The sequence below is a fragment of the Molothrus aeneus genome, chromosome 4 (assembly GCF_037042795.1).
Source record: "Molothrus aeneus isolate 106 chromosome 4, BPBGC_Maene_1.0, whole genome shotgun sequence".
Lineage (NCBI taxonomy): Eukaryota > Metazoa > Chordata > Aves > Passeriformes > Icteridae > Molothrus > Molothrus aeneus.
This window is the reverse complement of record NC_089649.1, coordinates 63,652,447-63,724,535: the sequence shown is the minus strand read 5'-3', so window position 1 is coordinate 63,724,535 and position 72,089 is coordinate 63,652,447. Positions and strand designations below refer to the sequence as shown.

Sequence of the window (72,089 nt, the reverse complement as noted above, 5' to 3'; positions counted from 1 at the left end):
GATTAAAATCTGCTGTGTCAGGACATCTATTTCTTTGACCATAAATCAAGAAATGGAGTGTATTGCTCTGAAACTGGAATTTGCATAATCCTGAGTATCAACATTAATCTAATTTTCAAATGCATGGAATTAAAAGAAGTTTGTTCTTGCAACTGGAAATGTTCAGGAAAAGAATGTTCCAGCCATAAACACAGCCTGGCTTTCCTTTTTTATGCTTTTTCCCCCCTTTTTTCACCTGTTTTTGTCTTTTTTCTCTTTTTTGATGGGTTCTATTTTTACTCTTGCAAAACACATTGGAGAGTACTCATTATGCCTCTGTATAAAATAGAAAGAATTCCTTAAATGGTATATTCATTGCAAACTTCATTGTTTTCTTAACTAGTTTTCATCTCTCTTTGTTATAAGATATATTATAAGATATATTATTTCAATCTATCTTTTTTAAAGGACAATACATATATAATAGGTTACTTTTAAATGTTCAGTTTAGTTAGAAAACATCTGGATGAATGACAAAGATGTTGTTACTCAAAGCCTGTCTTTTCATTTAAGTATTGTATTATTGTAATTTTCTAGATGAGACACAGACAGCATGTTAACAAATTGTTTTGCTACTAAAAATACTAAGAAACACTCTCTCATATTTCTAATGCCAAGAAATTGAGATTCTGAAGGCTCTCTTCACCAGGTTAGCCAGTAGCCTGAGTGAGATAGAGCTTCAGATGCAGACTCCAGGTAGTCTATTTAGACTGCTCCAGATGAAATTGAGATGTCTGTATGTGAGTAAATGTTTAAAGCTCCCATTATAGCTACTGGAGTCTGAAAGTTTCAGTCTCAAACAAATGAATAGGTGCCTACTGTGAGCAGGATCCCACACACAAGTTATTTAGGAACATGTTCCTTCTTTCCTTTCCAATTGAAGTACAACCAGTGCCCAGAATAAAGTCACATTTTAATATATTTTTTTCATTCATGTCCAGTAGTTTTATTCTTTGGTGAGACAGCACTTCAAGGAGCTATCTACATAGTCATGCTCAAAGTGAGATGTGCAGACATTCACAAATTCCCTGCCTAGAGGAAAGTAAGAATAAAAGGGCAGCTTTGTCAGACACTCTTCGCTGGTGTCAAATTAAAGCTGCAAGGTCTGGATTTCAGGCTGACACTGGTACCTGCTCAGTGGTTTCAGAGACTTTTGTGTCTCAGCAGGGATACTGCACTTGTGAATTAGCACACAGCAGCAGTAGCCTGCACTCATTCTTTGGGGATGCTTCTGAGCCTCCTTGACCATTGGGATTAAATAAATTCAGAAGCAGTCCCCAACTACCCACTCCTGCTCTTTGGAAAGTTTCTGCTTTTCCAACCCTCCTGCTGTGACGCTGTCACCAGCCAAAACCAGTGCCCTGGGAGGCTGTGGGGAGCCTCTTTATGCAATGCTGCAAGAGGTGTTTGCCAGAGCAGTGGTTTGCAATAAGCTGTGTAAGCATGTTCCTGGAATTCAGTGCATTAATCACGCTGCATTTCATTCCCAGGGCAGCACGCTGCAGGGTGGTTATGGAATCAATTTTGACAGAGGGGAGAAAGTTCAGGCTCAGGAACTCCAAGATTTTAGAAGTTCCCAAGAACATTAGATTAGGCTGTTTTTTTCCTTATGCTCCAAAACATGGATGTTTTGTGAAACAAATCTCAAAATAAACTTCATTTGACTCATATACTACATTTATGAGTATAAGCAGAATTTGAAGCTCATAGCCTTTACCTTAATATTTTTGCCAGGGCCCAGATACTTCTGTTCTTTTAGCAGACAGAATGAACATATAAAATAACAAAGGCAAAGACACCCTGGCTTGGTGGGGAACAGGTTCAAACTCTGCAAAGCTCTGCCCATAGCTATTATGCACAGTAAGGCTCGCAGTATTGTCAGTTCCCCCCAACTCTGTCGGCTTTGCACATTCTGGTAACTTACAGCACCTAAACAGAAATGAAATTTCTAAAGGAGCAAAATTAATAATATTCTCAAAGAGAATTTCATGAGGCTTTAAAAAAACCCTAATTTAAAATGTTCTTTTTTAATCACGAATTTCGCAAAGGACATTCTGTAATACAGAATTTATTCATTCACTTAAAATGCCCAAGATCTGCCAAACTATGAATTAATAATGATAGCTAGTCTTTTATGTCAAATCAATCTTACCACTTTCCCTCCTGGGGGAAAGTTCGTGATATTTTGTTATTTGCTTCAAGTGATTTCAGTGGACTTGAGGCACGCAAGTTCAGCAGTGGATACTTTGAACCCTGCCCTGCCTTTCTCAGCAAGGTGACAGTGGAGTCTGTGACATCTATTTGTTTGTGCTTGGGTGTGGGGATCTCTGGGTTGTTACTGTGTCCCTTATGGGAATGATTCCAGTAGCTTCAATGAATGCAGGATCAAGCAATTAAATGGAGGGGAAAGCAAATGACTTAGGGCAAAAGACAAATAAATGTAGGTTTATAGGCTGCAAAATGGAACAAGGACACAACTAAGGAAAGGTGAGGTTAGTTCATCATCCAGGGCTGCATTTCAAAGATTGATCTGTCCAAAAGGAGAGAGAAAGAGGACCTGGTTTCATTAGTACAAACACAGAACAAAACTGCACAGAACGAGAGATACTTCTGTGTCTTCCCCTTTGATAAGTCAATGGCAAAGGACCAAACACATAAAACAAGCTGGGGACAGTAAATCCCACATTGTAATCCTACTCCCCATCTCCACCCAAAAATGACTGCTGGACTCTCTTCAAAGACAGGATTTGTGGCCAGAGTACTCACTTATTTTTTTATTTTTTCCCCTTGCAGTCCATGTATCATAAAGTGTGGGCATAGTTGAGGGAGCAAAGGCTGGGAAAGTCCCAAAGGTGTAGCTCATTCACAGGTTTCTGCCAAAGAATAGAGGTTCAGAAAAAGGAGGTGTAGAGACACCCCCTAGCCAGGACTGCCTACAGATTTTTTCCTAACACATTATTTAGAGGTAATGTTTGTGCCTGAGACAGCAGTGAGCTGAGCTCAACCCAATACCCCAGTGTCCCTCACCAACACAACACACCTGCTTACACCCCTCTCCAACCACATTTCCTTCACCACCACCCTAAAAACAGCCTGGGATCCTCCCCAAGCTGCTACATCCCAATGAGTGACCTGGGGCTTCCCCTACTGCCCTCACACCCCACTGAGAGCTCGTCCTGTGACCCCACCAGTGCAGCCATTAATCCAGGAGAGAACAGGAGGAGCAGCCCAAAAACACAACACTGCAGCCAAGGAAAACAATTTGGGCTTTTTTTTATAGCATATTCTAAAAGATCTGGAAGGACATGCTTTTTGCTTATCTGCCTTCCAAATAACCTCTTGCCTGCTCCTCATTAGTGCACATTAACACAAGCTGGGGAGACAACCTGGCATTACAAAGGATACTGAGGGATTATGAGCTTCTGTGGTTTGTAAAATGTAAATTTACACTTGAGGGCAGGCAGGGGACATCAGATATCTCTGTTTCCCCTGCAGGGATTTTTGGAAATTGCTCCATATCAGATCATGCAGTGGAAAATGCTTTCAGGCCTGGAGCATGAGGTAAGGAGTCAACTGAGCAACACAGAACACAAAGGGGACAGACTTCTCAAAGACTGGATGGAGCCTGACTCACCTCAGGAGGGTTTTTCTGAATCACATTGGGTGTTTTATTGATGATACTTTCATACTTGCAGTTGAAGTCAGTGACCTGGTAAACATTTGATTTATTGTGAGCTTCACCACTGAAAAAGAGCTGCTCACCACTCAGCTCTGGCAGGTTGAGCCAAAGTTTCAGCAAGGCTTGACTGCAACCTACCTTCAGGTACAGATGGTTCAGATGTTACCTCCAGTGCTGTTTCCTGAGCAGATAGGTAGAAATCCTCTAAGAGCCCTGACCGCAGGACAGAGATTTTGCCTATTCTGGGCTGAGACAATGTTGGGTTTTCCCTCTATTCAATAGTTTCTGGCAGGGCTGAGCAAAAGGAATCTTGAATAGGTTATGTGAAGAGCTTCCCACCTCAGTACAAGTAGATTGTGGCAAGAGGTCCTGCCTTTACCTTCCTACATATGTGTGCAGATGAAGGATGAGTCCACCCAGCCACATGAATGCATAACTCCAGCCCATCTGATTGCTTTTATTCTCAGTGCTCAGACACATAACAGCAATATTTGAGTCTAAGCACAAAGCTATTTTACTGTGGTAGAAGACATTATGTTTTCTTTGCATTTGATAGGGGCTGAGCATGTACCAGTACCCAGCCACAGCTGATTTTGTGGGATCCCAAAGAAGCACTGGCAGTAAAGCTGTGGAATTAGGGTTGCATGGCACACCTGAAATGTTTTGCTCAGGGCAGACATCCCCAGTCCCAGAGGCTTGGTTCTTGATGCTCAGCCAGTAATGAATCCCATCATATCCTCATCACCACACCATGTGGTGAGGACACCAGCTGCTCTGCAGGGTCATTGCTCACCAGGTTAAGTGGGTGCCACAGCCTCCAGCTTTTGCTGCTCAAGGATCTAAACCACACTGGTTGACACAAACACCTCCTGCACATCTAATTCTTATCACATTCAGAACTTTTGTTTCCTTTTCATTTAGTGAAAAATGGCTGATGGCCATGGTGACAAATGAACACCTTCCTCTGTCAGAGCCAAATTCTGTGGGGAGTGACAGGTAGAGCTGAGCTTGCTTCCCAACAGGGAGCCCCTGAAAGTCCTTTCTCTCTGCTTTCCTATGAGGCTATGCTGCTTTGAGGAAACATTTCTGAGGAAAGCTATGAGTAGTGAGAAAGCACAAGCTGTACTTTACAATGCTGAATAATTCACACATCAGTATATGGACAGAAAACTGTAAATTATTTCACGCTTAGATGAAAAATAAACAATCTTATTATAAGAAATTAACTGATATAGGCTCACTTATCTCCTGGGCTTCATGTCTGAACCTAGCCTGAAGAGATGGATACATAATTCCCATGTGAAGCAACAGCATTGCTATTGGTCTAAAAGTATATCAAGAGAAGACATCCTTGTAATCTGAAGACATACATAATTTACTGTTACACATCTATATCATCCTGCTATTTTGTACAGAAACCCAGATTTACACAACAGCATTTAATAAATACAGCTCTTGGCATTAGCTGGATTGTCATATATTTTAGAAGAATTTCAAGCCTTACTTAACTTAGAGTTGCTGCAATGCACAGAGGTACCATGGAGTCAGAATTCATCTAATCCCCTGAGGTAAAACAAATGTCACAGGTAGCAGCCAGGTCCTCCTCCTCTGAAATGCCTCCACCAAACATCAATGCCAGGAACCAATGCTGACCTATGCTGAGGCATTTTGACTTCTGCTTGACGTTGCAATGATATTCCCAGCACTCTTGTTAAAAATCATGGGCTCAGCTCAGCTCCTGAGTCTGTTCCAAGCTCAAAAGCACTTCTGTCCTCTAGTAGAACCTGCTGTGGTCTCTGCTATGATTTACTAACTTCATATATCTGATTTCAAGGTTCATTAGAATTTTTTCAAGTGGAAGACTTTGTGACAACTGGCAGAGTCTGGATATAGCAGGGAATAAACCCTCAAAACCCAGACTGAGGAAGTAACCTGAAGGTATCCAAATCCATGGATGTGTGTTGTGAGTCCCTCTTCCCTAATTCAGTCTAGTGAATCTGCTCTATACAGGAGGAAAACTATGGCCCATGAAGGAAATTACAAAATATAAAGGGAGAATTTATACCTCTACAAATGAAAAAGGTGAATAGATTTGGTCCTATCTTCCATGTACAAATACATGGAATACTGTACAGGAACATAAGACTAGACAGGAATTCTTCCATTGTCATGCCCAGTGTCCCAGGCACAATTTAATCTGCTAGGGATTTGACTCCCCCTGTCTCTTCAGCTGACAAATCTGACTTTGCCTTTTTCTCATACCATCATCTCCCTCTTACACACAGAGGCAATTAATAGCACAGAAGGGTGCTTGGAAAGACACAATACAACTTCTTTCTGTGCTGTTCTGGGGAGCTTTACCCAGTGAGGACTCCTCCTGCAAAGCCCACAGAAAATAATGCCACCATAGCTCACACATCCACTTTCCAGACACCTTTATCTCCATCTGGCTGGAAGTTCCTGAGAAGGATCATCTCTGAAGAAGTGTTTATGATTCTAGTCCATCCTTATGTAACATTATACACTGTAGTCATTGCTAATATCAACAGCTATTTCACTACCAATTCTCAATTTGCAAAGCACAGTGTCTGCAAATTACCCTTGATTTTTTTGCATCATTTACAGAAAACAAACCTCCCAAAACATGTCAACATGTCCATCTTATTTTTCACTGCAGCCTACTTATAATTCAGCATTTTTGAAACACTAGATTTGCTTATTGCTGTCTTTGCACAGAATAATGTTCTGTTATCATAGTATTTATATCAGAAAATACCAACAGCTAAATTTGTAAAAACAAAGTTGAATAACATTGGATTGATTTGAATACACTTTGATTAGCAACCATAAAAGGTTGCTTATAAAATAGAATGGCCTGGAACTGCAGCTTCCCATTTCCTGATATCACAGATGTCCTGTTATTATGTCTCAGTCAACAGACATGCCAACAGCATGGCAGCTACCAGACTTTGTAAACTTCCTCCAAAGTTTGTATTGCCAACTATTCTGACTATGATATGGACTCCCACAATTACTTCCACCAGAAAATGCAATAATTTGTAAGAGGTAGAAACCTGTTGGATATAAGCCAATACTCCTGTATTGGTAAAATATTAGTAACTTAATAACAATATATCAGATGCCTTAGGATAAAGGAAAGGCTAAAAATAGCTGTCATTATCCCAGGTGGAAAGACAGAAATTATCTTTCAGACTTATCTCTAAATCAGTATTTACAAATCAGCAAAGACTGAGTCCAGTCTGAGGATCATCAATAAACACTTCAGCAATAAGGTATCATTGACCCAACTGAAACTCAAGTTTGATCATCTTTGACAGTTTCAACAAGGGGACAAATGGCTAAAAGATGTGGCTGGGACCCCTGATTCTTGTCTGCCCTTCCTCTTGCTGTGACACCTGTGTTTACTACTGGTTGGCTGAAGGCTAAAATCTCTACAAAGTACCTTTTTGTTTGCCTATTTCTGCTATCATTTTTGTAGAGCTCCCCTGTTTCTCTGTGTAATCAGATGCTGCGTGTTTATTAACCACAAGCACAGATCCCTCCAGGAAAGAGACACTGCAGTACTTACATGAAACAGGACTCAATACATGAGGTTTAGGTTCTACCAGATGGCCAATGTAAAAAAAAACCCATCACTGTGTGTTTGCCAGCAGTTCCACCAGGACAATATCCCCAAAACACGAATGAAGTAGTGACTCCATGCACACCTGTCCCTCTCGGTGTTCTTGTGGTTCAAGAGTCCCTGGGGGTCTCCTGCACAGTGTTCCAGTGCCTCAGGCTGGAGCAGCCTTCAGGTGCCTACCAGCCCCAGGGGGCAGGATGCTCTGCTTGCTCAGAACCAAAAATCAGTGATGAAGAGACATGAAAATGTATCTTATCTGTACCATATCTTGCTTGTAAGTAAATAGAGAATCCAGGTTTCCAGCTTGGCCAGTCCAGTTTTGCCATAAACAATGCATTCACTGTAACCTGTAGCCCCCTGAAGGGAAATATTAAAATAAACATATAACATTAATTTCTTCCAGAGATGCATTTATCTCATTTAATAGTTTCAGAGCCACATTTCCTTCTCCTTCCTCCAAAAGCCAATCTTGCTGCTAGAGATTGATTTTATTCTGTTATTTCCTAATACTCTGGGTAGTCAAAACCAAAGTGCTATTTCTACTTGGCTTGATTTTCTGTTCTTGAATTAATGCAATCTGTTCCAGAGGTAAACATCATGACTATTTAATAAAAGATACATCTATATTGAAGGGCAAAGCCAGGCATTGTGACAACAAACCTGGTACCTCAGGCCACAGTATAACAGATGAAATTATTTAAACACAAGAATTTGTTGTGGCATCTTGCAGGGGCTTGAAGATAATTTCACTCATTTCCCATAGGAGACAGATCTCAATAAAATTTTTCTTAAGAAAAAGAGAATAACAAATGAGGATTTTACTGACAGACTGAGGAAATACTGCTTGTAAATTATTTTTGACACAGATTCAAAAGTTACAGGCAAAAGAACATTTCCTTTGTTTATGAATACAAGCTTCACTTTATTGAAATTCTGCTGTTTTTAATAGATAGGTCAAAACAAGTTTAAATGATTCCCTGTGTTTTCATGGTGCATTGCTTTGCATTTGAAATTGGGCATGGAAACCACCCCAAGGAGAATGGCAAGGCAAGTGGTTTGCCTCTGAGCCAGGGAGAATTTCATGGCCTGACAAGGGTGTGTGTGCCCATGCTCTGGGTGGCGTGGGGCACATCCACTGATATCACCAGCACCCACTGCTTTTAACCACAGTCATGAACTTCATTACTTTTCAAGTATGTTGGATTATGGTATTAAAAATACTAGGAACAACTAGGATCAGCTAAACTACCTTCTTAAAATCCATTAGGTGGTCCTAAGGCAGGGCATCAAGCAACATGGAGAGAAAAATGAAAATTGGACATAAGAATAGGCAGAATAACTTGATAGAATGATGTGTTTGCAAAATGTAATCATTGTAGATGTATTCTAGGCAAAAAGGGTTTTGTACAGCTAGATTACAGCAATTGTCAATGTATCTAAATATGAATGAAGGTACACAGAAAAGACACTTTAAGTTACATGACAACCCCACTTCTGAAATACCCTTGTCTTTCTTCCCTTTCTTTTTTTCTTATGTGAACTTGCTTACACAGACACACAATTTCATAAATTGAAATTCATAAATTGTCAGTTTGGAAATATTCAACCTGCAGTGAAGAAGTTTCATTCTCTAACACTGAAATAGTAAATTGGATTACAAATATATTAATAGAATAATATTTACATTACTATAATATAGAACTGAAAAGTCAGAATTCTCACATGAAATCAACTTGCAGATATAATTCAATTTAAATTAGTGGCATTTTCTCAAAGATTTTTTTCCTCTGGCCTACAACAAATACAGGACCAGGGTGGATCCCTGAAGGAGTTAGGCAATAAGCTACATTGGTGCTGCTTTACATGATTAATGTCAAGATCTGAATGATCAGAACCCAAACTCAGTTTCTGCCCAGCCTCTCAGTGCACTGAGAGCTGTTTTCAGCACCAGCATTTCTCATGTGCCCTAACCTGTCTCAGCATGGGTGGCAGCTGTGATGCCACTTCCATCTGAAAGGACCTGCATTTCCACATGTACTGATTCAGAGTGCTGACAAGATTTAAGGTCTCCTCAGAAGGAGCCACAAACTTTGAATAAGGCTCTATATGTTGCTTATCACTTGCTGTCAACCACAGTTTAGCACACAGCCATTTTCTGTGAGTGGAGAGTCTGTAGTCCCACAGTGTCTTCTGCCTGAAGGCAATCAAGTGTGTGTTTTCTGTATGAGTCCCCTTACCACTAAGCTAAGAATTGTTTTGGGAAGGGGCCAGACTGACCCAGAGAGACTGAGGGAAATCTTCTCTCAGGTTAAAGTCTCAGTAAAGCCTATGATTCTCCTGAGAGGAAGCTGTGGCATTCCTTGAGAAGCAGAGAAATCTGCACTGCAGCTCTTGGCTACTTTATTTTGCACCAAGGAGTTACTTGGCTGTGACAGGAGGCAGGAATGAGGAGGTGCCATGGCAGTCATGCCGTGTCACCCTTGTGCTCGCTCCCTCTCTTTCTGGTCAAATGAATATTTGATTAGCTGATATAAAGTCAAAGGATTTCAGATAGAGTCAGTTGCAGAAAACAGGAGAGTTTTACACAGCCACATTTGTCTCCCCTCAAGCAAAACACGAAACCCCCTGTTTGTGATCAGTCCTACTCTTAGAAAAGAGCAAACCCAAAATACCCAATACTTTTATTGATGTTTTAGGATACATGTCCCCCATTAGAGGAGTCATTGTCTCTGCTGTGTTTGGAAGAACAAAGGGTCAGTGACAGAGGGAGGGCAGCGAGCAGCGTTACCTCATGCAGGACGAGAGGAGAGCTCAGGAGGCACTCACAGGAACATTTGTAAATCCCAGAGGGCACTGAAGTGTCTGTGCTGTGGTATGAATTAAAGCTAACAAATTCTGATGTCCTTTGAAAATCTAGCTATTTACCCAAGGCACTGTCCAGAGCAACAGATTCGCCCTCAAGAAAATGCAAGATAAAGATTTTTGAATATTTCACAGCTGCAGAATATCCCAGACATTCCATGTTTACTGGACACATTTGAAAGGTTTATTCCAAATTTATGAGTCAATCAGCTTGACTCAATCACTGTGTTAAAATAATTAAATATACTGGATAAAAAATAAAATCTCAGAGGAACTGGAAAAGGAATAAAGTGGTTTCAGGTTCCTGGCCATATTTAAGCACAGCAGGTAGAAGCAGGATGAAGTGCTGTTCCTATGGGAGAAGGGGGCTTCCACTTCACTGGTTCATGATAATGGGGACTCAATAACTTGTAGAAATAATTTCAAAGCCACAGTAAAAGCTGAAAGAGAGAGTAAGGAATCACAGACTGGGTACAATTGGGAAGGCATATTGGGTACAAATTGATGCACTACTAAATTCCACCAGTTATCACCTAGAAGGGAAAAATATATATATTAATAGGTCTAATCAAAGAGTGGATAAACATCCTGGGCCCAAGGGTAGACAACAGGCTGTTGTCAGCTGCCAGGTTGCAGAGAGCAGCTTTGATTTGAGCAGCTCACCAGGATGATTTTTTGTTAAGTGGCATCAGAAAAACATGGTTTTACAGACAAACTATCTTCGTTGTTCAGCTCCCCAGAGAAACAAATACAGAGAGTGCATAATTCCCCTGCATGACCTCCTTAATGCAGGCTGGGAAATAGCTCTGGAAGCAAGGCACGCTTTGGACAGGCTACTGCATTATTCCTTTTAGGAATGATATCATCTAGTCAAAAAGAAATGGAGCCTCAGTGTTTCTGGAAATTGAAATTCTCTCAGTGGAGAATGGTTGTTTTCTATGGGGACTAAAACATTACCTCTCTGAGGAGTTTTTACAGAAAAAAATACTAAAAGAATTCTATACTTGAGCATGACCAAGGGGGGTTGAAAACTCAAAGGAAGGCCAGGAATGGAGTATGCTGGCCAACTTCAGATACAAATACAGAAATAAAAAGTCAATGTTGAGTAAAACCCTGAAATATGTTAAAAATGGCATCATAGCAACCAGTAAAGCTCATGAAAGTCTCACCTTTCATCAAAGTTAGGAGCAGAAACAGCAACACAAAACAGGTGCATTCCATCATATCTATCAGCTGATATTGATATATTAATGGCTGCTACTCATGGTCAGACATAGTGCACCTGACAAATTTCTGCTGTATACACTTGATACGATCCAGAATAAATATACTTGTCACTGATACAGTGCCTGAAATTGAGAACTCATGAATATACAAATTTCATTTATGATTAAACATGCTTGCAACACAACAGCTTAAGTAGCATCTATGTGAGCTTTTTTCTAAAGGTGTTTAAAAAGCAAACCAAAGAAGCTCTATTAGTATCAACTTTTCAAATGAAGGCAACACAAAATATTTTATTTACTCAGTGTCTGGAACTGTGAACTAAAGGTAATATCACTCCCCAGTTTGGTAAGATGATTTTTTTCATTATGTCAGCTGGATATCAGCTGTAAATTGGATCCTCCAGACTCACTTTGATGTTCAACTCTAAGAACAGTTAGGGTAGTGGTTTTAGCATTCCATGTTTTTTGAAAGACAGGATGCATCATTCCTTTCATCCATGCTTAAAAAAAACCCAAAAAACTCATAGCAGTGCTGTACCCCAAAATTGCTTCAAAGTGGTAAATCCTAATATTTTTCTTATCGTTTGAGACTTGATGTCTAAGATCCAGAAAAGGGCAAGATTTTAGATTCATGTCATATACCTTGTTAGAAGTATGGTGAGTTGGCTCTAAATATTGGTAAAAACTCCCAAGTCTAGTAATTCAGTAGTGGAGTGATGGATTCTACTTCAGTGTCAAGTTCATTTTCTCAAGACAGTTCTGATGACAACTCTATCCTTGACAGGATTTAATCAGTCTGCTCCCATTAAATCCCTGGAACAGCATTACTTATACATATGGCACATGTTTAATCTCCTATGATTAAGTGACTCCCAAAAAAGCAAAGAGATAGCTAAATGAAGAGGAGTTGAAGGGTTATTATTCTTCTAGCAGGATGACAGGTCTCTCACATCTCCTCATTTTTTACATGGCAGTGCTGAGGGGTGGTTGGCTTGTCTTAGATTTCTCTCTGGGTTATAGAATGGAGCAGTGGGCTCTGAATTAGCAGAAGGAGCCAGTTGAGTCATTTTTATACCATCAGACTGTACTCTTCAAACCCTCAGACTACTCTGCTCTGAAATATCTGCTCCTCAAAGAAAAGGGGAGACAAAAAAAGGAACAAAAACAAGGCACCAAGCATGTCACAAAAAAACATGAGAAGCAGAGTGAGATATTTTCCTTCCAGATATCACTGTATGTCTCATGTGTTGTAGACAGAGATGGATCAATGAGTGTGAGTGGACAGACCAGGTTTTATTTCTTCTTGAAGTCAAAAGGGACCTACAGCACATGAAAACCAAAGCAAACAGGGAAGCACTCAGGCACTAACAGGTATTAAGAGAAACTGCAGAAGTTACCTTGACAGAGCAATATCATTGTAAAAATACAAATACCCCATGGCTGGCTGCTATTTGATGCAACTTTCAAACACTCTAAGGTTGCATCATGGATGCACAGACTGCAGGTGGCACACAAAGAACCTGCAGTGACACTGAACATGCAAGGACCACTTCCAGGGACTGCCTTTTGCTCTTCTATGAAAGAAGTGTGTAAAGCTATGGAAGTGAACTGCTGGGAGAAAAAGGGAGTTAAATAGAGGATTTTTGTGCAAGACTAATCTATTTTAGAGGAAAGGTATTTCTAGTATAACCTGCACCTCACCTGCTTAAGGGAGCAGTCAAGAAGGATAATTCAGAAGGCATCCAATTATTAAAAGAGAAGAGGATAAATAAGCACTAATTTAGCAAAAAAATCAAGATGCTGAGAACAAAAGTAATCAAGGCACTCAGGGATAATAGGAGATAAATGTGCTAATTTCCTATACAACAAAGTTATTGACCTGTGTAATAATAGGAATTGAAATGCATTTTTGAGCATATATTCAGCCTTCTGGGGAGGACTGAAACTTGCTGAGATGTGCAGGACTGGAATGCTGCTTCTTCTCCTATTACCTGATTAGGAAAGGATGAGTGGACAAAGAGGGAGGTAGAGTGTTATTCTCTGTCAAAAATAATATTGTTTGCTGGAATCACTTAGAGCTCAGAAGCAAACATTTAATGGCTCCTTACAAGCTAACATCCTGACAGGTAGGACAGAGAGCCACTGACCAAAGACTTGAGCGCAAGCTAGTGAACCTCACACTATGAACAAAAAAAAAGCATGTAGGTTACTGAGCCATGCAACATAAGGGAACCAAAACAAAGGGAAGTGAGCTTGTGGAGTTGATAGCCATCAGTAATAGTTCACAGCAAAGAAGAGCAATGATCCAGTAGTCAGAAAAAAGGAACTTGAATGATAAACTGTAAAATTGCTAAAAGAAGAGAAAAAAATAAAGGATGAGGAAAAGAGGAAGACAGCACAATCAAGGATCCCCCCTGCTGTCATCTTATTGCAAAGTTCCATACCTTGGTGATTTCTCACAGGTAGCTCCTTACAGCACAACCAACAAACTCCAGCTCTCTCCTCTCCCAGCTAACCCACTCCTTTGTAGCACTCTTATTCTTATTGGACACACCTGTGGCCTGTTAAGGGCAGGGCTGTTCCTAATCTTTGGTGATTGGTACAGCTGCAGCTCCTCAGGTGTGAGATTGCCTTCTGCACTGTTCTTTTACATTCTATCCCTCCACACCTCCCTTTTCACGGATCAGTTTGTTGCTGATGGCTGTCCAGCACATCTCATTGGTGTCCAGCAGTGGTGTGTGAGCATGATAATGGTTGGGCTGATAATGGGTGGTTCCAGCCCACTGCAATGTATAGAAACAATGGATGAGACGATGGCTGCGTATTCCCAAACTGTGCGCCTGGTCATGCTCTTCAGCCTCTGCAGCTGCTGAATGGGGACAGGAAAAGGTAACTTCAGTGTCACATCCTCACTCAGCAGCATTTGCCTTGCACCTGAGCCAGCTTGTTTGCACCTTGCCAGAGTTTTTGACAGGAACTGCTGAAAAGTCTTGCAGTTGCTGCTGTTCAGAACACAGCTGTTGCATAAAAAAAAAGAGAAAAAGATAAGTTTTGATATTGAAATGTATAAAATACTGCTCCAAATTATCATGCAATCAGACTTTTACTACTAGCCTGTTCAGAGTGAGCTCTGTGTGATGCTGCACAGCTTTATGCAGCTTCAAGTGTTTATGATTTGAGCACATCTGCTCTGCATCTGTGAGCTCTCTGCTTTACATGAGCAGTTTCACAGAGTCAAAACTGTGAGGACAGCTTTGATCACACCAATTGGAGGTAAAAAACCCAAATGGAAAAGCATAAGTAAAAATAAAGTTAGAAAAGTTAGAACCCTATGGCTGGAAATTAAATCACTCCAGCTAAAAATTCAGACCTGAATGCTAAAATGAAATAATGGGAATAATAATAATATTTTAAAATGTTTCACAAGCTTTGGAACGAAAGAAAGTAAGAAAGAGAGAAAGAAAGAAAGAAAAAGAGATAGTGAGGAATTTAAATTAGGACATAAAACTGTCATAACTGATAAATGCACAAGGAAAACTACAGGGTAAGGAAAGTTTTGGATAAAAGTAATATTATGCAAGTAAATTTGGAACAAAGGAAAATGTAAAGAAGTGAGGGGTTTTTTTTAATAGCAAGTGATATCTATAGAATTGTCTCCAGTATAGGGAAGAGGTTTCTCTTTTGGGCTTTGTAGAGCAGTCAATATGCTGGGATGGTAGCACATCTAGTGATGACAGTGGTGCATTTTCTCTTCTGACAGTGAGTAACGAAACATTTAAAAAACACTATTGAAATTGTATATTTTTATATCTGTAGGTCTGGGTAGCTTGCATCAGAGAGTTTAAAATGTTGTTTGAGCAGCTCTCTGTATCCTTAGCACTGATTTTCAATAAAACTTAAAACTTTAGGCTTGTTTCAGAAAACTGAAGGGAAGCCAGGGCTATAAGAAAATACAAAAAGACAAAGAACAGGATGTGATGGGCCTACTGGGCCTTCCAGCTCTAAAGAAATGACCAAAGCAAGGAGGGGTAGTAAAATTATTTCTTATTGCCTAGGATACACTGAAAATAAGTTGTCCTGCCTAAATTGATATATTCCCTCAATGAAGTAATAAATTTGGTTGAAAAAGTAATAGAGCTGATACAAGCACAGAACCTTCTACAACTTATGACCACATTTTCAATGGAAATTTAAGTACTACAAAATAAAAAAAATGCACATTAATTGTATGCTTTTAAACCTTAATTGAAAACTTAATTCTTGGACATCTAAATACAACTGGCCAATGAGAATGATCCTATTTAGCATTTTTCTTAAAAACTTCCGGAGAAGATTGACAGGTGAGATGAAACTGTGAGCTGTGAAGATGATTCCCCGCAGCAAGTCTGGCATTAAAACCCAAGGAATTGGAACACAGGCCACGTTCCCCATGGCTGAAGCTGATGACATGGAGGTCACAGCAGACAGAGACATGAAGATGGGTTCATGCTATGACTGTTCTGTGGTGTTCCCAAGCATTTCCTCTCACTGGAAAAGACTGAACTCTTCAAACTACAGCTGAATTTTACAAGGAGAATTGCACTAGTTGGACACCATGGATGTGAAAACAAGTAATTTCTTTCAAGAAGGATTTTGTTAAAGAGCAGACAGTATGGAGAAGGAACAAGGAAAGGATGAAAAGACAGAAAATTGTTCTTTATACAGATATAATCAAAGAGTTCTGCTGGCTTAGATTTATGCAGGGAAGATTAAGGGAATGACTTCATGTAGGTTTGTAAGTACTGACATGAGAACAAAATCTCATAAAAGAGTGTCCTTCAGTACAGCAGTCTAAGACAGAATAATAAGTGTTGGGTGGAAGCTCAGGTTAGAAGGATCAGATGAGACAAAAAGGATGCATTAAAGACATTGGATCTGCTTTTTGCAGGGGTGTGTTCATGATCCTCAGAAATGTTTAATTTAAATCTGTTTTACAGGGAACAGGACAGACAGGGCTGAGCCCACCCTGAGCACACATCTAGGGAGCTCCAGCCCTGCTTCTCCTGAAGCTGAGCCATTGAGCAGCCGATCTGCATGGCCAGCTGGTCACCAAGGTGTGACCTAACTTCGGTGCAGTGGGGATGGGAGGTAGGAGAGCTACAGCTTTACTCTCTGCTCCTGGGTCCTCCTTTTTGCCTTTCCCACAAGAAATCAATTTAGAAATAAACTCAATAATTTTATTTTTTCCCCATTCACTCACTTTCTAAAGGAGCTGGTGAAACAGAGTCTGTGTCAGGCTACAACATCTACCAATGAGGATTAAGCATAACCCAGTTACAGCTAATCATGGTAAAAGAGGGGGAAAAAAAAAAAGTGGACAGACTGAACACAACTGGCCTGTGAGGGAAAAAAAATGTATTAGAAAAACAATTCTAAAGAATAAAATACATCTTCAGTTAGTGTTAATTGTGGAAGTTGCAGGCAGCCCTGACATGGGAAGAGACGAGAATCTTGACTCCATGTTTCAGAAGGCTGATTTATTATTTTATGATATATATTATATTAAAAGAAAATTATATACTAAAACTATGCTAAAAGAATAGAAGAAAGGATTTCATCAGTAGTCTAGCAAGGAAAGAAGTGGAAGGATAACAAAAGCTCATGACTCTCAGAGAGTCCAAGCCAGCTGACTGTGATTGGCCATTAATTAGAAACAACCAACAGGGACCAATCAAAGATGCACCTGTTGCATTCCACAGCAGCAGATAATTATTGCTTTTCTTCTCCTCTGAGGCTTCTCAGCTTCTCAGGAGAAAAAATCCTAAGGAAAGGATTTTTCATAAAATGTGTCTGACAGTTAATTTTATCCATGCAGGCAGAACCCTTTCAAACTCTTCCTGGAGAGTGAAAGCGAATGGAAAGTTAAAAACATGAAGATATGTTTCCCTGATGCAGGAATGTCTCACATTAGCATTAATATAAATTACCCAGATGCTTCATAGTCTGAACAGTCTCAGTGTTTAAATGGACTCCACGGGAGCTGTTAGGAGCAAAGCAAACTGCACAAGAGGCTCCTGGAATACCTAATGCCACAGGCTGGCAAGAGATTCCTTTATTTTCTTAGGACCCCCATGAAGGTAAATATGTACCTTGGAAGAAGAATCTAAACATTATTATCTACACACACTGGAGTCAAAGCTCATTTTTTAAAGGATGGAGACTGTATGTAAAACCTACTGAAAATGGGAAATAGAAGATAAATTTTAAAATTGCTTTTTTAGCTGGGAGATACCTTTTTCAGATATGTCAGTTACTGTCCAAAACCTAAAGTGACTCTTTTTTTTCTCTTCTAGGTCTTTGTTTTGTGGATTTTTTTAGCTCAAATACAATGGAGACCTACTCAAAAACATGACAGGGAGATTTCCATGCTACTGTAGACAAATTATCTCATGCAGCAGATTTCTAGATTGCTAAAACTCTCTGACATGCTTCTGTCTTAAAAACTTGTACTTGTTAAAATTCATGTATTCTGCTCATAAAATTAAATCAGTTGCTTCTCAATACAAATCTGTTATTTCATGCTTTTTTGGAACAGCTGTAAGGAAAAAGTAAATAAGTGAAATGACATATTTTAATTTTATTTAGTTATTCAACCAATAAATGTTCATTGCTTGACTGTTCTTGAATGAATAAATTTTAATTGCAATACTCCCCAAGATATTAATATCATCAGTGTACTAAAGCAATAAACTTCATAGATAGAACCACTAGCCATTAATTTACATAATATTTTAGTTAATTTTCTAAATATTAATGAATGCAAACGAATAAAATAATTTTTTTTTTGTAACTTCCATAACCTACACAGTGTCAGGAAACATATTTCATCCAATAAACTCTAAAATTGATTTGTGCTACAAGAAGATGTGAGCCAAGATCTGGAACCATCTAATGTTGCATTTCTTACTATTTTTCATTCCTATAAGGCAGCTGGAGTGTGAGCTCAGTGAAATCTTCTTGGCTTCACAAGCTCCTGTGTTGGCAACAGAGGACTGAATTTCATCTTGTTATTTTAATTTAAATCAAATCAATTAATGTTGGTTTTACAAAAATTCATCCATTGATTCCCCCTTCTCAACCCCTACCTATCCTTGCTGGAGTCATAAGGTTTGGTTTTCCTTCCATGAACCAGGAATACTGGCTCTTCCTGATGCTGAGCAGGTAGAGATGTTCAGTGAGGGAATGCTACTGAACATCCTGAGCACTGGAACAGATCTGTATATATCTTAATTTTAAAATTACTTCTTCATCTCAGCCTTTTTATATCCTTGAATATTTCTGTAGAACTTAGCATAAAACCTGTCTTGCATAAAGATAGTCTCATGTGTATTTTCAGGACTGGGGCCATAGAGAATAACCCAAATCACAACATTATTTTTAATTACACTCTACTATATGAATAAGCCCTCACTAGTCATGATTAATTTTAGATGAAGTAAAACATTAGTTCAAGTAAAAAGCTCAACTACCATTGCTGCACTGGAGTTGTTTTTCAATTAAGGAAATATTTGATCCATTAAAGTGAATGCTAAATATGATATGGATATCATAAACACACAGTACTACACTGAAAAATACTTGCAGAAAATGAAAGCTCCCTTTCAACCCCAACGGTGTAAAAGATTTATTAGCAGTTTAAAAGCTCTTATTGAAATTGGCTACAAATTTCCTTCAAATGTAACTTAGGTTGTTGTATTTTCTGTTGTGAAAATTCAAATATGCATTGCAGGTGAGGACAGTATATGTGACCCTCTCTAAAAAGAAATCTAGGCTCATTGCTCTGTACAAGTTCTGTCCCTCTGTCCAGCCACCACCCCCAAATGTACAGGCATGTAAATACAGGCATGACAAGTTCCAGCCCTGCCTTCCATACCCAAATCTGTTCCTGTGTGAGGGAGAGGCATTTTCACACAAGACAGATCTGCCTCTGCAAGCCATGCTGCTGCATATCTCACTGTAAGATGCATTTCAGATATATTCTTTAGACTAAATGCTTCTATTACCCTGATTTTCTCTACTGAACTCTTTTCGTTGAGGGCAAAACTGTCAGACCTGCAGAAAAGTGTCTTCAGTTGGAAATTCATCCTCCATTTAGGAAGCCCAAGGCAGTAAAAAGAAACATTGCAGTATGCTTGGCAACTCAACTCATGTTGCATCATATTCCCTCACAGCTTGCTGAGAATCTGCCTTTTTTAAACTGATCAAGATACTACCAGAATCAAAGTCTTCGTCCAGATCCTTCAATACAAAGACAAAAAAGACAGATTTGAAACCTATCAGGTATAAGCTTTACAAACTCACAGATTAATCTAGTTTGGAAGGAGTTTCTGGACACTAATACGTTCATCCTCCTGCTCAGAGCATGGCCATATTCAAAGGTGGGTCACCTTGTCCAGATAAGTTTTGAATGTCTCTAATGATGAAGATTTTACCTGGCAGTTAGGGTCTATGGATACAAAGTTTTAGAGAAAAGTATTATCTTTTATTAGACCAGCAGATATAGCTGAAATAAAAAGAAAAACTTTCAAACTCTTCAGAACTGTGTGGATAAAGTGGTATTTTGGGTCAATCCAGCACTGTTAAATACATCATAACCATCATTAGCAACATGAACTGAACTGAACATGAACATCAGCACATGAACTTTCAAGCTGTTGTCTTGAGATGAAAATTAGCATTTCAAGGATCAAATCAAGGTTTTGAGTCATGCTCAGACCTTGCCAACCTTGCAATAACACTAGAAGGAGGCTCATGAGAGGCTTTGGAAATCAGCATTTTTGATGACAGACAGGACTCAAGTTCCAGTACTGAAGGACTGCTGTCTCCTGCTCCCCAGTAGTTTCCCTCTGGTAGCAAAGGACAGCAACTTTTCAGAACCCCTCCTGCTGCTGTCTTGTGTCAGTAAATAAATCCCCTCAGCTGCCACCACATGGAGGGCTGGGGCTGAAGGGACACTCCATGAAAATCACTGCATGATGTTCTATTTCATGTGAGATTCCTGTGTGCATTCAGATTCTGTATTCACTGCAGCAATCTGAATTGCCTCCATCATTAGCATTCGAGTGGTTATTCCCTAATTTTGCCACTTTAATGCACTATTCTGCAGAATTACTGCAATTCCATAATGAGGGATGCTAAGAACCTATGGAATTTAGACTGCACTAAGTAGTGCAGGGCCCTGCACATGGGATCAGACTGTTGGAGCTCCACTAAGTCCATGGTCTTACTAACAGCTCTTACTGAGAGTTCAAAAATGCTAAACTGTAATTATAAATACCCCTCAAATGCTGTGACTTCTAAACTGTGTGTTTACTTCTCTGGAAGGGGAAGTTGATGATTTACAGAAGAGGGATTTGGAAAATTTAATCCCTCAAAATTAAACCTTCTCCAAAGTATATATTCATATATTTCCAAGGCAGTTTAATCAGGAATGAAACAGCAAGAAGGTGTTTCTTAGAATGTGAATGCTGATAAATTACTCAGTTAGGGAGTCAGACTGATACAAGCTGGGGACTCTCATTCTGGCTTAAAATCTGCTCTGCAGAGGCCGTGGAATGGCTGGTGTGTAATGTTCTGACCAGCCAATGTTGCAGAGTTGTAATGTGAGATCCCATGCTAAAAGGAACATGATCAACCCAGAGCATCACTGTGTTTGACTTCTTCTAGCACTGAAGGATAATAAAACTGTCTTTTTCTCATGTTTTAACTTTTTGATTTATCTCTCAGACTGTGTGTGCAGGGGCCAGCTGGATCAGGGCTCCAGGCTGCAGACTCCTGAGAGATTTTGTATCCATGTGTATTTCCATGTGCCCAGATAAGAGCTTAGTCACAGACATGGCCTGTAAAAGGTGACATCAACTGATGAAGTGTCAGTGTCTGTGGCCTTTCAAGCAGCCCTGGGATCTTCTTTCAGTCAGTGGGCAGAATTTGTTCTTCAGATATCAATTATCCTACAACAGACACCTATATTCAGTTAGATAAATTTCCTTCCATTTGGCAGAAATTGGATTTTAGGATGACACAGACATAAATGTCTATGCCATGGATATCTTAAGATAAGTGAATTTCCCTAAGCATTCATGTTGTTATACACCTGTTAATACAAATGACACCCAGTTTGGATCCTAATTTAGCACTCTGTATCAGGACTACAAACCAGTGGTATCGTCCCAGTGTAGAATAATTATAAGAGCAAATTCAGGCTGATTCAGGCTTACCTCTTACCTGGAGTGAGATATTTACAAAGTCATGAAGAGAAGAACTGATGCATGCCTTCAAATAAAAAATTTGGGCCATATTTCAGTGAGAAAAACTTACTTTAATTTTGTCCCGGTGGATGAAACACCTGTGAGGATTGAACACAATGGGTTATTTGCTTCATGTTTAACAATTTTGATTCAAGCTATCAGTGTTAAAAATGTTCTCTAATATTACCTTCTGTCAGGAACATAAAGTTCCAGAAGGAATTCATATTAGAGGCTTGAATCTGGAAGTTCCAGGTGAGTCCCCTGATCCTGGGGTTCTGCCTAACACGTGACTAATCTTCCTTGTTCAATCACAAGAAGTTTTCAAACGCTTGGATAACAATAAAAAAAAGAAAAATTGAAACCTGAGTATTTCTGTTAAAATGAGGTATTTTTTTCTGCTTTCTCCAGTTTAAATTTCTTGTATTTAGTATTATTTTACTTTATGCATTACCCAACTACAAAGACTGATCTCACAAACAGCTGGAATTCTTTAATGCTCATCTAGAATCAGACAGATTTATTTAAATAAAGACATTACTGAAAAAACAGAGTATGTCTTTCAGATAATAACTTTTCTCAGATCACAGAGATAGAGTTTTCTAATCCATTTAAATGATACTGGTCTGGTTTCAGGCATGGTCCATATGGCACTTGTTACTGTAAATACTGCTGTGATCTTTCTTTCCTCTTTACAATTCCAATCTCATGGCTTAGTATTAAAGATTTTTCACCTGCCTCCTCTACTTGGTATCAGTCCATGGGCAAACATTTCCATCAATAATGACTGTGAGCCAACATTCTGTGTACTTTGTCAAGGTTTATCATAAATTACAAAAGTGCTCTTCCAAGGAATCCCCCAGTATAATTTTCTCTTGCAGTTCAGGTTTGCACTCTCTGATGGCTGTTTCCAAACCCCAGGGAAGCCTGTGGCTACACCAAGCTCAGGAGAGGGCAATGGCCATTGAGTGTTAATTTCCCACCAAACACTGGCTCAGTGTTCACCACAGCTGCAATGATGATGATCAATAAAGTAATGTATGTGCTTTAATAACTGAAATTAATGTAAGGTAATCCACTGCACTAGACAGTATACTCACTGAAAAACAAACAAACAAACAAAAAAAAAATAAAGGCAGATCATGCCCCAGTAGGTTTATAACCTAATGATAAATCAAAATATTGCAAATAGATATTAGCAGGTAGGAAAAATTTTAATGAGTGCCTCCAGTGCATCAGCAGCCTAATTGCTCCCAAATTACTTTTTTCTTATTATGAAATTCAGGTGAAAATCTCAGAAAATCAAGGTGAAATATCAGTCTGCAGAGTTCACCTAGTCTATCCCCTGCCAAAGGTAGAAACCTCCATATTTATGCCATTCCTACCTTTACCCAGACATATGGACTATGTTGCATTTACTACAGCTGAGCAACCAATCACAGAGTTTTATTCACTTTATTACTGCACACTTTCTCCTGATATTTAATATGAACTTTACATGCCAGAATTCATCATAGAATGAGAAACAGATTTTTCCATTATTCTCGACAGCAACTTTTTGCAAGTCCTATAATGGCTTGAGTTGGAAGGGACCTTCAAGATTAAATAGTTTCAGGCCCCCTGCCATGGGCAGGGACAGCTTCCATGAGACCAGGTTGTTCAAAACCCCTTTCAGCTTGGTCATGAACACCACCAGGGCTGGAGGATCCATACTTCTCTGGGCAGCCTGTACAAGTGCCTCATCACCTCAAAGTCAAGAACTCCCTAATATCTAATCTAAACCTGCCCTCTGTCAGTGTAAAGCCATTCCCTCTTGTCCTGCCACCCTGCTCCCTTGTCAAAAATCTCTCTCTACCTCCCTTACAGGTCTTTTTAGGCACTGGAAGGTGCTCTTAGGTCCCCCCAGAGCATCTTTTGAGGCTGAATCCAGCCCTCTGAGCGCCTTCATGGCCTCCTCTGAACTCACCCCAACAGGTCCATGTCCTTCTTGCCCTGGGGGCCCCAGAGCGGGATGCAGTACTCCAGAAGGGTACATTTAATAAATTACCAGAGTCATACAGCATCATACAGCTCATGCACCGTTTGTCACACTCACAAAGATGTAAAGGACTTTCACACATTTGTTTTAATTTGGGAACTGAATACTTTCAGAAGTCATTCTCAGAAGGAAAGGTAAGACCCCAAAGGAACCCCAAACCTTTGGAATGATATAATTGAGTAAAGCTTTCACCTCCCTTACTGTGTTAGTGTGACTGGGGTAAGCTGTCTTACCAGAGCACATTAAGAAATCTTTTGAATCTGGATAAAATATGAAATATGTCTTATCATGCATTATGATCAGGAAACCAAACTGCCTGGAGTTACCTTAAAATACTCCTATGCACCTTCATCAATCTTATTTTGGAAGTATTATACCATTTTTCAAAATTTCTGAGCTTTGGTTTGGGTATCAGTTAGGTCTAGAATCTCATCCATTTTCTCTGTAAACAAATTATTGTGACCAATGGCAAATTCTGCACTAGAGACACTCAAAAAAGTATTTTGGTCTTATTAGAAATGACTGAGTCCATGGCAGGCACAAGTGTTAAAACACAAAAAAATTGATGTGAATTAGCACACCCAGCCATACTAAAAACCACTTGCTTGGAACAATGAACAGTTCAGGAATAACAGTGCTTCAAACAAGGAATCCAGGAAAATGAATAAAAAGTATTCCATTAATTTATGTGAGCTTTTCATAAGTGTTCAGGGTGTTAGAGTTGCAAACCACTCAACAGAGTTCTAGCCAGCCCCTTGTTCATGGAGATAAATCTACGGCTGTTTCCTTAAAGCAAAGACCTTTCTCCTTTATTTGCTGCTGGAGGGCAGTGAGTGCTGGGTGCTGCCCCAGCCCAGCCCGGGGGGTTTGAGCTGTGCAGCTGCTGCCTGCACTTGGCTCCTCTTCCCATTTCACCATTGCTCAGCACATCTATTTGGAGCAGAACTAAAGTGTCTGCTCTCCAAGTGAACCCAGAGGAATGCAGAGGGAATGAAAGGGCCAGCAGGGCTCCACTCTGAGCAGTGACTGTGCAGTGCTTGAGGCTGTTTGCTCTGACTTTCTCCCATAACTTCTATAATGAATTTATTTGGTTTTTAGCTTCTCAAAGAGTTGGGGGTGGGGCAGTGTGATCTGTGGGTGTTCACTTGTGATGGAGGGAGTTGTATAGAAAACTTTTTTTCATATGTAATTCCTTCACTTCAGAACATTGATTTCCATTAATCATCCATTTCTCCTCCTCTCAGCTTCTTCCACTAGGGTTTTCCTTCCAGTCTCCCAGTTTACCAGACTAACTCATGGCTAAATCCTAAAACTAATTTTTCCATCTTATCTCCTTTTCCTCATTTCACTCCTCTGTCCTTCGAATGATGGGTTCAAAGGAAATACTGTAATCCAAAGAAGTTGTTTTAACTTTTTGGAGGATCTATCTTCTTGTTTACACACCTCATTGCAATTCCTGTCTGCCTTCTGGGCTGCCTGTACTGGATGTACCACCATATACCACTGATTCCTTGGATCCTTCAGAAGAGTTTGTTTATTTAGGCTATTTTGTTGCAGCTGAATTCATTTATCAAAGACAAATACTAACCCATAGATTAACATTTGTTAAGAATTTCCTGGGCCTGACTGATAAAATGATTAAGGAAAAGAAAAGATGTTTCATGATGCTACAGAAAATGCAAATGTTAATTTTAGTAGATCTAAGATCTAAAGCTGAAATGAAATAACATTTTAGATGGCCAAATTGAATGAACTGAAAAATGCACCATCCGGAAAACATTCCATCTGACTCCCAATTGACATCTTAACTAAATAATTTTAGTAAACAAATAAGAGACAGAATTGAAAAGAAACAGATTGAAAGGGAATGAAAATATCCCCATATTTTTATGAGGTACAGCTGATATCAGAGAAAAGCCATAATTACTAAGCAAATCTCTCATATTCATCAAATGACTGGAAGATCTGGCAAAACAATTCTTGATATTCCCCAAGTATCTTCCACGCTGCCATAGAAGGGGGATATTTTCCATGCTTGGGCAGTTATTTTGTTGCCACTCTGATTTTTCTGATCCTCTGATGAGCTAACTGCTTTGCAAACACTGTGATTCCAAAATCCTTCAGAGTTAAAGAAACAAAAAGAAGGCCCACTTTGACATCCCAGTGGAACTTTCTGTGATTGCAATGAATTCTTGAAAAAGCCCCACTGCCTGTCCTCATTTCCCAATGCCAGCACCTTGTCAATGTGCAAGCCATGGATTTCCATGGCCCCTTACAGCAGGGTCATCCACTGCATGCACTGGGATTGACCATGCAGTCTGTGTCCATGAAATGATTTTGGTTAATTTTACACTAGCTAAAGCAATTTTCTGTAACTTCAAGCTTTGTTTCATTATTTGAAAAATTGGGTACTATTGACTACAGGCTGGCAGATAACCTGTTGACATTATTAGCTGCCTTTTTTGTGAAACTGGTGACATCTTTCTCTGTTGAGGCTGAGATTCTTTACAATTTAAGTTTTCCTCAGAAGGGAAAAGGGATTTTTCTCTCTGTCCCTAAACTGCTCATCTCTGCCCTGACAATTCTTATTCCCTTTACAAATATATATATATATATATATGTATGTTTGTGTAAAAGACAATGCTTGACGAAGAGAGTGGATAATTGTCTTAGTCTGGCATGAAGGGTGGTGTAAAGTACCTGGTTTTCACCTGGGATAATGCACACCATTTAGGGAGTTTTCTTTCCGGAAGTTAATGGATGTAGCTGAGTCACTTCATATCAATTTATTTCTAGTTCTCTTGTAAACAGTTTAGAGCAAAAGCAAGCTCTGTATTCTGGGGTTTGTCCTAAGATCCTGAAGACCTGATCTGCTGGTACTGCAATGGAAAAGTTTCTCTCTCTCTCCCACAGTCACACCTACAGCATCACAGCCCAGTGGAAGCTCCCCTGAAAGCTTTTGTCAAGCAGGTTATTTTTCCTCGGAGGGAAATTCCAGCCAGACCTTGTGGCAGCAGAGACCAGCTCTGCCTCTGCCTGGGCACACACCCACACCCACACAGCTGGATCCCACAGCTGGATCCCACAGCTGGATCACACAGCTGGATCCCACAGCTGGATCATTCCAGCCTGGAGCTGCTCCCTGCCCTGCTGAGCCCCATTCCTGTGGGAATTGCAGCAAGGGTTGCTGATGGAGCACAGGAGCCAAAAGGGGCAGAGCTCCAGAGGGAGAGTGAGAGAGCACAGGAGGAATAAAGAACAATTCTTCAACAGGAAGGGTTTGGCTGCTCCCTTCAACATCAACCCATGTGCAATATATTCTGCTCTTGGCTGCTTTAGTAGCCCAATACATCAAACCTATCAACCTTTGCTTTTATTGGAGATCTTTGCTAGAATTATTCTGTTTAATTATATTTTTAATGCTTGACCACTGAGAAGGATGAAAAGAACAAGTTCACTGTCTCTCACTGCCTTCCTCAATGAAGCCAATGAAGACTTTTTCCATTTTTATGGTTTAAAAATTACTTAATAAATCTTTATAGACTGAGGAACAGTAAAAGCTCTAGCTCTCTTTTAGGCAGGAAAAAAACCTCACATATATGAGGATAAATTATTGAGTTTAATACATCTCACTTCTCACTAAATAATGTTAGAACACTATTCAGGGAAATATTGGAATAAAAATGAATGGAGACTCATTATAATATTACATACAATTTTTCTGATATATTTAATCATCTTTATGCCTTCCACAGGAGGAAATAAAAAGAAGTTCAAGGGGGGAATCTTGATGACAGGTAAGTGGTAGGACAAAACCATGTTTCTACCCTGAGTCTTTGGTAGACAGATTTAGTGCTAACATATACGTCTTTCAATTTATCCTATGCATAGCAAAGATATTTTTAAAATAAGATATTAAGGTGACAATGTGCCAAGGAAGAGGCAATTTTTTTGTAGTGACTTCTGACAGATTGACTGCAATATGCTTTGCTAGAAGAGCATAGTTAAGAATCAAATATTCACAAAAAAATTACAATAATTTATATTTGGATTTAGTGAACATCCCTCCATTTTAGGTGCAAAGACAAAATCATTACATTTTCTAGTGTAGTACCTGCTGGAATAGCCATGGTTACTGAGATTATTGATATATGTGATCTCATTTTGATGCTTATTAACTAATTTTTAAGTATTTTTAAAGAACTTGATCTTTTTTTGAGAGGCTTTTTCAATAGATTTTGGTGAACAAGATAAAGTAAAAACTGCCTCTTTGCTTTTTCAGGCAATTTCAACTTCAATGAGAATCAGAAAAATGCCACAGTTAATTTCTACACACTGATGATACCATTCCTCCTTCCTGAGAGAGCATGTGCATTTTCACAGCCACATCCAATTGCACACAGACTATGTTTTGGATTTGGGTTTTTTTGGAAAAAAAAAAAAAGGAAATGAATGGAAAGGAGGCAGGGAATTCTCCTCTGCTCATCCCTTGTCAGACTTCTACAGGTGAAAACCCCTGGGCAAGGAGAGGAAGGTGATTTTCAGATCCCTAGCTGAAAGCAAAAAGCAGCTTAGCCAGGGGACTAAAGGCAAGGAAGCAAATCTTTCTAAGTAACATCTGGGGAGGCCAAAGGAGAAGATGTCTGGAAGTCACTTCTTACATTAGGATCCCTGCATTAAAAAATCCATTAAAAGTCTTTGAGGCAGGGAACAGAACTGAAAATAGCACCTTTTCTCCAGATGACAGGCAACAAATGGTTACTGGTCTGACAGAAAAGTATTTACCTAAAAAGAAACCTCTGCCAGAGAATCAGGGCACCAGGTACCTCAAAACCTCAAAGTAAAGCCAGAAATAAATTGGCAATCATTGATTTTAACTAATAAAATCCAAAATCTATTTACATTCTACCATCCTTTAGAGGTAAGCTGATTTAGAAAAATACTCCTGATAGAAAATCAACAATACTCCTGTGGTCTGCAGGAAAATGTTTCCACAATGTTCTGAAGGAAATCATTGAAATAAAACTTCTTTATATAACCAGAACAAATATGTTTGAATGTTTCAAAGAAGAATGATATATTCTGGACTTGAGGCTTGATTTATTTGCCTAAATTTTGGCAACAAAGGCCTGAACATAGTGTTTGTGTAGTACCTGCAGGTTAAGCAGGATTTGCTCTGGCATGGGCACTGGCACTCAATACCCTGAGTTAGACAATTGAACTGAGCCCTTTGTCTTGTCCTAATTGAAGATGAAAACAACAACTGAAAAGTCTCAAGATATCTTGGAAAATCAACATTCAAAATTTTAACTCAGCAGTAGAAAATAAGGACTTTTCATTGGTAAGGTGACTGATTTATTACTGTAGTCAGCTGAGTTCCACAATATTGAAAGATACAGATTAACCATAACCATATTCTTTGATTAAGATATTTGCACAGTAAGGACCAGGCTAAACACATAGTTTTACAGTAGGAAAATCTCTCTTATTGTCAAACATTCTATAAAGATATTGCATGAATACCTGCACATCTACTTCTCTTGTCTGCCATGCTTTTCTTTCTCCTGAAGAAATAAACTGTCCAGATCATGTTAAAGAAATCTTCCTTCTTAGTGACTCCAAGCTTAAAACACCTCTTTCAGTAAATGCAATTATCAAGGCACCATTTATTATAGGCTACAGGGGACATTAAAATGTCAACAATTAAACACTGCAAGAACAAGAATTTGAATGAAAATGGGTCATAAAGGGTGATGCTTTCTATCTTCAAAATATTTTCCAATTATTTACCAATAAATTCAGAGTTACTGTTTTATCCTTCATTTTTAACATGAATGCAGGAGATCCATAGAAAGGATTATGGTTTTACCCAAAGAAACAACAGAGTTCCAGGAATAATTTATTTGTGCTTATTTATAGATATTACCAATTCTGAGATTCTTTATTTTTGATAACTCACAGTTTCATGTTAATGAGTGTAGGATCCCTCTACAACACTGATTATATTTACTCACATTAGAAATGCATTGCTTTCTTTGTTGGTAAATACTCATTTTCCTGAAACTTCAGATTTTATTATCTGATAAATTCTCCAAGCACCTTAATGTTTTTTACAACCCAGGAGTATTGAAAACTCATAAAACAAGTGTTTGCCTGACCTCATGTTATCAGGATTAAATACTGAAGATACTTGAATACCATTCTATTATCTTCCAGGTATTGAAATCATAAAGTACAGCCTGCTGACATTTTCACTGGTTTGTTATTCAGTGTCTTCCTTGTGCCTTTTGAAATATGACAGAGTGGGACACGCTCAACTGAAACTCACTATCAGCTTCTTGAGCCATCCACAGTAATACACTTAACTTGTCATGACTATTCTAAAATATTTCTCTTTATTCCTTTTAATGGTAGATATAGATCTTTCCATGCTGGTCACCAATGAGAAGCACTTGAAATATGCTACTTTAAGGCAGTATGTCAAGAATATTGGAATAAACCTGCAATAAAAAGATATGTTGGAAATAAAAGGAGCTATGGCAACAAAAATGGCAATCTGACTCTTGCTTTTAACAGTGAATGTAAAATATGGGTAAGATTCTTCATTTCAGTAGCAATCAATTCATAAATACATAGACAGGAATCATTAGCATTTGCAAACAAACATTGCCTCTTTTCCAGGAGCTGAGAACCTCAAGTGCAATGAATGATGCATTTCATATTCCAAATCAATATATTATTTATATTTGTTTTGTATTTGGTTCCAAAATCAATTAGGACTTTAATACCTTAATACTGTTACAAGGGCGCATGCTCAGTGACAAAATCTGATACTTTACTCTGCTCTTTTTCTTTAAAGTCTCAAAGCCAAAAGAGAAGGTAACAATCCAATATAGATTTTATCAGTAATGGAATGGTCACAAGACTGTCTAGAGGAATTCACAGCAGAGGCCATTTTATTTTTCTTATAAGTATGGGCTATTAACTATTCTTAGCAATTATTGAGTGTTATTGGAAAGCCTGAATTAGAAATATCTTCTGTTGCAGCCAGCAAGCATTAGGGGATGATCTCCAACACCAGACAAGTCAGTGCACAGCCCTGCTCCCTTCTGGGAATTACAAAAGGAACTACAACCAGCTGACTTTCCCACTCTTCTGTCCCTTCAGTGTCTTTTAAAATATGTGTCTCAAATTCAACCAAAATTCAGTGGTATTTAGGTTTTGCAAATTGTCCTTGTTTAGGGCAAATCTGGGAGAAAACCTCTAAAGGAGTTCTTCTAGAAAGCAGATTTAAGCTGCCCCTCCCCTAACTGGTTTGGGAAAAATATTTCATTGGAGAAAAGTGGAAAAAAACTGTTTATTTAACAGGCAAAGCATTCACCAGCACAAAAAATGAACAATATTAAACAACAAAACCTCTCACTGCTTTGAAGAGATGACAAATTTGGAAAGTCCTCTTTGTGGGCTGTAGCTTGGCTCACTCAGTCTGTTATCAGTCTCTCTGATGGAATGCAGCTTCTGGGGCCTGATGGGCCACAGGTGGTGTTTTTTTGGGTTTTAGTCCAGAGCAGGTTTCAATAGTTTCAAGAAAATGAAAAAAAACCCTACAGTCTGGGGAATTTCACTGGCTCAGCTAGCAAGAAATGAATTAAAAGCAAAGGAGAGCTTCCTCGCTGATCATTCCGCAGACAACAGAGTCCAGGAGCAGGAATGTGGAGGAGTGAGTGCAGTTTCTGGAAACAAACTCCACACTCCTTCTCTCCCCACACTCCACTTTTAGAACCAGTCTTAAAGGTGCAAAACTTATTTCTGGGCTAAACAGACAGATGGGGATGCAGTTCAGCATCATAAAGTCACCCTAGGACACAAATAGAGTCTCCAGTACTGATCTCCAGCATTACACTAAGGAGTAATCTTTGCTGCTTTGTTATTCAGCCATGAACTCAGCCTAGAGAGCAAAAGTTTCCACCTTCACCCTGCAAAGAAGAAAAAGATACATGGTCTGGGTGTGCCAGCATGCAGCAGCATTCTGGGGGCTCTGCTGCTGCTTTGGGATCAGAAAACTGCCCAGGGACACCCTTCAGCTGTTCTGGGATGAAGCAGAGCCCCAGGCACTGCTCTGCCTCCTGTCTTGGAGGGGACACGTGGTGTGTCTGTGCCCACCTTGGGCAGCAGGAATTGGGCAGTAGCAGAGGCCCCTCAGACAGCCCAGCAGAATGCACCAGGGTGTTATCAGCAGAAAACCAGCATGGGCATCATTCTTGACCAGTTTGTCACTATGTGGAGCACACAAAGGGCTTTTCTCTCCTGTCACTTACTCCAGGATGAATCCTGTTGAACACTGGCAATTTAGAGTAATATTAACCTGGAACAAATGTCTATATCAAGCCTGTTTATGTACACTGAAAGACAGGGCTTTGTTGCTGTAATTACATTTTTTAAAATATGTGAGTTGCATAAATCTCATAATCATTTCCTCTGCCTATAATGGTTGTAATCTGCAGTTCAAGAAGATTCCTAATTAATATTAATTCCTACCCTGTGCACAGTGTGTTTTGGCAAATAATTAGGTCTGAAGGGATGGCCAAACACACTGATCTTCAAATTTGGAACAATTTAATTACAGGCTTGTTTTCTGAGTGGAGCTGCCTGAGACATGAGTTTAGAAGAGAGCATCAGTGTGGTCCAGCTCCAGAGGCTGGCTCTGGAGCCAGAGCAGAGAGAGCTCTGCAGGAGGGGAGCAGGGCAGGCTGATAAAGCCTTTTTTCCCCAAATTGGATTCCAATGGAAGCCAATATCAGCTCATGTGAGTGACTACCTGGAGGCTGCTCAGTCACACTGCTGAGTTTGCTGCAAATGCCTTCCTGAGAGAAGCTGACTGACAACTGCAAACAGAAAGTAGCCACTCAAAAGGAAGAATGCATTAAATTTTAAAGGGGTTCAACAACAAAGAAGCTGCCTTTGTCATGGATTTGCAGAATAATTTTGCATGACTGCACATGAGAAACTATCCTCTTTACTCTTTAAGAAATTAAGTCCTTTCCTAGATATTTCTAATATTTTTCTTAGCATTTTTTACTCATTAAGCTAATGCTGAGGTCACTTGTAAGCACAAGTTACTCTTTTAACAAGGAGGAAACGTCCCCTGTTCCAACCTACCACTAATTAGCAGTTTCTTTGATGCCAGATAACGGGATCTTCACTGATAGGGGGAGCTCTGAACCCTCCACCCATTCTTTTTAACACATTCTAAAGAAATTGTGAAAATTAACACCAGTAAAATCATGTTACACATCTCATTCAAATTTTCAGAGATGAAAGAGAATCCAAATTGCTTCTGCCCAGTCAGAGGTGCCAAAAATAATGTTCCAAGTAACAGAACAGAATTGCTAATTTTTCAATGACATAAGTGATAAAGAGTGATAATATAGGCAAATAATTAAATGTGTAATGATTAGTAACAAATGCTTTATAAATGATTAAATGTGTTTGCACAGGTGCTTCAGAAAGGCCTTACTTGGAAACTCTTTACTTATAAGCTGAGAGTAATTGTGGTGGATTTTAGCCAAGATTTGCACCTGCTGGAATTGCTAAATATAAACAACATGAATCAGAACATCTGACTGGGATCATAATGATTAAAGATCAAGAGAGGAAAAAAGAAAAAAGTAATATTCCTATGATGCATTGGTATTTGCTCACAGGACACTACCTGCACAGGCAAGCATGCTCACAGACTTTGATGGCAAAGTCAGAGTTACTGAATCTTGTACATCTATCAGAAGTAGAACACAAAAAAGGCACTTTTAATATTGTGCCAAACTGATTTCCATTTCCTATAGCTGCACTAACTTAAATGAACGAGGACTGGCAGCAGTTACCAGAGGTTTCTGATTGATTATGGTCTTCCTACTGCTAAACAATGATTTCAAGAAGTTATACCTTTTAAATCTCCTGAACTTTCTGAGAACTTGAAATCAACATTTGCTTTACGTGACAGAAAAATAGCAACTACAGTGTTGCTGCCAGTCCTGCTGTGCATCTTTTTTGAGTTAAACTGTTCTTATTTGGAAAAGCCTATGCTCACCACATTCAGTAGATAATTTGTTCCTAAAGTTACACTGCAATTTTTTACATAATACCCTTGATGATTTCCTTTAACCTAGATAACCTAGAGCATGAACTACCACACACTGAAGATGTTGAAAAAAAAATGAGATCAGAAAACACTCAGCACGAGTCCATACTCCCCAGATGTTTTGTGAAATGAAGAAGGCATGAAAAGAATGGTTTCATCCCTCCTTCCTCTCCTGTCTCTCTCCATTCCTCTCTCCATTTCTCCCTTGCTTCAGCTTTCTTACTGGCAAACATAAGTAAGAATAAGTTACAGGAATTAAGAATTAATTTTATGACTCCTTTTCTGCTTTGTAAGATGCTTCTAATGAGTCATTTGCACTTAAAAACTTTGCTGAATCTTAGCTATTTATTGATATTTACTGATTTTCCATTTCTAAATATAAGGCCCCATTCATCAAAAGACAGAAGGAGATGCATAATTTTAATTAAACAGTGAAATTCAAATCCAAAGCAGACAGTAAAATGTCAAAGGCATCTCTTTGACTTGTGTTCTCCAGTGCATTGCACAAAGTGTACTGAGAGATAATGCAAAAGCAGGGAGGTAATGCATTCTAGAAGTCAGTGCTCCCAACTCATTCCAAATTTTGGTCTTCTTTCTGGGCTATACAATTGTTATAGAGGCCAGAAATAGTCTCGAGTCATAAAAGAAGAGCAATTACAACACAGAGAAAGTATCAGCATTCTTGGCAATATTTTAAGTGCATGTGTGAAAATTACTACCATTTAATATCAAGCTGGAACAAATTAATATGTTAAGGAAAAGAGTAATATTGTTGATAAGGCTTTTACTAGTCCTTTCTAGCAAGGTGAGATCAATGATATGTTGATTTGGCAGATAAAGATACAGTGAACAAATATAGTCAAGGCTCACTTGACAGTAGTGAAAAGTCCCTTTTTGGAAGGACTTTTTGCTTAAAATTAAATAAGTGAAGAAGTGCTGGAACTCCTCTGATAGCATTACTAGAAACCATGTACCTCTTTTCTGTATGTGATGAAATTTGCAGACACTGAGTGCATACAAACATCAATTATACACAACCAACATGAAAATGAAAAATCTGAAAAAGATTAACAGCTTTAAAATGAAGGATGAATACATAAGGAAAGACTTTCAATTGTAACATTCAATTAAGCTTTCTGATATGGCAGAAAATGTATCTGACATTATGCAAAAAGAACGGGAAGCCAATTGTAAATTTTATATTAATACGGCAGAGATTGTTCTTTATTGAAACCGGGAAAGAAGAGTGGAAGAGAAATACCACCTGGGAGGCTGTTACAGAAAAAAAAAAGTCAGGATAGGTTAAACCTACTGAATACATTAAGGCCAGAAAAGTAAACAAAAAAGGAAATATATGAGAAAAGATAAAGCAGTACAAGATTGCCCAAAAAAAGATAAAAGAGGCTCTGTTGATAGACACTGAAAGAAGAAACAACAGCACTGAAGGAAGACATGAGAACATTTTATCAAATTGTTTAAAAATATAGGTAAAGTGCAATGAAGAGCAATGTCTGGAAAAAATAAATCTCACCTTAAAGAAAGGCAGAACACCTCACAAACACTGCAAAAAAAAACCTCACCTTGTTTTTCCAATGAAAGAAGATAAAACTTGGTGCCTATTTTGTAGTAGCCAAATCTTCATGAGATTGAAGTAGTTGCTGAAAAATGAAGAAAGTTAAATTAACACATGCAATTCAAATCACTGCAGCACAGATATGAGGAAATTAAATGGACATCATGATATTTGGAGATATCCCTATGGTTCAATGGGAAGCAGAAATACCACAATCTGCTCTTGTTTCCATGGAAAGTCTCCAGTGCAGTCAACTCTGCTGTTCTGAAGTTGCCACTCGAACCAGACACAGGAAACATGGCAAACATTTTCTCTAATTGATCCTGTGCAGACAAGACCTCCCTTCTGCCAGGCAACACAGAACGAAGCACAAGATGGAAGATGCCTCTTCTCCTCTACTTCATGGGACTTGGTTTAATGATGGAGTATCATGGCAGGCAGTACCCCCACCTCTGAAACCTCCTGGGGGGTGATTCTGTCAAAGTATTAAGCAGAAGTGTGCCATGAGGTAGATGCAGCTGGGAGGGGATGAACCTTGGTGACAAAGAATGAACCTTCTTCTCCCCCACCCTCCCTCAACCACCCTCACTCCTCCACTGGAATGGTTTCTGTCACTGGGTCATTCCTGTGGAAATGGTAATTTCAGTATCAATGCAAACTGAGGAGATGGAAGGGTTTGCAGCCAAAATCTATCTCGTTGTGAAAGGGCTGTCTTACACTTATGCCAAACAGCCCAGAAAATTAATAAATTACAGATAGGCAATGCCACAGATGATAAATTATCTACACAGAATTCTCTCTACTTAAAAGCTGGAGCTTTTACAGACTTGCATAACCTCATCCAAAATGCAAAAAAATTGCATTCTTTATATAAGTTAAAAACCAACAAACTATTTCCCATACGTATTACTGTGCAGAAGAATTTAAAAATTAAAAAAACCCACTGAAATCAAGTGTAAGAGTCTTCAAATACAGTGCAGAGTCCTAGAAAAATAATGCACTCATCCTGTTCAAATGGCACAGCTATCACAACAGGTGTCTGTGAAGGCTATTTAAAGTGTTGACTTCATAAATTAGAAATGAAGAAGCCTTTAAAATGAGTACAGGTAATGGAAACAGTGCAAACTGAATTAGGGAAAAGAGGGGACATGGATCTATTTTTCATGATTCTCCAATAACAGGGAGAATCAAACCAAAACCTCTGCAGGAGCCCCAGGTTTGGCTCCAAAGGGCTGAACCCATGGCACTCTGCAGCACAGTCATGGTTGGTGGGATCCTGTCATGAGAGCAAGAAAGGCTTACAGAAACCAGCCAGACAGGATATGTCTGACCACACAATTTGACTTCTGCTTTATGGTCTCACCAGCACAGTGACAACTGTGTTTACTGGGAGCATGAAAAAGGGTTATAAACATATGAGAGAAGAAAAATTGCATGAGAGAGCTGAACCAATAACCTTCTTCATTGTATTTTAGCTCGAGCACAATAGCTACTTCAAGTGTTTTCAAACACTTTTTAAGTGAATTAGAATTTTATCCTGAGTTCTTTGAGGAATTTACAGGGTAATGTCCATTTAACAATACAAAATTTCACAGTCTTTCCCTTGGTAACAATATTCAAGTTTTGAATGCCCTCAGCTCCCCTCCAAAGTAACTTCTGTTTTCTTTATATTTAGTTCCTTTCTTTCAAAATCCAGGACAGTCTACTTATTCTTCAACTGTTAACCCATTTTTCTATCACATTGTTTGTACTGCAGGTTATTTCTTCAACTACTCGCAGAAATTTCAGCTAACTCATTCTATTTGATGATGGCATCTTGAGCAGATTTATAACACAAATCTTGTCTCAGAAAGTATATATACATGGACAATGTTTTGACAGCAGTCAGTTTCTTGTGCAGTTGATAAGACTGTAAAATTTTATCTATGGATGTAAAGCTTACTTTGAGAGATTAGAGAACACTTCCAGATGTTTAGTAAATCAGGATGTTCTACAAACCTCTTTATTTATCTGAGACACATTTTCAAAGTCACAAGGGGGAAATAAGGAACCCAGTTCCCACTGAAAACAAAACCTCACCCCCTTTATTAAGAAAGCTGAGATATTTCCCTTTATACATGATGACGTTGTCCTGTGGATGGAGAAATTATTTTATAAAAAATGCACAGAAGAGCATTTCATAGCATGGTTAAAATTGTGAGGTCTTAAGATATAAAATACAATGAGAGGTTTTTGGGGGGGTGTTATTTCCCTCTAACCCATCTGATACATTCAGGAGGAAAATATTAACAAGCTTTCAGGCCCACAGATCTTAAACCGAGGAGGCAAAACACGTTTGGAAGTGCAAACCAGCAGTGACACCTTTGTGTCCTAAACCTATGTGTGTGCAAGCATAGTGTGCCACTGTGACAGCATTATTAAAGTCAAATATTCTTAAACGACCTAGGAGAAGTCTAGATTTGGGTGTCAGTGGGAATCTTCCCACCAACTTTAGTGGCTAGGTTGATGTCACCTTTGGTAATTGTCCCTGAATTTGGCCCTGAGTTGAGGGCAGCACTGGCCAGTTTCCCAGTGACAGCTTTAGGATTTCCCAAGACTTAAACTCAGGTGCAGATCATGGGTCTCTGCTGGCAAGGAGATCTGGTAGCTCAAACTGAATTAAAGGTCAGTCCAACTTGAGAATCCAAGCAAAAACTGGTAAAAATTGGAGACATAAACCAAAAAGAAGTAGTTTTGCTGCTGTGGAATCTTCCCAGCCTGCTGTGGCAGGAGGTTTGTATTTAGATGCTGGATGAGAGAAGCAGAGCAGCAGTGACAGTGTACAGATGCATGGGTATGCCACAATATCTACTGGATTGCTTCAGGAACAGTGGGCTTGCATCAATGTCAGCCAAGTCCAGTTTAATGTCCAGAAGTGCCTCATCCAGCCTCTAAACTGCACTTTTTTTATGAGAGCCTGTTAACAGCTACCAGGCATAAAATCAAATAAAGGCCAATGGTTATGAGCTTGTAACTATAGGGAGGCCAAATGTGAGAATGAATGTAAAAGTACAATGAGCTGGAAGGAAAAAAGAAAATAAGGTGTCTGTATAATTTGCCAAGTTTCTATGAAAAAGAACCGCACTTTCAATTCAAAAGCACAACTACACTTGATTTATTCACTGTTGTTCACCTTGCTCCTACCTTTGCCTCTCAGCAGACTAAGCAGATTTTCATGAGAGTAGATTTCTTGTGTCTATGCCCACGCTCCATTCACATCTATATACATGAGCTGGAGTGGCATATGGCTCTTTAGGCAAACTGGATATCAGTTACACATAAAACCCAAATGTTATTTCCCTGGCTTTGGTGGAGTTACACACTGATTGTTTCAGCAGCACAGTACAATTTAAGTGCTAAACAAACCACAACAACACATGCATATTTTACTCCCAGTTTATTTTTTTCTATGTCCCAGTTGGCATTTTCTCATTAGAAATATGAAATCATTGCTCAGACATTTGCTTGTATCATTCCTTTTGCTATGAGTAAAGTTTTGAAAAGCTTCAATTCTTCTTATCTGGAGCCCCAAATTATTAGCTGAAAGTTTGAGCTCCAGTTCACATAACTTCAAGATACCCTTGCTCATGACTTTGCAATTACTTTAGTAATTTAACTGAATATCTTGAGGTTTTATGTCTTTCCCTTTTTGAAAGATCCTGAATCCCAAATATTCATGTGATTTTGTAGCTGGTATTTACTAAATTTTAAACCCCTATTGAGCCAGTTAGATCAGACATTCTTTCACCCTAATCCCAGTCAGACCAAAGCTTAGACTTCAAATTCCTGCACCTTGCCCTCTCAGATTCTAGATACCATTATGAAACTTCCAAAAATGAGGAACTGACCACAAATATTAGAAATCTGCTTCAGAGATTATTCAGGTTTCATGTCAAAAACATACTATTTGCTTCCTGTTTGAACTTTAAAAACCTCAGCTTCCATTCATTTAATCTTCTTGGGGCTTTGCAAGCTTTTTTAGAAGCTTTTTTCAGGTTGCTGTTTGTTAAAGAGGACTTGAGAGGACATCTGATTTCAATTTCATTTTGTTCTATATGCTACACTTTGTTAATGTGATTACTGCTTCCACATTTCAGTCTTTAATTAGAATTCATTACCTGACAGAGCTTAGTTTCAACACCATGTCCTTTCTCTTTTACATGCAGTCACAACATGTTCGCAAATTACACTTCAGGTGAAAAAAAACCCTAACTACCAAACAAAAGAAAACCTTCAGAGTAAACTGCTTACAGAATAGGATAAGAGGATTTTTTCTTCCTATCAAAACTAGGCATATCCACTTCCAAGCCTTCATAGTCCAATTCACGAAGTTACGCACGGAGAAGAGTGGAGCCAGCGCTGGTTGCAGCACAAAGGTAACTGGAAGCAGAATATATTTCCTTCTGCCTCCCTAAAGCCCGGGATATTCGGTTACAACTTGGGGATCGTTACATGTATTTTATTATAGTTAAAGTTTTACAGTTAAAGAGACGCTGCCTTGTGTGTAGGTGCATTCACTACGCACAGGTTTGCACTATAAAGAATACGACCGGAGCACCAGAAGTGAACGCGCACCAAGCTGTAACACCCTTGGGGACACCGGGTGCAGACTCGGCACGGGGCAGCTGCCCAGACCGGCAGGAAGGCCCAGGGCAGCCGCAGGTCGCAGTCAGTGCCAGGGTGACGATGATGAAGGAGCGGAGGCAGCCGCGGATGCGGAGCAGCGCTCCCGTCCCGCCGCCGGACGGTCCCGGCCGGCCAAGGGCGCCCCCCAGCGCGCGAGGCGGGCGCTGCAGGCAGCGACCACCCGGGCGCCGCGCTCCGGGAGCGCAACCGGCGCCGCCGCTCCTCGCACCGACCGCTGCCACCCCCATCGCACCGGCCCCTGCCACCCCCGCGGCGGCCGCCGCGCCCCCGCCGAGCCGCACCGCTCCCGGCAGAAACACCTGTCCGGCCGCCGAGCGGCAGCGAGCGCCGCAGCACCGCGCCGGCCGCTCCTCCCGTGGGCCGCCGCGGGGAGTCTCCGGCCGGGCCGCCCGCGGGGCTCGGCGCGCTCGGGGCGCGGGACGGGAGCGGGCGGCGGCGCTCGGGGCGCTCCTGCGCCCGCCGGGGGTTCCGCCGGGGCGGGCGCGGCGGCCGCACCTGCGGGCACTGAGCATGCGCGCGGCGCGGGGCACGCCGCGATTGGGAGCGCGGAGCCAGAGTGGGACGGAGCCGCCGGGAGCCGCTCCATGGGAGCCGCTCCATGGGAGTTGATGCCGACGCTGCTGCCGCCTCGGACCCCGCGCCCTGCGAGGATCCAGCTCCCGCCGGGGACTCCCGCCGGCCGCGCGGAGTCTTCTCCGGAGCCGCGGGCTGCCCGGAGCCGGGCATGACCGGGCGGGCGGCGGGGGCCAGCCGTGCCCCGCTGCCCCTTCGCCGGGGGCCGGGCGGAGGCGGCGCCGCCGCGCTCCCTGCCGCGCCGGGGGTGCGCCGCCCGGCCGTGCCCTGAGGAGCGGCGGCGGCGGCGGCGGCGGGGGAACGCGGGCGGCTCGGCGGCGGAGCGGCCGCGGGACCGGCGGCGGGGCGCGATGAGGGCGGCGGGGCGGCGGCGGCGGGGCGGCGGGGCGGGGCGGGGGCTCCGCCGGGCTTTCTAGGACGCCGACGCCCCGCACACCCACCATGGATCTGCTGCTGTTGGTGAACACGAGCCTGGGCTCCCCCAACGAGTCCCTGGCGCTGCTCCCCGCCTCGCCGTCCTCCTCGGCCCTCCTGCAGCCGCCCTCCCCCTACTCGCCGGCGGCCGTGGCCGGCCTGGCGGCGGTGGTGGGCTTCCTCATCGTCTTCACCATCGTGGGCAACGTGCTGGTGGTGATAGCTGTGCTCACCAGCCGGGCGCTGAGAGCCCCCCAGAACCTCTTCCTGGTGTCCCTGGCCAGCGCGGACATCCTGGTGGCTACCCTGGTCATGCCTTTCTCCTTAGCCAACGAGCTTATGAATTACTGGTACTTCGGCAAGGCTTGGTGTAACATTTACCTGGCGCTGGACGTGCTGTTCTGTACCTCGTCCATCGTCCACCTGTGCGCCATCAGCCTCGACAGGTATTGGTCGGTCACACAGGCGGTGGAGTACAACCTCAAACGGACCCCGCGGCGGATCAAGGCCATCATCCTCACCGTGTGGCTCATTTCAGCCATCATCTCCTTCCCGCCATTGATCTCCGTGTACCGGGACCCTGAAGGAGATGTCTTTCCCCAGTGCAAGCTCAATGACGAGACATGGTACATCCTTTCTTCTTGCATCGGCTCTTTCTTTGCCCCCTGCCTCATCATGGTGTTGGTCTATATCCGCATCTACCGTGTGGCCAAGCTAAGGACCAGGACCCTCTCTGAGAAGCGTACGATGCCAGAGGGGTCCTCCCAGACTGAGAACGGCTTGAGCCGCGCTGCCGGCGGCTGCACGTCCCTGAGGCTGCCGCTGGGAGAGAACGGACATTATTCGGCGCACCACTGGCGCAAAGCCTCGGAGCTGGAGGACATTGAGCTGGAGGAGAGCAGCACCTCAGAGAGCAGGCGGAGGCGGAGCCGGGAGGAGCATCGCCGCAAAAGCAAGAGCCAGTCCTTCTCCTACTCGTACTCCTCCAAGCACTCCAGTGGCCGCCTGTCCCGTGCGAGCAATCGCTCCATGCAGTTCTTCTCCTACCGCCGCCGCCGGAAGCGTAGCAGCATCTGCCGTAAGAAAGTTGCCCAGGCCCGGGAGAAACGCTTCACTTTTGTGCTGGCTGTGGTCATGGGGGTCTTTGTAGTTTGCTGGTTCCCTTTTTTCTTCAGCTACAGCCTCTATGGTATTTGCCGGGAGGCATGTGAGGTCCCCGAGACTCTCTTCAAGTTCTTCTTCTGGATTGGGTATTGCAATAGCTCCCTCAACCCAGTCATCTACACCATCTTCAACCAGGACTTCCGCAGGTCCTTTAAACACATTCTTTTTAAGAAGAAGAAGAAGAACTTCCGGCATTGAGCTGGAGGGATGGATTTGCCTCGAGCAGGAGTAGAGTTAACAGAGAAGGCTCAATGCTGGAAAAGAAGGGAGGGGAGAGAACGTGGGGCTTGGGCTTAGGGAGCGGGAAGAGGGCTCGCCCCCTCGGAGGAGCAGGGGGATGCTCTGGGGGACAGGGATGGTGTCGGGGAGGCTGAGGGCACTCACCACGGTGCAGAATGGTGACATGGAGCTGGGGGAGCAGTGCTGGAGTGTGGAGGGGTGAAGGGGGAGGGAGTGACTGTGTTTGAACCCTGACAGAGGGCACGGGGAGCCCACAGAGCAGAGTAGGCTGAGACACTGAGTTTGGGAGGCAGTGAGCTTTCATGGGCTCTGGAATTTTGTGGGGAAACAAAAGGAGACATCAGAAGGAGAGGGTTAAGTGGCAGTGGTGGTGGAGATTTGAGTATGTATAAATAGGGCAGCTGGGGCCTATGGTGGATTTGTCCCAGTAAGAAATTGGCTTTTACTGCTTGTGTGGGCAAGGAGAGTGCAAAGTACCAGGCACTGACAGTGTTTTGAGTTATGAAAGGATTTAAATGTTTGCCAAAAAAACCCTAAAGAACAATCCAAACTCTTTTCTAAATAAACCTTTGTACTGTTAAAACCTTCTGAATCATGATTTTGCTCAAGGGATGAAGTCAAACAAAGCAAGGGGTTTTCTTTTCTTTTGGAGGGGTCTTTGCCTATAGATCTGGATGGGAAATATTTTTCCTATCTTCCCATAGTTTTTGATTAGTCAGTGAGACAAACCCAGGAGTGTTGCATTTTTTCATGAAATATGAAAAAGAACACATATACCCCATGACCTCATTTCCTCCTGCTGGATCACCAGGCAGTAAATTCCTGCTCCATCCTTCTCAGATCAGTGACCTAAGGACCTTGTTGTCCTGGAGCAGATAGTGAAAAAAAAAATTATTCTGGTGAGCTTGCCTAACATGTTTTGAGATAAAATAAAAAAATCAACTTTACACTTCTATGTGCCCAGGGGAACTTTTCCTCCCCTTTTTTCAGTCTCCCTTCAAAGGCTAATCTCAGGGCTGGATGCGTGCTCCTCATTCTCAGGCAGGCAGTTGAAGGCATTCTGATATGCAGGTTTTCAGAGGAAGACCAATCACCCCACTACTAGTGTCTTTATATCCTTCATATTTACAGTCTTAGAGCAATTAAATCCTTTTTATTTATTTTTTAATGAGAAGCATACATTGCAGATTGTCAGCGGTGTATGTGAACAAATCCCAAAAGGAGGTGCAGCTGTTCCAAACCTTTGGTGTTAATGTTGCTTGCTTTCCCTTCTTCTGTTTGCATTTCTAGTTTATGATTTTAGAGGATTTTCTTGGGAGGAGAGGCAGAAGAGGGGAGAATAGCTTGGAAAGTTATTCAAGCAAACTATATTTCCCATGGGTTTATAAAATATCATAAACTGCAATGAAAAAAGTGAGAGACAGGGACTGGTGTCTACATTCATCACTGAATGCATACCAAATGTAAGAGTGAGCTGAGCATTTACATCCCTTTTTCAGCTGTGCTTCTGCAAGGTGTGTATTCTGTACATGGAGCAAATACTCCTCCTTTCTGTGCTTATCACTCCTTCCATAGGCAGCAGGATTTGGCATCTGCCTCAAATGCGCCTTTCCACAGCAAGCAGAGTGAAATCTAATCCCATATAACAGACTCCTTAAAACAGCTGAATAGAATATATTGAGGAATCATCAGATATCCCCTTCCTTACTCCCTCTGTTCTGTCTGAAAGGTGTCTGTAGGCTCTTCTTGTAAATTCTCTGTATCATAAGGAAAAAGGATAGAGCAGTCACTTTGTTTCATCAGTTTTTCATAATAAGCATTTGGTTCGCTTAACCCTGGCAAAGGAGACTGTCAGTGGCTGAGGTTCTGGTTGTTCCTTCAATAGACAGATTAACTCAAATTCAAGTGGGACTTCTGCTGAAGTGGGGATTAGATGATTGCATCAAATGCATTAGAAGTTTGCTGGATTTTGCTAAGTAAACAACTGAGATGTTTTCAAAGTCCTAAATCTGTAACTTATCGGATGGTTTCTTGAAATAAGGCTCAGAGTGTGAAAAGATTTGAGCTTTGTTTAAATAACAAATGGTTTGGTACAAATTCATACCTGAGACAGATAAAGGAGAAATAAAAATAGCAACTGAGAGGAGAAAATTACAAGCCATTTCTCTTTTGCAAAACAGAGAGTTCTTATTAAATTAAGTCAAGAAGAGCTGAAACTAGCTCTTATTATTTTAGGTAATAATGTAGCTAAAAAGTTCAGGTTTGTTTACTCTGAAAAAACTATATAACCACCAGAGCAACCAAAGCAACATATGGTACCTGGCTACTACCTCTGAGCTCCTGGACAGCTTCATTAGAGGTGCCCATTCCTGCCAAATGAAGGTCTGAGGTCTGCTTTTGTCACTTAGTGCTGCTCCCTTAGAGGGGTTTCCCAGTCTGCAGACTCACAGTGGTTTGTTTTACAGTTGCACTGCTTTTGAAATGAGCTCTGTGGCCTCCAAACACAGTCCTTCCCCCTCTGTTTTCCTGGTAGAATTCAAGTAGTCTATGGAAATGAAATTCTGACAGATTTTACTGGGCATAAGATATATATGAAATGACTGATGTGCCTTAAAAGTAAGTTCTTTGCAGTAAAAATGTTCTGTGGTCATTATAAACATTAAAGAAATAATGCTTCAGTTTTTTTTTCGCTTCCAAACATTTTAAAAAGATTGGTGCAGATACTGAATATCTATAAGCAGCAACATAGTTAAAACCAGGGTATTTCTATGCTTTTAATTTTTCTCGTCACAGTTACTCATCTGATTCAATGCCTCAAGAGGGTCTAATTTCTTCTGAGCTAAATGAAAAGTAATATTCATTAATAAAGATGTGCAGTTTACATCCCTTTTAAGTGCATTTCCCTCTAAATTAGTGAATACAAACGATTTCTATAAAGATTGTTTTTAATGTAACTACTGAATATGCTTCTAGTAAAATGGGGCTGATTTACTTTTTTAAATATAGTGGTCTCTTATTACTTGTAATAGCTGAAGGCTGGAATTTGCAACATATTGTGTGGTGTTAACTTTCCATAAAAAGTTTTCAGCTCTGCTACTCACACTGTGGTTGTGCTTCAACTATAAGCTGGCTAATAGTGTCTACAGGAGAAAAATAGTCTATGCAGCTTTTGCTTAAGAAAAAGGGAGAAGATATGTGTAAAATGTGCTGAGCTGTTTCTTTGATCAGATATGATAAACTGGTTGAAACACTCCACTCACTCTCTACTCTTTTGGAAGAATGAAATATTGCTACTAAGCCATATCGATTTTAACAAGTACTTGATCTTTAACTCTTCATTTGCTCATTTCACCATGAAGAAACATTTCTGTCAGTCTTAAGTGAGATGTTGATGTTTCATTTTCAGATTTCTGAGCGGTGCTGTTGTTGGTTGGCTATTGAAATATTGAACAGTGTAACTTAGCTGGGATGGGAACTCAGTGCTGCTGTCCCTCAGCCACCTCTGTGGGAGTTTTGCGTGAGAGAGAAATGCAGAATTAGCCTCTTCAGGGCTTGAGGCAGATGGAAGGGGCCTTATAAATAGGAGATTTGACAGGATCACAGCTTTAAATCATTGTCTGAAATAAGAATCAGGCCCTTGTTGTTCTGTGCCATCTCTGTTCACAAGAGTCATGTTGCTGCGAGAGCGCTGGTGTTTTCTGACAAGCAGGTCTGAGATGAAAGTCTACATGCAGCTTTGCACACATTGGCCTGTATCATCCTTTGTGAGTAATCCCAGAAAACTTGAGTGGAATTTACTTGTGAGTCAGGAAGATACAGTGGGCAAAGACTTCAGGAGCTTCCTTAAACATTGCCTCCTTTTTAGTAAACATGCTGGAGGAATTTAAGCAAACGTTTGTGCGTAAATGTAGGAGAACAGAAGGAATGCAATCCTCTCTGCTTAACTCTTGACTACTGTTCAGACCCATAGAAGATGTGGATGAGGGGTTTTTTGACTGTATATTTTTAGTATAAGCTGTGTGAAGAACATTTGTGATTACATCTGTTTTTCAGAGAAGAAAGCTGTTGGTCTGTGAGGGTTGGTATTGGCTAGAACAGCATCTGAGAATTGTAAGGATTTTGCAGGAACTGTTGGTAATGAAATCCATTTCAGGAGAAGGTTCTGACCCTAAACTATGACTGCTCTCAAGAAGGAGAAAATATCTACAAGCTGTGCAAAAGGAAGACCAGATGCTATCTGTGAGTTTGTTTTTATGGTTGCTCATTATGACCTTGTTGGTGAGCAGAAAGCAACTAGATGCTTCAGAGAACAAGCTCTAATTTGGAGGGGGAACAGTGCATGAAGAAATGGCTGCCCACAACACTGAGGGAATTCATATTTGCATGCCTTCTTTCTACTGTGGACAGGTACAGAAGAGGAAGCTGCCTTTTTCATTGCACAATAGGAAATGTTAATTTGTGTTCCAGATCTGTGGGTCACCTAGGCCATACAAAAGATGTCACAGGAGAAAGCAGAGAGAGGATTGCTCACTTCAGTGTTCAGCACCAAGCTTAAATTTGTCCTTTGTCCTTGAAATTAAGCCAAAACCACAGTTTGGCACTTGGACCCAAAGGCTATGTGGCATCAATAATGGTACACTGAATATAGTCTAGTTTTAGCAAAAAGCATCAGTTCATATTATACACCCTGCACATCTCTGTTCCAGGGCAGAAGTAGGAGTTCTGACACAGAAGGGAATGATCAGCAGTTTGAAGAGTCACAGGTATATTGAAAATATACCTAGATCCTATTCTGATAACAGAGCTGGCTTCAGTTTTGTGGGTCCCAACCCCTTGAGCTCATAAGGAAGAACTGGGGAGGTAGAAAATGAGGAAACAGTAGAAATGCTGCTTCTCAAGGAAGAAAAAAGTGGCAAATTGCTGAGAGTCATGTTTAGATCTTTGTGCCAGCCCCACTCCAGTGGGGTTGGGAACTGTTACTGGGTTTTGTGGGAAAGGCTGAGGTGTCTTCCACTCACAGTGACTATCACTCTTGATCTGAGCTAAGGAAATATCTACAGCTGGTACACTGCCTTGGTTTGAAGTGGCAGCCCTTAGAGTGCAGCAGAGGACGTTTTAAGTAGTTTATCTCTCCTCTGGCACATGTTCTTCACTATCCCAAACATTTTTTTAATTCAATTGCACAAGAGTTGATAAGGTAGAGAAAGATTGCCAATCTTGCAGAAAAAAAAAGACAGAGGCATGGAAAATAGTAGGTAATAAAACCCTGTGTCTTAGTCCTGACATAACGTCTTACTATAATACCAATCCTTTCCCCCCCCCTTTTCTTTTGGAAAACAGAAATTCATGCAAAACTGCAGAAGCTTATTTTAAATAGACTATACCACTGATACTGTTTACAATAAAAAAAAAAAGAGCTTTTCTGTCAGTAAGTAGCCTTGTGTTGTAAAGCAATCTTCTTTACTACACTTGTCTGAAAAATCTAATGGAAAGTAGATCAGCACTTAATTCAATTTGTCTATATGTACCTCTCTTAACAAAAATGCTTTATTAACGGTCCTGAATGTAAAGGACACAAATGAAATGTAGCTGCCTGCTACATCAAAATCAATTAGTTGTGTTTCAGCATTTTTGTGAACAGCAGTCATTCATTTTGCATGATGCTCTTTCCTGATAGCTCTCTGCTGACAGAGAAAGCTGTTTACCCTGTTGACAACAGGAATAAAATGAGGATTCATATTTGCCTCCGTTAGCTCTTTTAAGTGTCCTCTGATACACTAAAAAGCAGGCTGCTAGAAGTAGGTCTTCTGGTGTGATGTCTAGAAAGTGACATGGATCAGAGAATTAATAACCTGACAGGTTCCAAGATGTACAGCACCCTTAATTGAGAGGCTCACCCCAGGCTGCAGGGACATGCTTCACTTGGTTTTGTTCTCTGTGCCTTTGACCCAACATTGCAAATTATTTGCTCAGTAGCGGAACATTTTCAGCACACCATCCCTTTCAACCTCATCTGCTGGAGTAAGAAATTAATACTGAGGTCTCCCACTTCCTCACTGAGTGCTTTGGCCAATAGACTATTTATATAGGTGATGCAGCTAAAATGCCTTTCCTTTTGGCACATAAATGTTTTATTTGATCGAGCTTTTTATCTTTCAGTAGACTAACACTCTTGTTCCACAAGGACATTCTCTATCTGGAAAGCAAACATATGTCAAATACTTGGAGGAATATTAGAAATCCTGAAAAACCCCAGCCACTCCAGGTAAATTTTAAAAGAAAACACCACAGCTGAACTAAGAAAAAGGCTTAATCTTGTCTCTGGTGGGGCTGCCCTCTCTGAGACCCCCTACTACTCTGGTGTGCTTCTGATCAGATTTGTTGCAGTGTGTGGAGCTGTTCTGTTGGACCCCTGCAGCTGTACTGAGAGGAGCAATTTCAAGTGTCCAGCAAAGATTAGAGGAGTTAAACACATGCTTATTGAATCATTTCACATTCTAGCAGACACTCTCACTTTGGCTTCCTGTTCCCTTTTTGCACTCTAAGTTAGCCCTTGCTTTCAGTGTGACTGCCATGCACAGCCCGTGCTTGCAGTACCCTTACATCAAATGCCTCATGTCTGACCTACAAGGGGTTGATGACACCCTCCTCCTCCTCTCAGCTGGGCTGGAAGGGTTCTCCAGAAGACTCTCCATGAGTCTGTGCTGTATATGAGTACCTGGAGGAACAGGAGTTACTGCAAGTTCTTGACTGATTCCAAGCCACACTGTTTTATCACCAGTAAATGCTTGTGTGCAGAGTTTCAAAGTGTCTATAAATGTGCATTCCCTGAGGCTGGCACTGATTTGTTTACATCAGCAGCAATTTCTGTAGGTAATTAAAGGGAGAGTTTTAGTCAATCCATCAGATACTACTTTGGATATGCCACATGGTACATCAGAGAAACATGATGTGTTGTTTCAACAGCACAATTAGCAATAGAAGTGATTAAAGATTCCTGGATGGCATGTTTTTTCTGTAAAAAAACCCAAGAATGCAGCTCAATGAAATCTGATTGTTCTTTAAAGAATGTGTCTGTTTTACCCAGTGAATAATGGAAACCAGGAGACCTTTAATCAGCTTCTGGGGGCCCAAGTGCTGGCTGGCCTGGCTGCCTGGCTCCTGGGCTGGCTGCTGGGTGAGGTGCCAGGGAGCCGAGACTTGCAGGCTCCTGGGCTTATGGGCAACACTCAGCTGAGCTCCATTATCACAGCATCTAAATGCTTCAGAACTTCTCTTCTACTTGGTCTGTCAGTGCCTTGATACATTAAGGAGTGACTGCCATGCTCTTTTTTTCCTGATGAGAAGCTAGAAGATTAATGGCAGTTAGGTAGGTAGATCATAAAAACCTTCTGGTTTTTGTGGATCTTTCCAGTTGCAAGCTCACTACTGATTGTCAGGCTCCTGCTGAGCTCCAAAGTATAAAGTCCCACCTGTGCTTTAAGGTTCTGCTTCTCCCCTCTGTGATTGCCCACAGAACATGCACACAAATCCCATCAGGATACACAAACTCAATGTGCCTCTCCTTTGCTTGTCCCCACCTGGCAGGGAGCTCATGCAGTTTGGATATTGCAGAATAAGGAAAAAGGAATGTACTACCTCCAGTTTGTGGGGGAGCAATGATATTGCTGCCATTTCTTTAAGGTCTGTGGTGTTTTAGTCACCAGTGCTGGATTCACACTGCCATTTCTGGGTGCCTACTTTTACTGTGTGTTGAACAAGTACCCTCAGGGCCTAATTGACCTATGTCTTATACCCCAAAGGAGTGGATTTTTTTTCTACTCCTGTCAAAATACAGAAATCACAAATACTACCTAAAAATAAAATTACCAAAGATCCCCCTCAAAACTAGTCCATTGATACAGCCAATCTCATTTATGGGTTAAGGCTCAAACTCATGTAAATTTAGAAATAAAGAAAAAATTATAAGCCCAGGGATCTTTCATATCTCCCATTTCTTTTAGTGCAGGTCTCTCAGGATACAGTCTGGATCACGAGATTCTACTTTTCTCAGGCTTTGAAGGTCATCTCTCTTGAGGTTACTGAACCTATGTCTTCAGTAATGCAGAAATTTCCTGGAAACTCAAATGAATGTTTAAGAGTCAAGAAATAACACACATGATTCCAACACCAGACAGGATGAACTCCCTCTCTGGAAATGCTGCTGGGAACAAACATTCAGGGCTAGTCTGTGTATATTTCTCAGGCAAAATTATGACTATAGAGGGATCTTGAGTTCCAGGTGAATGTTTTGTACAGAGGAGGCTTCCTGACAGTGTTCACCACCTTCAGAAGTGTCAGTCAATGTCTATTGAGCTCATGCTTGTCATAATAAGGAATGGGATTGTCCCCAGATATATTTTTAAGGGGGGGGGGGGGGAGAAAAAGGTAAAAGTAATTTTATAAAAATGTAATCATGCATAGAAAATGTGAAAGGAAAAGGAACCTGTCTCTTGCTGAAGGCTTCAGCAGCAATTCATTCTTACCTAATTCTGCCATATCCAGCTGGGGATAACTGATGGTCACATAGGTTGAGGCTGCCCTCGGGTTACAATGCTTTCAAAAAGTGTCATAACATTTTGTGTGTTAAATAGATTTCTGCTGTGGTAACAGTTACTATTAATTAGTGACAGAAATTGTGCTCTTTTTTCTCCGTCTTCCGAGGAGAAACAAACAGAAGGTATTTTACAGGACTACAAAAATACAAAGTAGAAAACTACAAACTACTGTAGTAGAGGAATACAAACTACAAAGTAGAAAAGTCCTTTTCTACTTTGGTAAGGCAAGAAAAAAAAAAGTAAGAACAAACATATTAAATAGGCATTAGGAATTTAGGATGCAGATTAACTATTTCATTGTCTGATTCATCAAGCACAACTCAATAATTAACTCAATGTGTTTACTTATCACTGAGGTTTTCTGTGTTATAATGAAATATCTCAGATGTCCAGAAAGGCTGTGCTGTCTGCCCTCAGAGAGTTTCAAGCCCAAGTGGATAATGCCCTGAATAACCTGGTCTGGCCCCACAGGTGACCCTGCTTTGAGCCCTAGACTGGTCTAGAGGCATTCTGAGGTCCCTTCCAACCTGAATTAGCCTGTGATTCTGTTTCTTCCTAGTAATAAACAAAAGAGAAGTCCCAATATCTGAGTAGCATCAAAATGATATTCTATAGAAAGTTGCAGAAATAGTGCTATAGGTGGGCAAATCCTTAGGCCATTTAGATCTCTAGGACTTTTATATCTGCTGTGTGCAAATTCTGCCTAACACACATTTGGCTGGATCCAGGGCACAAACCTTTTATTTGTTTAGAATAAATTTAGCAACCTAAGAGCTCTACAGCATGTTCCCTGTCCCTGCTAAATCCCACTCCCCCACAGTTCTTAGCACTGTAGAGGCACATAAACATACAAATATTTTACAAGCATTTTCTTTAGAACTCCAAACAAAATACTGGTTTTGGTTTGTTTGTGTGTTTTTCCCAAGTAAAACAAACTACACTTATGGCCAGGAGCTCAAATGTGTCTTTCTGACCCACTGGCTCTGAAATGGTGAAGAATGTAGTTCATAAAGCACCAAGTCACACCATAGCTGCTGTGGGTGGCATGAAAGCAACAAGGAAATGATTATATTTCCATAACAGCTGATGACTTTTGTTAAAGCCTGAGCAATGGGAAATCTCTGGCATGTTGCTTCATTCCTCATTTATTTTTGCATGGAAGGTGTCTGACCTTTCTGTAGAAGTGGCATTTCTGAAGATCAGGGGCTAGATGAAGAATTTATGAATATGTTGGAAATCGTTTTCTTCCTTTCAAAATGCCAGTAACATTTCTGGCATGACTATGATGCAGAAGCTATTGTTGGGCATAGCAATACAGTTGTTACAAGGGTTTTTTTTATTTTTATTATTGTAAGTTATATGGTTTGTTATTTTCTTGCCACTAAATATATCACAGGGCCAGAAAATGCTCTCAAAACACCATTATAATCCCTGATGCAGCTTGAAAAAGTAGAAATAAAGGTATATAATTCTCTGTGTCTGCCCAAGGAAGGAACAAGGTTCCTGGGGCCAAATCTGCAGCAAGATGTGAGCAGCTCGTGCTGGATTCTCTGCTCTGGGCACACCACTGAGGCAGCTGCAGCCTGCCTGGGTGAGGGAGGGCTGAACCAAAGGCCTGACAAAGCCACAGACTGCATTTTCTCCTCCAACCAAAGGCCTGACAAAGCCACAGACTGCATTTTCCCCTCCCTAAACTTTCATGGGATCAACAGAGTAGAGGTTCCATTGCTACAACTGATAAATGTGCTGTTCTGCTTGTTATCAAACCCATTTCTTTCTGCCCATCTCCACTGCTTTTATGAAGTTCCAATATATCTTAAAAGCACTTGATATCATTTGCATTCCTACCTGGCTTCAGAAAGTTCAGAAAACCCTTTGAGACTCTATTCTGTCGTGATGGTGACTCCAAAAATGCTTCTAAATCCCAGAAGTTTTATTTAACCTTTGATAAAGGTGTAAGGTAAAAGTGTTACTTCTGGGCCCAAAACTTTTAGCACTGTTTCATAATAAGAGCAAATGGAGAAAGTATCAAGCCTTGGACAAGGATTTGTGTCTAGTTCCATTGCTGGTCTCTAGCCCAGAGTGCTAAATGCTCTGAGCCTTTGAACTTTTAAATCTTTAATACACAGGATGTGCACAGTAATACTTCATTCATAAATACTTTTGAAAGTTATGGACAAAAAAATGCTGCAGAAGTTCTAGATCATTATATAATAAAGATCCTGGATGATTATATAATAAGAACTTGAAGATAGTCACTGTTACCACACACTAAGGGGTTCATCTGTCCTCTGGCTTTGCTTTAAATGACTTGAAGTGGTGAGGGTGCACTATGCATTATCCATGTCTACTTTTATACCTAACTTCACTGAAAGTACCTCTAAAAAATCTGAGTTTTCACTTTGATGTACCTACAGAAGACATTACTGAACTGACCATTTTTCAGTGGATGTGTCGGTCTCTTTTCCCAGGTAACAAGCAAAAGGACAAGAGGAGGTGTCCTCAGGGGGAGGTTTAGACTGACTGTTTGGGAAAATTCCTTCACCTAAAGGGTTATCAGGCATTGGAACAGCCTGCCCAGGGAAGTGGTTGAGTCACCACCCTGGAGGAATTTAAAAGATGCATAGATGTGGCACTTAGGGATGTGGTTTAGTGCTGGACTTGGCAGTGCTGAGTTAATGGCTGCACTCAAGGGTCTTTTCCAACCTGAACGATTCTGTGATTTTAGCTAAAGGCCAGAACAATTTTTAGAGGAAATATTTTGCCTTATATTTTGTTGCTTACCTTAAGCTGCTATTATTTGTAAACTTTCATTGCAGAAGCCTCTCACTGTCTGTGGTACAGTGTTGGGAAGGAGGTATTAATCCCTGCAGGAGCTGGGATTCTGGGAACAGTGCTTGCATTGAGACTTTGATGTTTCCAAAACAGGTCCTGTTTTGGGGTTTTTCATGTACAATCCTTAGAAGCCTGGTTCCTGCTCAGGATACAAATAATGACAAATTGTCTGAATGTGAAAAAAAAAACCTCTGGAAAGTTAAATGTCAACATTTTGTCTACGTATATCCAGAAAACTGCACTTGTGAGGCCTCCAAATCAGTGTGCTCTGTTTCTGTTCTTTGAAGTTATTTTTGTAACTATTTCCCAAGCAATTGCACATCCTACGATGAGAACTACATATGTCCCAAGATTAAAATATCAGAAATAAGCCATTTTTAAACCTTTGATGGTCAAAACAAATGATGAGTACTTTCTTTATATGCTAGCTGAATTTTCAACTCATACACCTCAGTAATGATGCTGTGGAAAAATAAAATATAGCTCAGGCTAACAATATGTTTTTATTTGGTATTGTTAAAACTGTAAATTGCCCCCTTTAATTTCATGTATACATAAATTTGTCGTGTGCTTTTAAAAATTTGATTTTTTTTTTTTTTTTTTTTTTTTTTTTTTTTTTTTGGGCTCTATTTTTATTCTTCTTTAAAGAGCAAACACACACACACACAGCGTCAGGTAAATATTTCCATGGATAGCCTCAGGGTCCCTTGGCAGGAATGTAATTGCCTGTGCACTCTCTGTAACTGAATTGCCTTCCTTAATGATGGCATATTGGCTTTATAGGCCCCTGACTGCTTCTCTTTAATACCCATTAATTTTCATTTTACTTTTTTTTTAGTGAATGCCCCTTTCTCTTTTTCTTCCTTCATGTGTCATGCCCGTTTCACAAATCCCTGCAAAGGTGTGGTGAGTGCAAGGAAATAAAGCAGCAGAATGACTGCAAGCTGGCATTTACAGACTCCTGTTCATTTCAAACACACAAGTTCTGCATGGCAATCAAATTAAGTGATCTTAGAGCTCAGCAGCACACACAGGCTCTGTCCTGTCACTCACAACTGCATCCCCCCAAAGTAAAAGAGGTGCTACTTCCTTATTATCTTTTAGATTCAGAGACCTGCAACACTGTTAAACAATTCTTTCTTTGGGTGAGTATATACGGGGATGAATTTGAGTAATACATAAAAAAAAGAGAATACCAGTCCTTCAGTGTGCACCAGCTACAGATGGCTCCTTGTCCATCAATCTCACCTTCCAAATGGGGCCTAGGAGAAACCAGCCCATAAAATATACATCATTTAATCAGTGATGAAATTATCCAGGGCAGATTATTTGGGTCCTCCTCCATTTTTTAGACAAGCTTCAGTTCTGTGCAGGAAAACAGTATGTGACATTTCAACTCCCAAGGTGTTGAGAAAATTAGTGTTTAGGTCAGCTGGGCTCTTAAAACTGTAACTGTGGTTTTGCTGAAGCTATGATTGCAATAGTCTGGTAGAAACAAACAGATTCACCATATGTAACCCCAAAGCACCATTATTTTAATACTACTTCTTGCAAAATCAGGTAGAGAAATACTGAAGAATTTACAGCTCCAGTCTTCTTTTGCTGCAACACAGCCTTATGGTATTGATTAGCAAATCCTATTCAGCCACTGTAGGGCAGAAATACCATACGTTCATGAAATAGACATGTGCTGTCAGAGAGAACTCATTTTACATGGACCAGCTATTGATGTTTCCTCTAGAACTGATCCATCCTTGTGGCTGAATTCTGGGGCTCAGAGAAGAGAAAGGCAAAGAGCTCTTACCTTATGAAGGTGGAGTTTATTTTTACACACCTGCTGTGTTCAGCTGCCCGATAGCTGGTGCCTCCTCTGCTCTGAGGACTGTGACAGAGCTGATGGAGGGTTTGGGAAGGGGGCACACAGGTTTGTGTGACTGATGGGCAGCTGCACTTTGCAGGAGCACTGAGGGGCAGCAGCTGAACTGGGTGGGCTGCCCTGTTCAATCCATCCAAAGCTCTGAGCCAGCTGCTGCTGCTGCCTGGCAGGACAAAGCAAGGAAATCCCTTGGGAGGGGAGACAGACAGACTTCCACTGAAACCCTGGGTGTTGCCAGCAGCTCTGGGAGGTGGGTGGAGGTGTTACTAAAGGACCATCTGATCAGGATGGAAAGGGAGGAAATGAGCTATCACTGAAGTCACTGAAGATGGGAGTCTTTCCCTCCTGTTTTTGTAGTGATTTTTGTGCTGTGTCTCCCCAGGTTATGACGTGTTTATTCTTGTAGAAATGTTCCATTTACATATATCTGTAATGCTAGAAAATGAGAAAGATTTTCCTCTACGCCACCCCATAGATTATAGTCAGTTTTCAAAGACATTTTGATGAAAACAATTACTTAACAAAATTGGAACTCTAATTTGTACCACTGGCTGCCTAGCAGGAGAACTGGAGCTAGTTTTCAGTGTTATTCTCCCATTTTGACAATGTTTTTTACTGTCTTAGAATTTCCTCTTTTTTTTTTATTGGGAAAAACTCTCCCAAATCACATGACTGAAAACTCCTTTCTCTATATTTTATTCCTTTGCACTTGCCTTCCCACTTTTACAATTTTTTTTTTCATTTTGACTACAGAAGTGTGGAGAAAATAAAGATCCTGAAAAAAAAATTAAGAATTTACAATGCCTTTTCTTGAAAAAGTTCATAAAATCCAAACCAGACAAACAGTAGGAAAAGTGGAATGAAAACTTCTGATGACGAGTAAGTCACTCGTTGTCAGAAATTTTTTTTTGTGAGGTATCAGAGTTTCTAGACTAGAAACCCTCATTTTCCATTTGAGTTCAGAGGTGATAAAGTACCTGATAGGCATTTTTCTGCCCTTGGTTTTAATCTTGCCTAATTTTTGTAATGTTTTTGTTGGAATCTGGAATTCCCCAAGGTTAACTTGACAAACCAAAACTCTCACAAGGCAGATTACCCAACACAGCAGTTGCTGGCTCAGACAATGAGCACTGCTTTCCTTAGAAAGAGCTGCTCCATCAGCAGGGCAAAAACTCTAGGTTAGAATTTAGGCAACTTCAGTCTGGACTAAAAAAGTAACTTTAGACATTAAAGGTGTAACTTTGGGTTTTGAAAGCCTTGCATCTGATCCCAAGAAAAAAAAACCACTATGTTAAATCTCTTTGCTTGGATTATAAGCAATTTCCATTGTTATGGTTTAGCAGCTTTTGAAAATAATTTCAGGAAATCTTTTGTTGTCATAAAACAATACCTTTTTTATTCAGTCCCTGCCATCAATACTTTATGTTTTCATAATATGTCCAATCAATAAAACATTTACTATCATTCAATCAGAATAAAATGTTCAGGATCATCTATTGCACATAGCTTGATGAAAAATTTGTGACAGCTGTAAAGCCAACTGATCAGCAAGATGACTTTTTAATCATATGCACAGGTGAAAGTATTGTACTGAAAAGGAGACATAGAAAATAAGTAGATCATTATTACTGAAGTACAGATTGCTTTATATTTTTAGATTGCTTTATATTTTTATCTTCTAAAATGCAGCTGAGAAGATCATTATTAAGAAGAGAATGTCATTTTTCAAAAGAATTTGTGGCAGTAACATCTAGTGAGGCTTTTTTATTAACTTCAAGAGGGAATGTCTGTTACATAATACTAATCAATTGTTTCAAGGCACAAAATTCAGAGGTAGATGATGAAGAGAAAACATTTTAGAGGGCATATATTCAGAAAGTTGTTTTAGAAACTGCTACAGAATTGGCATTAGAGATTTCCTGTGTTCTGTAGAGTGAACAGTAGTGAGTAGTTTTGCTCAGATAAGTGTATACATCTGGTACATGATCCAAATACTTTCATCTCACTCTGATAGATATGGAAGCTGTTTCTTTGTATATAGATATGAGATTTCAAGCTGTAGTGATAACATATTAGGTATGGGGGAGAAGTCCAAAAGGAAAAACAGTTTTCTTCTCGGGGTGGGATGTGTAGAACTGAATCCATTCCAGAACGGAGAGGGAGAAGTTAAATTTCATTTATAATTGTCAATGCATGTTTCAAGCTAAGCCATTGAATTTTATCTACTTTTCTGCCAGTAGCCATGACACTTTTATTTCTTTTTATTTCACCTTCTTCCCAGTAGGCTTCCCTTATTGGCACAGATGAATTCCCATATCAAAGACAATTTCCAGCTGACTTTAGGACAGTTGTTATTTAATTGGCCTCTTTAACAGTCTTTGTCACTAAAAGCTTCTGAAAACACTTGTATTTGAAAAAGGCTTTGGGGCAAATTCCCTGCTGATATATTTCTATGGAGTACACTGGTAACAAATTGCACCTAGGAAATTCCACTCTCACTGCAGTAGGTTAAAATTCTTTTTCTCTTATAGCTTGGAAAAACATTGTGAAAATAACAAACACCAATGCCCTGGTCCAACACCAATAACAACCTCACAAGCCACAGCATCCATCTTCTCCCCTAAGCTGCTGAGGAGGGTTACTTGAAAGAAGTTCATGGCCTGGGCTCACAAAGCACAGCCTTTAGAAGGGGACAGGCTCCTTAGCCTGGCTGAAAAAGGACAAATTGCTTTGCATCTCCTAGCACAAGGATTTACTTAAGACAAAATTACCGCCGTGCCAACAAGTGGATCAAAATCTGCTTTAGTTTCTGAGGGTTGAGAGGGCATGAAGAGGGTTCAGGGTAGATGTAGACATTGCCTGTTTCATGATTACAAATTTTCTGTGTGTACCATAGTTATTAAAAACCTGTTGATTGACAGGTGGGCAGTGTGTACCTTTGTGCTTCAGCGTACACAGGTGAGCAGTGCCCTGAAATACTGCTCATTCAGCTGGAAACTGCAGAGATAATTGGGCTTGACTCAAAAGGAAGCAGAAACTAGAACAGGAGAGATAATTTTGGGATATTGTATTAACAAAAGTAAAAGGAGGTCATTTTTCTGAGTATATTTTCACACACAGCAACCTAAATCTGACAAGCCATCACAAATGCCAGGCACAAAGATATTTGCATTTCTAAACACACCAAGTGCTTAGAAGCTAAATTCTTTTTCTGTAAGATCATGGGACCTTTGTGAACAAAGCCAGAGCCAAGAGCTGCCTGTAGAAAACATCTCTGTTAAGAGCTCTATTCTGAACCTTTTTGCATCAGAGCTTTATTTTTATCATGTGCCCTTGCACACATGTTCCCTGCTAGCTCAGGAGGGCATAATCCCACACAAAACAGATTCCCAGGACACTAAGCAAGACTCAGTGAAGGATACACTTCTGGTGTGTCTGAAATGGTTCTGCAATAATATTGTTATGCTGACATATATGTCATCTCACTGAATCCTTCAATCACACTCTAGATGTAAGGCTGTAAGCAAAATAATCCTCTGGACAAACAGATGTATGGGTTTGAACTTTAAAACAAGAAACTTTTACATGATACAGTGGCAACACTCATATACAGTTACTTCTCTGAACAGAGTTGCCTATCACAGATTTTTTGTCTGTGCTGAACTCTAGTGATTCACAAACTCACAAATTAAACCATTTTCTCCCTTATACATTATATTATATGAGGGCAGAAAGTTCATGCAGTGTGAGTGGGAGAATATGAATGAGCATCTGCAACAAAATGCATGCTAACCACAATGCTGCTGGAAAAATCTTGGTGGGATGGATGGGGTTAGGAACAACATATATTCTCCAGGTGTTGGGTAACTAATCAAGCTTCAGGAGGATCCCTATATCTCCTTGGTATTTATTTATAGGAAAGATAAATTTGGGGTAGAATTTATGCTTTTTTTGTCTGTTACTCAAGTTGTGTGGAGAAGAAATTTGAAACATTTCTCAGGGCTTTCCTCTAGCCAAAATCTTCAGGATAATCTGACAGGAGAGAACCACTCTTCTTGTTCTCCCATGCAGAGAATAATTCAAGTTTCATTTTGTCCAAAGCAAAGTGTAAGACAGAAATTCACTGAAAGGGAAGACCTGAGCTTTAGGCATGGATTCACTAATGCTCATTCTGAAGGAGGAAGAAAATCACAGTTTCAGTGGCTCAGCAAAAAAGGAATTATATTTGTTGGGCAACAGTTTTGGCTAAACTGAGTGAGAGGCACACACAGGCACAGAGCTCACAGCACAGCTCTCTGCCCAAGCAGAAACTCCTGGAGAACTGGAAGGGAAACCTTCCACAGCCCTGAAAAGCAGGTGGGAGAAGGGAGATATTAACCAATTCCCACGTGCCTTTGTGTGAGCAATGGCTGTGGCCACAGTTTTGGTTGGATTTCGTTTGCTATAAAGGAGAATGAGGAATGCTCACTTTGTGATCCCAGCAAACCCCCCCCTGTGGCTCAGCCCAGGCTGTAGCAGGCAATAAAAAGAAGCAGAGCTGCTTGGAGGACTTTCATGTGGAAGTCTTGTAAGGAGGATAAACAAAAAAATCTCACAATATATTAATTCCTGAATATATTAGGTGAGATCACACAAGGGCACATCTGCTGAGGGGCTTCAGCCTCACGCTGCTTTCAGGTCTTACAGGCAGAGGAGATGAAACCTGACATCTGCAAATGCTTGTGGCAGAGCCTTCACAAGCAAAGCTTGTGTGTCCAAACAGATTGTGCACACACAGGATTTCACCAATACCTGATGGCATGTCCAAAAGGCTCTTTATGAAGGATTTGTTCCACTGCTGCTTTAAAAAATGCTCCCTCTTTATCACAGGGATTGTTAACCTCTAATACCAGTTCCATCCCTATATTTTTCTCTCTCCCTCCAGAACAGGCTTAGCTGTGTACATTTAAAGAACCCTTACTACATAATAATAATAAAAAAAAAATCATTCTTTATATTCCTACTGTTAGTTTTCATCCATTGAATGAAGCAGGGGAATAAGGAAATTAAATGCTCTTTGGTTTTGAGATTGTTAGTGAAATTATGCAGACAGATCATTTTCCAATCTTAAAGCTAAATAATTCAGTTGCCATAGGATCAAAGTATGTGTTACACTGCCCTCAGTTTTCCATGTGTTGAATCATCCCTGTTCCCTTCAGCACATTTTCCCTCTGATTTGATAACAAAGGCAGTTGGCATTGGGTAGGGCTGGCATCCAGACTTCTCATTGTTCTAAGCCTTATGTTCTTGCCTCCTCCTGTAACCACTTACACTCCGAGAAGTGAAACCTTTCCTTGTGTGCACATCTGTGTGAGCACCCAGGGCAAAGTCAGGCCTCTTGCATTCATACAGCAAATACTGCCAAATGGCCTAATTTTTCCTGTTCCAAACTGAAGTTCATGGAGACACAATGACATACCAACCAAATTCAGTCACTAGTGATACTTATGTTCACCTTCCCCTGATATATCAAGTTAGATGCATTCTGATAGAAAAATTAGACTTCTCAGAGTGAGGTCTGGTTTATTGGCAGTGTTTGAGAATCAGTGAAGTTAAACATCTGATAAACTCAGGGGTTACAAGTCCAGGACCTTTTCTTTCCCGTTGCATCTTTTGCAAAGCATTATTCTACAGAATCCTACAAAGCTGCCCAGTTAACAGGGGATGAGTCAGGCCCCAGCAATGGTCTCCAGTTATTTGCTAGCAGAAAGCAAAGTGTTCCCTGTTCCATTCCATAAATCTGGCTTTTAGAGGCTGCCCTTTTACAGACAGTCCCACATGGAGGGGCACTCAGATGTCTGAAATGTCTTTTCTAATAATGCAAAGGCCTCTTTGTGTTGAAATATTTCAGGCACCTTACTCTATCCTTATGAGTGTGAAGGAATACTCTTAAATATCTTTCTATCCTTTTTTTTTTCCTCAGCAAAGAATTATTTTTTACTTATACCAAACCTAATAATGAGGGCCTAATTATATGGAAGCCTCTTGTTTCTATGACATTGAACACAAATAGCAATAGAGCCTTTCCTGTGTCTAGTTCACACAGTTCTAAAAGTAAAGTGGATACTTTAACAAACATTTCTGGCTATCATAGTCTAGATTTTCATGGTTTTCAAAGTATACATTATTTTGCTACTAGTTTAAGAACTTATCCTTGTTACAGAGAAAATCTAATTCACATTTGTGCAGAGCCTTGCAACCTTCTCTAATTCAGCTTCTCTTACAGTCTGCTTAAAATTCCTCCAGGAGAAGGAAAAGTGAAACAATTTTTTTTTTTTTATCAGAACAAAATACATTTTAAGTTTACAGCTCTATTTTTAGGTCCCACACCTGTTTTGTTTTTTTTTTAATTAACAAGATTGGTTTGAAAATTGCCAGATCAGCTTGGAAGAAAAAATCATCAGCTTTCCTTGATTATACACATCAGTTGGCTTTGCAACTCAATTGTCTTGTTTTATCAATTAGTTAAATAGATGTTCTGAAGTCATCTGAAAGAAAATCCTATTACAGAGAGATGTGGGGGACAGAGGCACATCACTGGCATTGCCACAATAGGTGTAGCTAGATGGAAATTCTTAATGTTGTAATGATTTTGAGGATTTGTAACACTGAAATTCAGATCCTGGAGTGAGGCACAAAAGTGCTGCAAGAAGGACTGAAAAAAATTAGGACATTGCAGAGGAGGAGGAAAAAGAAAATAAACTTGCAGCTCGACCTGCAACTTGGTATCACAGCACCAGGTACCAGCACAAGCATTTCTGTCCAACAAGCAGCCCTTAGAGTCTGACACACTGAGAGAGGCTCCTCCTTTAGATCTGTGTAAAGAATAGCCTTTCTCAGCTCAAAAGTCACAGAACTAGTCCAAGACACATGAGAGCCCTGACCAAAACACTCATCAAAATCAGTGATGTTCTTTCCTTGAACAGGTTTTGGTTTGGGTAATTTTTGGGGGGGGGGTTGTTTTCTCTGAAATATTTAACCAGGGGAGAGAAAATCTTTCTGTGGGCTATAAGATCAAACACTAATTTTTTCTGCTTTGCACAGAGTAAACCATAAAACCATAGACAAAACTTCAGAAGACTGTTGAGGACACATTCCTGGTCTGGTGCTGCAGTCCTCACAGCTGCTGCCCAGCCTCTTCTTGAAAGCCCTCAATTTTATCCTGAGCTGGGCTTTTGCCCCCCTATCAGCTACAAAGTTTTTCCTAACATCCAGGCAGAACCTTCTCTCTTCCAAATCAAACCAATTTCTCTTTGTTCCTCCCAGCAGGCAAGCAAAGCAGTGATCTCTGTTGTCCTTTCTGTTCAAAGGAGGACTGGTAAACATTTCACATAAACACATAGGCTCATCTAAAAAATGTCTCTGTTTCATTGCTTCTCTTTTGGATTGGAAGCTGGCCTGATGGTTTGGAAACCTTGCAAGAGTTACAATCTAGTCTAATCTGTAAATAAGATTTCAAAGGTAGGGAAAAACCCAACACCAAAACAAAAAACCCCAGAAGAATCCAGGATCCAGGGTAGGTATCCCACAGCAGGGACCCTTCTGCAGGCTTAAACCACGACCTGCAATGACAGTGAAATAATAGTGAAATAAACAGTGAAATAAACAGTGAAATAAACAGTGAAATAATGTCCCTACTGCACCCCTCAGAATATGTCACACTCTGCACATGTGCTGTGCAAAGCCTGCACAATGCAACCTTGCATCTCTCTGCAGCATCCCCTGCATCCCTTTAACCTCATTAATCAGCTCATCTCAGGGGTGAGGGTCAATGCCAACACGCGAGAGAAAAAACAGAAGTGGGTGAGCTGGGATGAGATGATTTGTTCAAGCTACTGCACAGGGAGGACTGAGCAAATGTTTGGAGGCATCTGGTAGACATTCTTATTCCTTTTGTTGAGCCTTTGAATATGTTCACTGAGACAGATGATCTGTGAGTAAAAGTGATTCACACTGAAATGGAATTTGATTACAAAATTCCAACAATCACATGGAGATCCTTTGCATTGCTTTGTAATTCTCATCATGTAACATTCACCTTCAAACAAATAAGTTACTTTTTAGGGCCTAGGTTCTGAAATTATCAAATCTCTCCCTGTGTTCAACCCTACACATGAGAGTATAAAGAGCTTGATGAACACAGAAACAAGGAATCTCTGGATTTCCATACAAATTGCTCCACTAACATAAGTCTACTCTTTCTTCCAAGACTACAGATCCAATGCAGTTTGTGAATGGCCCCTTCTGCATCCTGATGGACAGAGGATGTCCACGCCAAGGGAGAGCACAGGAATGGTGTTTAAGATGCTCCAGGGATGCAATAGCCACAATGAAGTCACTCATTCTTTGAATTTTTATACTCAAGCACCATAAACACAGAAAAATCCTTCATTTCTTGATCAGAACCCTTTCAGTTCCTTGCAGAGCTGCTGAGAGCCTGGAGCACTGGGTGTCTGCAGTGGGGGGCTGCAGGGTTGGCTGCAGGAGAGGCTGGGGTGGTGTGTGCTGAACATGGGCAGCTCCAGCCAGGCCCCTGAACTGCTGCAGGACACACCTGAGCCAGGAGCCAAGCTGCTGGGAGCTGCCTCTGGGAAAATGAAGATTGGACAAGATGCCACCCGGTGAAGTGAGGACAGAAATGTGAGAAACAGCTCTGCAAGCACCCAGGTCAGTGGAGGAGGAGGGAGAGGAGGTGCTCCAGGACTGGGAGCAGAGACTCCTGTGCAGCACACAGGGGACCATGTCAGAGCAGATATCCCCACACCAGGGAAGGTAACCACTGCCTGAAGGAAGACTCTGAAAACCCACATTTGGAGCAGGTGAAAAGGAGCTGTAGAGAAGAACTACTAAGGTCTGACCATAAATCACCATTCCCCATTTGCCCGTTCTTGGAGATGAGGAATCAGGGGAGTCAGGAATTAAGGAGAGAACCTGACTCTAGGAAAAAGGAGACATGGGGAGAAATTTGCTTTCATTCTGTCTTTGTTTCTCACTGTACAAATCTATTTAAATTGTATTATTTTTTTTCTCAAGTCGAATCTTTTTTCCCCCTGATGGTAATTGGTGACTGATCTCAGCTTTTTTCTTAAGGAGGGAGGATGAGAGAGTGGTTGTGTGGGTGTCTGGCAGCTGTCCAAGGCATACCCACCACACAATCATTGTGCTAAGGGCTTCTAAATGATTTTTTGAGTGTTTTTGGAGTTGAGACAAGCTACAAGAGTCACAATGCCTTTTTGATTCTAAAGGTTTGTTCCCAGCATTTGTGCAGCCTATTGTATTTTGGATCATTTTACTTGCCATCAGTTTTACAACCAGCTTCTGAATTTCAAGGTATTTTATATATTAGGAACACACACTCCTCTTCTGATCTCTAGTAGATTTCTTCCCTTTGATCATATTACAAGTAGGGTTGGTAGGACCATTTCTTGAGTTTTCCCAACATTTTGGATTATAAATTCCTGGTTTCAGTTGCTGTTTATCTTGCTAATCTTCATCTTCTGGAATACATGATTTCTGTAGTGCTTTCATACTGATTTTTTTTTTTTTTAGAAAATACAAAGCAATGTATTTTAATAATTTCTGAAAATTAGGTAGTGTAAAAATATTCTTTTGCCCATCACAAACCCATGGAACTAATCAGAAGTGAGCATCCTGAAAATGGTTTACTAATGAGCAAAGGAGGTGGTTCTCTTTTGTCACTATCCCCAGCCTCTCTGAATCCACTCTTCCTTGTTGATGGACCTCATATCTAACTCCTAGGCAAAGTAATATTTTCTTATGTTTGAATGGAAATCAAGAGCTCTCTGTTCATTTCTTATCACTTCACCAGAACCATTAAAATGAGAACTGTATCTCCATACCCTGCATTTATTTCAAAACAGCAATTTCCTTTTCCCCACCTTTTGTCTGGCCTGCCAATTGTCTCAGGGCTGAAACACCACCTGTGTGTTTGTGGAATGTTTATCCCAGTAAGGCTGTGCCTCAAGTTGATAACTTTTGGTGTTGTCATAAAAACATAATCTGGAAAAATGACAGGGACCTGGAAAGCCTGGAGGAAGCTGAAGAGAGGAATATGGAAATAGGTGCAGTGGAGCTTATCTGAGCTGCACCAGGGAATTCTGCAGGTGCCATGAAGGGTGGTTATCACTAGTGGGGGTTTATCTCTCTGCTTGCCCTGTAACACTATGGGATCTGGTGGGGATATCTTTCCATCTCACCATGTTTAAACTGCACCCACAGCTACCACATGTGAGTGTGGGGGCCTCACAACAACATAGGATAAATCTGATGCCTTTCAAACTGGCATTATTGAAAGGGACAGTAAACTAGTAATGTATCAGCTTATCTTCTAGATAATCTTTAAGTTCTGTAACTAAAGAAGACACAAGAACCTGGGGCTTTTGTCAAAGAAAATGTCCCAATTGCTGAATGAATGAGAAACTTATGTATAGCAGTTCCATAGAGGGTAAAAATCCTAATATTAAAAGCTAAAAAAGGCTGAAAAATGTTTGATACAGGACTTTGATTTGGATGAGACAAACCATCTATGGTTAGTTTGAACAGAACCTGCATTAGGATATAAAACCTGCATTAGGATATAAAGGGGGGCAGTTAAGGAAATCCCGGTCATCATCAGCATTACACCTTCTTCTGTGAGCACAGGACAGGACATTTCAGCATCAGAGCAGCTTGAAAATTAAGTTCCTTCATGTTCCTTTTCAAGTTGATTGTAGAAGCTCTACTTTATGAAATGCAGATTAAAGATCAAGCTATCATGCATTTGTATTCTATATACATGCTCTAGAATGACCAATACACAACTACAGAGCACCACACTCATTATTAATTTTCCTTGGTGTTAGGAATATTGGATATCTGAAGGATAAATCCACCAGAATTAATACACAGGTTTAATCATATCAATTATTTCTAATTTTAAGCTCATTTTGTTTAATATAAGCTTATTTATAGGGTGTTGGACATTAAGGCAGTGGTGGAATAATGAAGAAAACTTCCCAAAGTTCTGGTAGCTGATTTCTTGGCTTAAATATTTGGGTCAGTGTTTATCCATGCTAATATGCCTTGGTGTTGAAGCACACCAGTGCTCTTACCAGTTGGTTTCCTGAGGTGAATGTAGTGATTGATTTTTTTGTTGGAATAGTGACTTTAAATAAGACCATTGTTGGAAAATCATCCTCTTGTCTTGGGTCAGGAGTTCAAAGAAAAGGCAAAGAGAAAAGAGCTGGAATGATCTAAGGTCTGAAAAATAAGTTTTAACATGAGGTCATAATGAATAACAGTCTATTTATCCCATTCAAAAGAAGGTTAAAAGATTAAGATCACAATCAAGTAGAACTTAATTGTGGAAGAATTGTGGCTCTTCAGTGCAGAATAGAGAGATTGAAATTTTAGAGACTGGATCTTGATGTACTTGGATACACAAATTTTAAAAGAGGATAACAAGCTGTTAGCACAACTTATTAGGGGGTGTGATAGCTCTTCTAATCAAGTTAGAGTGCTTTTTTAAAAGACAGATTACAGCCTCGTGTTACAGCTGTGATGCAGAAATGATTGGTGAAGGCCTTTGGTCCGTGTTGTGCAGAGTCAGACCAGATTATCATAATGGCCTTTACTGTCCACAGTGATCTGTGTGTGAGAGATTCATCATGGCTGAGGGCAGGAGTGGGTGGCATAAGCAAATTACTCCTCCTTTGGAGCCTTTGTGCCTGAGACTTTTCCCTGCTTCTCCCCTGCCTCCCATGGGAGCTGTGGGAATGGTGTTCTTCACATTATAGATTTAAGAAGAAACAAAGCAATCATTAAAATTTCATTTTGTAAATGTCTTGGAACATTTCACAAAAGAAGTTAAAAATAAAAAAATGGAAACCGTTCAAATTAGTTAGCTCTGCTGAGTGTACAGAAATTAAACTGTCTCTCTCCTCAGGGAGGCTTCAGTTCCTTGATCACAGTTCAGCTACAACTTTCTCTAATTTACCTGAGAAATCTTTAAAGTCACATAAGGTAAAGAAGAGGTCTTAAAGAACACATCCACTACATTCTTCAGCCTAAAGGAAAAATCATTATGAACCATCTCGGACTAAAAACCTGATCTAAATGCTTTACTGAGGGAGATTCCAGCTTATTGCAATGTTCAAAACATAAAAGATGCTGGGTTTTTTCCTAACATAGCCTTTGAAGCAGGCTTTATCATTTTTCTAAGTCATTAGTAATGTGATAGAAGGAATCATGTTTCCAATACAAATTACAGCAAATCCATAAAAAATAAGAATTAAACCAAAGTGATGGCACATACACATAATAAACATGGAGGCAAAGAAGAAATATCATGAAGGAGTTTTCTTTTGATCTTCAGTGGAGATTTGTTATAATTAGCTCCATTAACATCTACAAAATTTAGATTCTAGGCTTTCTTTCTTCACTGGATAAACAAATTCTCGTAGTTGACTTTCCATTGCACATCTCATACAAATATACTGGGGGGGGGAAAAAAAACCAAGAACAGATTGAGAACTATATCTGGCTTTGGGATGAGCTTGTTCAGGACTTTTAAAGCTTTCCAAAGAAGTGAAATGGTTGGAATTTCTCAGTAGAAGGACATTATCATACTGAACTGTGTATGTAAAAGCCCATTGCTTAGCAAATGTTTAGATAATAAATTAATTTTTATTAATGTGTGCCCATTGCTTAGAAAAATGTTTAGATAATAAATTAATTTTTTTTGGAAACAGAGATATAGATTTTTTCTATCATGTCTTCCTTGTGACCTTTTATGTCAAACACATAACTGCAGGGGGCTGCTAAGAGCGAGTTTCACTTAAGCCTTCGCAGTCATTCACCCAGATGACAGCTTGAAGGGAAAAGATAAACAAGCAGTGGCTTCTGTGTGACCAAATGGCCCTAAACACATTCCACCAGGGAGGAATGCAAGCATGTATGAAGAGAAGAAATCCAAACTTGTGTGTATTGTGAAAGGAGAGAAAGGGACAGTGCATAAAGAGCATCCTTTCTCCACAGGAAGAGATTTCAACAAACACTACCAGGAGCTGCTGCTGGGCTTGAGCAGCAGGGATGAAAGGGGACAGTGGTTTGATCACAGTGTTCCTGGTGAATACTCTTTTCTTATGTTTTCTCATCACTCTTTTACCTGCTCTGTAATTTTATCATCTAATAGGACATATTTGCTTTCTGGTTTAGGTATTGCTCTGATGCTACAGAGGAAAAATCTTCCTTCTACAGATTTTTCCCACTGCTGCACAGCCAAGGTTTAGACCCTATTAAGAGACAAAATGCCATTAAACCAGAATCCCATCCATACTACTGTAACACTGAGAAATTTGTTCTAACACTCAGGGCTGGGAAAACTATTCAAATTATCTTAATCACATTTGAGATGGGAACTGGGAGGCTTTACACAGCAGGGTTGAAAACCTGGCATCTCCTTCACAAAAGGGCCTGAAATCAGACAGTAGATTACAGGCTTTGCTCAATCATAAGAGAGAAGAAATGTGTCTGGTCAGGAAGAGGTTGAGTGTCTAAGCTACCCAGGATGATTAATGAGGTCCCCACAGTATTTAAAAGCACAAGGTAAAGGTCTGTGTGATGCTTTTGACATTTCTGAAAGACCAAAATCTGGAAGTCAGAGTGTAATTTGAAATTAAACTCTCCTTTCTATCATCTTTTAGGGCTCCATCACAATCTCATTCCTTTCATCCCATGGCTCTGGAAATGTGTCAGATGATTTGGTTTAGATAGCATCTGAAGTCTTTAAATAGCACCAGATATTTGGTCTTTTGGGGAGAGTCAGGAAGGTACCAAGCAACTTTCCACCTGCATTTATGGTAGCAATGTTACCTTTAAAACCTAAATGCTGGGTGAGATGATGCATTTGGATAATTTGACTTCAGGAACTAGCAGACACTAAGGGCACTTTAAACAACACTTCACTGTATGATCAAGCATAAAAAAGCCCTGAAAGCACCCCTGGGAGGGATAATGCTCCTTATGTTTATGTCCTAATAGAATCCAATGGACCTTTCAGTCCTCACTGGAGAATGCAGGCCTTGCTTTCAAAGAATTTAGGGACATAATTTTCTGATTAGTTTGGCCAGCCTGGTAACATGCTTAACCACCCTAGTGGTTTTGTATTGATTGTGACTTTCTCTTTGTGAAGTCAGTTTTGCTTTAGTGGTACAAAACCAGCATGATGGAAGTGGTTAATTGAACCTTTAAGTTGCAGTGCAGCAGTCAAAGTTCTAGTCCTCAGGTAACCAAATTTAATTTAGAGTTTCTGGTATGGCAACAAGTTTTTGTGATTCCTGCTATTCATTTTGAATTGTGCTAGCTGCTCCTTTATATTTTGTGTGGGAGCTGAGAGTTTGAAATTTTGGTTATTTTATTTACAGGCTTTGTAATTTGGAGGGAGTGAGAGAAGGGAAGGAAGGCAGCCAAGGGAAAAAAAAAAGACTAAGAGAGGGAACATTCTCACCAGCTCATTGCACTGAGCAACCAGAATGATGGTGATTGTGTGGTGATTGTGCAAAACCTGATCCTTTTCATGTTCAAATTGGTGAAAATTTGAATTAAGTCTGCTGAAGGCAGAAATGGAGAAATTTCTTTGTCACACTGAACTGAAAGGCTGATGCTACAAAGGGACCTGCCACAGTTTAGAGGGAAAGACAACCTGAGAAGCAATAAAATGTCAGATGATCCACAAATCCAGAAACTGGAAGGGACAGGGCCAACTACTTTTAATCTGGTTCTGTTGCTTTAGAGATGTAGTTTTCCTTGTCATTTAATAAATCTGAAGATTGTGTTTTTGCCTTTCCACACCTTCTGCATTGAAATCTTTCCATTACATGTCTCTGGCTTCATCCCAACCTACTGTATTTTTTTTTTTCATTTCAGACCTATTCAGGAACAAGTTACTACCATCATCTTTATGGAAAAATCTATGAACATGTCTATTGTCACTTTGTTAAATATGAGGTTTTCATATCAAGATTGAATTTTCATTCAGTAGTTTCCTGGTGGGAAAGCCATCACTACAATACCTCCAAAAAAACTGTGTTAAATTTTTGTTTATAAATTTGGCATTGACTTCCCATCCTGACACATGCCTAAGAATTACAAACATCCTATTTTTGTTAATGAATGGTTCTGAAGTCAAGAAGCGAGCCAGCATCACTCAAATATTTCTTTTATTATAACTGTAAAATGATTTATGTTCCAAGTACCTGCATTTTGGCTTAGTTTTCCACTGTGATTAGACTAAATGAATATTTTAATTTTAATAGGTAGCTAACAAAGGGTTCTTGATTTATCATCTCTGTATAATTTTATTCTCTGCTGTTAGACCTGAATATTTCTTTATTTTTTTCAAGTTTTCATTCATCGAGAGCATTTAGCATTTCACTGGAACCAGTGCAAGGGGAAATAAACTTCCACCTCAATAACAGAGCAGAGTAAATAGTGTAAAATGTTTTAAGGATTATTTTTCTTAGAATTGGAGACCAGCTTCCCGTTATATTTTGCCTGTCTTTTTCAAATTGCATCATTTGACTCTTGCAGAATAGAGCCCAGCAGGCATGGAAGATAACAGGGAAAACTAGTTTTCAATTTATAGTCTATAACATTTTGAAAGAGAGACTAAGAAAAGCAAACTTGATTTCAATTTACCATCAGTGTACCTGCACCACAGCTACAAATTTTAGTAGGCATTTAGGAACTCCAAGAAGAAAAACTAGATAATACAAGATGCCAAAAGGTCTGGCTGAAAACCCTCAAAAACTCACCTTAGGTTACTTTAAATCTATTGAGTTTTACAATTCCATTTCACAGTACCAATGTCTTGACTTGGAATTATTAGTTTATTCTTAAAAAAAAAAAAAACAAACAAACCAACATATAGAAGGAAGTCAGGGAAGTGAAAAATTAGGTCTTTTGCAGTGTGCCTGCTGCTTAGTAAGCTAAGGTCAAGATGACAACTTTTCAAATTATTTCTGAGGATGGCAAGGATGAATCCTTAGGGTTGTTTAGTGCACCACTTAGCCAACAGAGCTTCGTACTCTTTGTTAAAAAAAGTCATATATGTGCTGTACCTGATGAGAAATCAAAGTGTTTGCAACTGAAGCACCAATTTTTCAGCCTGGTTTGACAAGGTGGCA

At 40.3% G+C, this 72,089-nt stretch overlaps 1 protein-coding gene across 1 annotated transcript; it reads left to right on the top strand.

The window, feature by feature from the left end:
- The first annotated feature begins 41,138 nt into the window (after window positions 1-41,138).
- Window positions 41,139-45,658, top strand: ADRA2C (adrenoceptor alpha 2C). Its single transcript, XM_066548678.1, has one exon. It carries the CDS (start codon window positions 41,182-41,184, stop codon window positions 42,514-42,516), a length of 1,335 nt encoding a protein of 444 aa, XP_066404775.1. The 5' UTR covers window positions 41,139-41,181; the 3' UTR covers window positions 42,517-45,658.
- Window positions 45,659-72,089: the final 26,431 nt, after the last annotated feature.

What these genes read in the sequence shown, in the direction of transcription:
- ADRA2C (XM_066548678.1), top strand. Translation starts at nt 41,182, where the DNA reads ATGGATCTGCTGCTGTTGGTGAACACGAGCCTGGGCTCCCCCAACGAG.